Source organism: Adiantum capillus-veneris, chromosome 6 (genome assembly GCF_014529385.1).
Source record: "Adiantum capillus-veneris isolate H3 chromosome 6, ASM1452938v2, whole genome shotgun sequence".
NCBI classification, from domain to species: Eukaryota; Viridiplantae; Streptophyta; class Polypodiopsida; order Polypodiales; family Pteridaceae; genus Adiantum; species Adiantum capillus-veneris.
The window spans coordinates 22,817,863-22,889,951 of NC_140936.1; the positions used below are offsets into that span (position 1 = coordinate 22,817,863).

A 72,089-nucleotide genomic window follows, 5' to 3' on the forward strand; every position below is an offset into this window, starting at 1 on the left:
CGCATACCTTCCAAATGAGTTGCGCAAAGACAGCCATTGGCAATTTTAGCCACTTTGACTTGTCTGGACCCCTAAAATTCAAAGCCCTTTCTGCTGCCAAACGCGCTCTTTCGGGGAGTTTTTGCAAAAGTGAAGTAGGGTCCGCCAACCCTAGCTTTCTCATCATGAAAATATCATGAGCAGTTGTGTGAGGCATTGAAGCCCTCATGGCCCTGTTTAACACTCGATTGTAATTTACATAGTTAAAAAATAAAATGCATTTACATTCACACAAAAAAAGTTGGGCTTACCTATTGATCATTCCCAAAACCAATAGAAACTGCGCTGTCTCATGGGGTTGAAAATCAACTAGAACACACTCCACCTTTGGTGCCTTCTCAATTGGGATGTCATTCTCGTTCATCCACCGCATCCATGCCTCCAATCTGTGATTACCATCCCAAACCTCAAAGTACCTCTCGACCATGTGACTAAGCTCGGGGATTTGACGAAGCTCCTCATCCAAATCATATGACATTGCAAGATCCCTCGAAGGGTGACCACGACGAGAAAATTGTTTGTGATCCTCCCCAGGAACCCGTTCACTAACAATAAACTTTGCAATGGTTGGTTGGTAGCTTTTGTTTGCAATGGAGAGTTGCAAATCCACCACATGGTCATCATGCGTGCGGATGGCGGGGTTTGAAAGAAGTCGACATAGAGGCAAGCGTGGAAGTTTGCAATCGTATGGAGCTCTATGAGAATCCACCCAGCCCAATGAAATGTGCTTGTCGACCACATTTCCAAAAGCTTCATCTCTTACATCTTCAATTGCAATACCTATTTCCACACGATGACTGGGTCCGCCACTTGATTGTGTTGTTCCATCCACTCTAGTTATGATGGACACAATGCGATCTAAAGAACTCAAGGCTTGAGATTGTTCGGTATCTTGAGTGCATCGCAGAGAGACTTCTTGCGATGTAGTAACATCAACCTCATCCACGGCACCATTATTTCTGGATTGATTTCTTGTTCTCATGCTTGCGCTAAAGAATTAGAGAAGATAGATATAAGTATGATTTATGAGAAATTGTAGGTAAGAGTTTGAGAAAGATAAGTGAGCAAAAGAAGACTTGACATAGAGAGATCTGTGCAATAGAAGAAAATAGAGATGAAGAAAGTGAAAAGAGGAAGTCAATGCTCTTTATAAAGCCTTTCAATTTTATTTATTAATTTTATTTTTTTAATTAATTAATTTGTCCTTGTGTGTGTGAGAGAGAGGAGGGTGAAGGTGTGTTGTGTGTGTGTGCACGCACGCGCGTGTGTGTGTTGGTGTGTGTGTGTGTGTGTGCGCGTACACATGTGTGTGTGTGTACGTATTCGTGGGTGTACACATGTGTATGCACACACATACACACACGCTGGCGTTTTGTGTGTGTGTGCACACACACGTGCGCCTGCATCTGTATGTGTATTTGTGCACACACACGCGCCTGTGTGGGCGCACGTGTGTGTGTTTGTGTGTGTATTCACACACACACACACACACTTTTTTGCAACGTGTGTGTGTGTGGACACACACACACACGTGGCAGTCCACGTGGCCACGCAGGCCGCCGCATGGCCACGTGGACTTGGCACGTGTACCTTCGATGGCCGACGGTACACGTGGCAAGTCTATGTGGACACGCGGCGGCCTGCGTGGCCCTACGTGTCCATGTGGATTGCCATGCGTGCGAGTGTGTGTGTGTAACATGTCGCTCGCTAGCCACACGTTGGCCAGGGACGGACATAGGTCCACGCATGGGGGTGCTTGGCCGCCCATGGCCAACGCCCCGCCCCCTCCGTCGCCTCCGTCGCCTTCGCCCCCATGGCTGGCCCTACCCCTACTGCCCTTGTCCGCCCATGGCCAACACCCCACTCCATCCGCCCCCGCCCCCGCCTCCGCCCCAAGTAGCGGCCCTGCCCGCAAAACCTCCCCCCCCCCATGATATCGACTAAAGAGTAGACATACTTACGACAGCTAAGTCTTTTGAGCACCAAATGGATTAGTCATCCATTCTGGAATGATAAAAGGGATCCTCTAACCTCTAAGAAACATGGACTAGTGACTAGGCTTTATCTTCTCTACCTCATAGTCGAGGACGACTATGATTTCAAGAGAGAGGTAATGTCATAAAATATAATATCTAACTTTACCAAATGATATGGGAAGATAAAAGGGAAACAAGAGTTAGTATATATATATGTGCTTCTAGACCTATCTCAATAGGGGACCGAAAGGTGAAATGGTTGCATCTCAATAGGGGTCCAAAAGGAGATGCTCTACCAAAGAGCAATGCAAAAAGTGCTTCTAAATTTACCTTACCAAGGTCACAAGGAACACAAAGATTGTATTGTAACAAAGTCTTTCTTGATGGGAGAATCTATAATACAAACGCCTTTTGGAGAGGGGACCAGCTGCAATTAAATCTGATCCTCATTTATTGTCATGTTCTCTAGTACTCTCTCTCTCTCTTGCAAAAGTATTATTCATGCCAAGTTAATTAAGTACTATGTTTATGTTGCTACCATCAATTAAGTTCACCCTCCATGTTCTCAAAGTAATCTCAAAAAAATGCTCACTCTAATTCTCTTAATTCTGTTAATCTCAACGTTTATAGGCCATTTTCGTTACAAGCCTCCAAAGGCTAATGTAAACAAAAATGGACTAGCCACAGTCTTAGAAAGGGCTCTTCCGATTCAAGTCTCAGAAACGGCCGAGAAAAACTACCAAAATAACAAAAGATGGCTCCACACGTAGTACTGGGGCGCTGCTCGCAACTCAACGTACATGAGTAAACCGCGCTGAAATAGGCACCAAGAACTACTGCATGCAATAAAAGTGATTCTTGCGGGGATATTTGCTCTCAAAATAGCTTAGTAGCACTAGGTGTGCTCGCACAAAAAATGCATTTGTCAACGCATTTGTCCGCAGAGAATCTACTGTCGAACTGACTGCCAAATCGCATGTGAAAGCGTTGTGTCTGGAAACCAGGAGAATCTGCTCTGTAAACAGGCTGAAAACCCCCCTATAACCTATAACCTGCGTGTCGATGTCACTATGTGCCGATTTTTGCCGTCGGGCAAAAATGCGCTAGTCAAATAGTCGCCAAAGGTGTCATAGCCAAAAACCCATGCCGTATAGTGCAATCGGTGCTCTCGGTGCCAATGTCGGGTGTCACTCCTCTACGGTAGAGGCACCTCATCCATGCGTGTGGCAAGTACAGATGTCGATTGCGGAAAAATGTCGTCCGCATGAAATCGGTGTCGGGTCGGATATCTAGGAATTTGCCGCAATGTGTAAGAATGTTGAGCTTGTGAGCTAGAAATGGTGTCGAAAATCGATGTGCCGATGCGGAGCAGTAAATCGCTGATGTCGGTGTCGTCTCCCACCGCCAGACGGGAGTGGCTAGCCGAATAGCCGCAGATGCCTATGCTCAAAGCCGATGTCAAGGAAATTCGCCGAGGTCGAGGTCGATATCAATGTCGAAAAAGTGTGCACAAAGTGTGTGTGTGTGTGTTTGTGTATGTCAAAATGAGAGAGTCCAGAGTCGATGTCGAAGAAACTGTATAGTTTATGCTTTCCTCTGTGTGTGTGTGTGTGTGTGTGTGTCACTTGCTCGCTCTCAAGCTCTCTTTATAAGATCGATTTGTTTCAAGTTTTAAAAAAATGCTACCGACCCGCTGTCGATCTATGAGAGTCTCGACTGCTGCAGGGAGAGATTGTGTGAGCAGGGGTCAGGAGGTCGGTGTGTCGAGGGTCAAGGCTGTTGGGGGGTGAACCCACCCTTGCACACAAAAGGATGTTTAAAAGTTCACCATATAAAAAAAAAAACGAATTATGAGTGCTGTTGATTTATGTAGTTTTAGGCAAGTGTGTATAGACGCTTTGCTTGGCCTTGCCTCCTTCTTGAATTTATGGCTCACAGCTCCTTCATGGCATCACAGTGTGTTCATTGGTAACCCAATTGAGTGTGTTTGTGTGTGTTTGTGCGTTCAACACGACCACATGCTCAACTCCCAACTGCTCACAACGTTTATCCTCCACTTTGCTGCTCCTCGATTTCCCTAGGAATGGGCTCCTTGCCTGCACAATGCCCGATTTGGTTCAACACACCCAGCCTTTTATTGGCTTGCAACCTTGACTCCCTTGCTTGCTGCAATGTGTGTGTGTGTGTGTGTGTGTGAACTGCTCGGTGCCAATTGTCGACTTTCTTGCTTTGCTGCCTGCTTGCTGTGAAAGCCCGATTTTACCCAAGCTCTACTCGATATTGTAGCCCCAAAGTCTCTCAAGCCCGAGCTTTTGCCCGCTTCACTGCTTTGCTCAATTCCTTGTGATCAGCTTTGGCTCTATCCGCTCCTTGACCTACTCGCTACATTGTGTATTGCGAGTAACTGTTTGCTGCAAGTCGATTTCCCCCACTCGGTTCTTGCTGCAGGCCTCTTTGCTTGCAAATGGCTTCGATCCCCCCCCAATGCTCACACGAGCTTCAATTCCTGCTCAAGCCCGCTACTGCTCGGTGCTTTGAACCTGCTCACCCTTGCTCAAGCCTTGTGCTCCAAGATTTGATTCCCTACATCTTGCTCTTGTGCCGACTCCCTGCAAAGTTTGCAGAGCTCTTCCAAAACCTTCGACAGGGTGGCTGCACACGCGATCGGGACGAGAAGACGCCGAGGTCTGGGAGCCGATGCTCCTGGGCTCTGATACCAATTGATGGGTTCTTCTATGGAGTGTGCAAGAGAGGGAAGGAGTGTGCAAGAGAGGGAAGGAGAAGGGGGGAAGGGGATGAAGCACAACACAGTGGGTTAATGAGAGGAAAGCGAGAGAGTCGTCGACTCTCTCACTTTCTTCCCTATATTGATTAGGGGCCGGAGAGAAGTAAGTAAGGGTGGTTTCCCACGGCCACCTGGCCTACACCCCAACAGTTTTTAGAAAAGAGAGGTCACATTGGCTGGTCCTAACTTGTCTAATGATGAGAATTAAATTAATACCCATATCCTATGGTCTAAAGCATCCATTTAGCCTTTCGGCCCTTAAAATTTCTCGTTCTGACAATTTTATGTGCTCTCGAAAACTGCACAAGACTCTCCTAATACGCGATTGCTAAAAACAGCTTCTTGACTTTGCTTTTTGTCATTTTAGAAAAGAGAGTTCACACTGGCTAGTCCTAACTTGTCCAATGCTGAGAATTAAGTTAATACCTATATCCTATGGTCTAAAGCATTAACTTAGCTTTCCGGCCTTTAAAATTTCTCGTTTTAACATGTCTTTACTTTTCTTGCATTCTATTGTTTTAAAATGCTAAAGTGAAGCTTCACCTTGCATAATTTTAGTAAATTTTACACACACACACATATGTTTTTTTTTTTTTTTGCATTCTATTGTTTTAGAATGCTAAAGTGAAGCTTCACTTTGCATAATTCTAATAAATTCTACACACACACACATATATATTAGTTCTTTTTATTTCACCTTTCATTTCACAACTTCACATTTCTTGCATTTTATAGTTTGAAGCTTGTCTGTGTGCTGGTGTGCCGGCGCGTGTAGAAGCTCTGTGTATGTGAATGCTCTCTCTCTCTCTCTCTCTCTCTCTCTCTCTCTCTCTGCGGGACGCGCGCGCACACACTCCCGCAACCCAGATTTTTCATACAGATTTTCGGCCACAGGATCTAGCGTCATTTGGGTCACCCACCAATACTGCATGCTGCAAGCATTTTACTCAACGTACTTTTTCTCCTGTTTCATTTGACATGGTTTTTGGGCAAGTAGTCATCGGACCACCAGGGTCTGGAAAGACTACATATTGTAATGGAATGTCGGAATTTCTACAGATCATCGGCCGGTAAGTCTGAGAGTTTCTATGCTTCCTTTGTAGGTGATCACATATGGTGTAGCATTTTGATGTTTTTTCTGATTGCAGAAAAGTGGCAGTGGTGAATTTGGACCCCGCAAATGATAGTTTGCCATACAAATGTGCGGTCAACATTGAGGATCTAATCAAACTAGAGGATGTCATGAGTGAGCATGGGCTCGGTCCTAATGGAGGTAATTATCATAACTTCCCGGGTGCATTTCTGCTGTCTTTCAAAGATATTCTGTGCATTATTGCATTTTCTATGCTAGCTATGGCATCAAGTTGCCTGTGTTAAGACTTAAATTTCAGGTTGCCATAGAAGACCAAGTTTCCCCAGTATTATTGCTTGAAGACTCACGTACCTTCACAAATGTACATCTTTAGTGACCAGAAAGATGAACAGGGAAAAGAGCCTAGATAATGTGAAATAGTATTTGTGTTACGTGCTAAACGAGTCGTAAGTGTAAGTTGTAGACATGCTTTTCAAGTTAGATTTGCCGTAATGCTGTACAATCCTACAAAACTTTGTCAAGTTTCTCCCCGCCTCCCCGTCTATATGTGACACGGGGTCATAGTGAAGGGATCAAGGGTGGGAGTGAAAAGTTGGATCAAGATTTAATGAGGACCGCGGATTTTTTTGGCGCTGTGGAATTGTAATCTCGGCACACAAAGTAGCCTTTACACAGTCATAACTTTCGGCGGCGCAGCACCACGCCTTTTATTTGTACATTAAAGTCAAGCTAAAAGTAGATTCCTTCATTTATGTTCGCTTAAGTATGCACAACATTCACTCTTCCTACTTTAAAGAGACTTAACTCTCGGTCTACATCAAATTAATGTGGAGACTCACACTGTATGTGTAATCTCGACACACGCAAGAGAAAACTCTCTACCTCTCTCTCTCTCTCTCGTATGCGCGCGCGTACACACAAACACATTTACACTCACGCACACAACGAAGTGTGCTTTCTCATCCAATCACCCTCAATCACAACAAAGTGATGGATTGGGATTAAGGAAACGTGGAAAGTGATCATATGATTGAAGAGTTCTTTGATGAGGATTCAAGCAATGCGAGTAGTGAAAGTATTGATGACGACTTTGAGGTACTCCATGAAGAAGGTGATAATCTTGGAGAAAACGGGCCTCTTGATGATCAGATGATTAAGGTATTTCTGGATCCAAATCTTTATATGTTCACAACATATTTTTCCTTTGATAGAGAGGCATATAATTACATGATAAGAGTGTTTCAAAGTGGTCTCTCCACAACATTGGAGACTCTTAAAACCTATGACTCTAGAAACATGTTGGATTTGAAGAAGTTGCGCAAGATGAAGGATGAGCTTCATGTTGGACTTGACGTGATGAGGATGAAAGGCTTTGTTTATATTTGAGAGATTCGCAGACAGTGAGAGTTTCATGTGTTGAAGATTTGGAGGATATTGTAAAAGTTGCCCACATTGTTGAAGGATCAAAACACCAAGGGTTTAATAAAACCCCGAATTTCATCAAGTCCAAACGGTGCATTGATGTTAGGAAGCATAGTATATCTACCATATACATCAAAGAGTACATAAATGCTCGTGGGTGTAGCAATACAACTAATGCTTCTCATTCAATATCATGGCGTCAAAGAATGGACCTGAATAAAGAGCCTCCAAATGTGATTACTATAAACATGTTTGATGTAGAGAGGCACCTAAAGACCATCATGATCGAGCACAAGATAAAGCTAGTGATGGTCCGCTCTTCCAAAAATTCTGGAGAATCAAAAACTTTGATTGATTATATATGTCATCGAGGTGGTGCGCCTCGATGAAGGGGAGATAAAAAGAGAACAAGGACATCAAAGAAATGTGGTTGTCCATTTAAAATACAAGTGATAACTACCCATGGGAGTAATGATGTTCATATTTATCTAAACACTAGTGACTAGTCATAGTGGTCATGTCCCAAGTTCAAGAAGTGATATATATCGCTTGCCCGTCCATCCATCCGTAATTGAGTGTTACATAGAAGATCTCTTTGATGTCGGAAATGCTCAATATGTTGCTTTCATGTCATTGTCAAAAGAAAGATTTTACATGGAGTGAGTCTTTCTCTTGACTGTACTATCTACAGATTCTTTTTGATACTGCATGAAATCAATATCTTGTCTTATCAAATGGATTATCGAGGTAGTGCTTTGACTTGCTTCTTTCATAAATTGCTTTATACAAAGGATACTCTCCACGTGATCAAGTTGATATAGGTCGCGTATCAGATGATGACTAGGTTTTTATGTATATGGAGGCTATGAAATTGTACAAAACCAACAAGGTAATAGCTTTATCGTAAGTCACAGAGAGTAATTTAAATTTCTTTTCTTCTTACATTCAAATTTTTATGCAGGTAGTATATTGCAAATCGTACAATCCAAAAGCAGTTAATGACAAAGTTAAGCCTTTAATCTTGATCATTCAAGACGACTGGATGCCGCAAATGGCCAAGCAATTCTCTTCAAATAACTCATGGGCTATTGATAACACATTTAAAACAAACATACATGGTTTACCATTGTATGCTGCAGTGTTGTCAAACCAACAAGGTGTTGCCTACCAATTTGGTTCATGTTGTGTACGACAGATCCTGGCTGTCATCATGACGTCATTGCTTTAAAGTTGACAGTTACTGTAGTCTTTGAGAGAATGGGCCACATTCGTCCGTCAGTAATTGATAAGAGCTAGAGGCTATATCGAAGGTCGTGAATGAAGACCCGCATAGTTGGAGTATTGATGTCAATGGAACAAAGTGTCAAGTTGCATGCCGTGTTCTACTTTGTTGGTTTCATACCAAAAGAGATGAGTGGAGAATCTCCTACCTCAGGTATTATATTGTTAAGTTACTTAATTGTAACTATTTGATCTAATAAAAAAAGTGACATGAACATATGTATGTTTATTTTGAAATGTACGTTCTAAAGGAGTTAAGGGACGACAATGTTTATACTGATTTGTCAAACTTAATGCATTGTGCGACAAAATCGAATTTTGAAAGCAGTATTTAAGAGCTTTTGGTGAAGTATTCACTATATCCAAATATAGTTCGTTATATCACTAATGGATGGTGTGGAGGAGATTGCATGTGGAGAACCCAATGGCAAAGGTTTGGATGAATGTTTAAACATGGCAATGTTGACACCACAAACTTGGTGGAGCGCTTATGGCAATATATTAATTATACTTTTTTGGATGCTCGAATTAATCGATCTATCTTGGAGCTCTTGCATGTGCTTGTGGGTGATTCGAAGTATAGAAGTCGCATCGGTGGTACCTTTTTGAGGTTCTTTTAACAAAAGCAAGAAATATGTATTTTTTCTCTTTCTTAATTGCCGTAAATTATACGTTGAAGGTTTGGTTTCATGTCTAATTCATGGTTTGTATGGTAGTTGACTTTGGGCGATATGGCGTTTGGGGGGCGACAAAGATACAGACATAAAAAATGCTTGAAGGAGAGAGAATCTTGCAAAGGTTTCAAATCACACCATCTACCTCAGATTATAAACGAAGGGTCACTTCTCTTCAAGATTCAAAGTACCACAAATGAGAGTACAATGTAAGCATCTTAATGGTGTTCGAATGATAGTGCTGACTCACTTTCCTCGTTTGAAAGAATTTCTACATGGTACACATGAAGACGCATCCAATATCTACAAAGATGCCATATATCGTGATTTCGAAGCGCACGATGGTGACAATGATATACAAGAGAGAGAAGATGATGTGGTGGATCTCATCAACCATCTCTGTTGCTAAATTAGCTTTATCTGACATAAAAATAATTCTAAATGAATTATTGGATTTATAAGTGAGAGGGTTTTCTCGCTTGGAACACCAAGAAAAATAATTCTCAATGAATTATTGGAATTTTAAGTGAGAGGGTTTTTCTCATTGGAGACATCCGAGTACAGAGTATTCCTAGTGCGTCATTCAAAGTAGTGACGGGAGCACTGAGAACGGGAATATCTGTAAGGCCACCAGGAACGGGTACTTCTGATGCGTCACATCGGATGGGTGACAGGGAGCATCGGAAAGAAGTATTCGACCATCCGGGAACGAACATCTCTGATGTGTCATAGGATGGGTGACATAGAGCATCGTGAAGGAGACTGTACTGTAAGTTCGGTAGGAAAGGACTAGGTGATGGGTATTCCTGATGCGTCACAAGGTGGGTGACGGATGCATCGAAAAGGGGATATTCATAGTCAAGAGGAAATTCCGAACTGTGTTGGAATTGTGCACAAGGAAAAGCAAGCACTTGAATGAAGATGGGTTCAGAGGAAACTTTGAGGAAAAACAGATGCTTTCTGAGAAAGTGGGATTGCTTTTCGGGAAAGCAGATGCTTTCTTGCGAGGAAGTCTATGTCTGCATTGCAAGTGTGCGTGTGATTGCATCCAGGGACGCGTGTGAAGTGCTGTGAAAGCATTGTTTTTAACTTATAAGGTTTTATTGAGTTTTTAGGCAGATTCAGACTATTTTTAAAATACGCCGGCCGCCCACTTAATAAGTGGGCAGCCATCTGATAAATAAGGCAACAGATCAGCCAGCGTTTTCTCTCTCTTTTTCTGGCAAAACAGCATACAAAAAAAAAAGTTGGAAAAAAAAGGTCACGATCTCTGCGCGAGCAGCTATTAGTGTCCGTGGCCAAGAGCTATAAAAGCATCACATGCCCTCACGCAAAGAGAGGGGATCAGTTTTTGCAAGAAGGAGATGTTGCTGTAGAGTTCACCCGCAAAGAAGACGTTTGCCGATGATGCCCATGACTGTTTCAAGTGTACCCGATGTCGCCAAGACCCAGTGCGCGAGTTCCCTCGCGAAGAAGTGCCTACGGAGCGTGTTTCCCTCGCGACAAGCTGCTGGTTTTCTCTATTTTCAGCCCATAAACGTCGTAGATGGGGCTGATTTATGAGAAGGAACCCGAGAACACACCTCTTTTGTGTGTAGGATTGGAAGAGAGGATTTTCTATGTAGAGATCTCTTCCTGGAAATTGCTTTTCGAGAACCGAGTTGCGTTTCGAGCGTCGAGACTTTGAAGGTAACGATTTTCATGTTATGATCTCAGAGTATTTGATTGCAGGTGTACTTCCTCTTCGTGAGGGAGTAGGAGCAGAGAAAGGCATGAGCCTGTGCAGGAGAAAAGCGCTCTGAGGAACTAGAGCCAGATCAGCCCAAGGGTTTTGTACCCGAGTTTGGGAAGTAGATCCACGGATCGGAGAGAGGTAGTCTCTCAAGTTGTGATCCAGAAGTTTGAGATTCCCAAGTAAGGACTTCGCGTCCGGGAAAGCAGAGTTGTTTTGCGGGAAGAGGACTCTGGAAACAGAGTTGGAAAAGAGAGTTGCAGGGATGTCATGCCCTGAGTTTGGAAGGTGAGATCCAGAGGCGAGAACCTTGGTTCTCAAGGATTTGGTATAAGGAACGGAAGTTCCTTGGAATAGGGTTTTGCCCCAGGAATCGGAAGCTGAGGCTTTCGGGAACCATCGAGTCTTATTCTAGAACGAACGTGGTAATACGTTCAGTAATAAAGATACTATTACGGGGGGGGACCATCCCATCGTCTGGTCCCCAGTACTGTGTTGATCTTCTCACTCTCTCTCTCTATTTATTTCTCTCTATATCCTTTGGCTTCAGTATTAAGTGATAAATTCTATTTATCCGAGTATATTTTATATTGTCATGCGCTCCTGTTTGTGACAGTGATATCAGAGCATGGTCTCCTCTTTTTCACTGTAAAGGAGGACGACTCTGGGAAGATACGGGAAGAAGCCATGACAAGCCAAGAGAGAAGCAAGTAGGCGGAACCCTAAGCCCTGCAGGAAAAAGCTCGCAGAGTTGGGAAAATTTTTCTCTCTGCAAAAAGTCGACACAAGACTTGGGATTCTCTGAGAAGGCGACAAGAGCATGATGCTCAAGAACCTAGAGAATCCAAGGAGCGGAATGCTCAAGATCCTTCAGAACCCAAAAGATATCCATGAACATTGATCTAGAACCATAGCCAAGAAATCTCGTCATTTCGGGAAGGATATGAAGGTCTCTAGACCTAGGAACACTCCAGTCAAGTTTGATACTTTTGACGGAAGGCAAGATGTCCTGAAAGCTAGTGCTTTCTGTAACAGACTTGGACACTCCAAGTCAAGAATGAACCGCGACAGCACCAAATAACCACTTCAAAACAATTCACAGATCACAATAGATTTGCACTGGCTCGGCGGAGTTCCGTGCCTAGAGATATTGGCCCCAAAGACTGGCGCCCCTTTCGGTATTTCTTTTATATTAATCAGTTCAAAGTACAAGAGAGTGGGTCGGGATTCACTCTCAGACTCTGCGTCCAGATGCTCTGAGAAGTGAGGCCCTCACCACTAATTTAAAGGTTACAAGGGATGCTCAAAAGCAGAGCTTCAAAAGCTTCAAATCAAAAGCAACTGCTCTCTCTCTCTCTCACAGAGAGTCAAAACTTGAAAGAAAAAGCATTCTCTCTCTCTCTCTCTCTCTCTCTCTCTCTCTCTCTCTCTCTCTCTCTCTCTTTCTCATTGCGTAGAGAAAAAGCAAGATTCGCGTCGCTCATCATTATTGTTATTATTATTATTTAAAAAAAAAAAAAAAAGCCTCCGCGATTTCCGGAAATTAGGGTTTCTGGCAGAAATTAGGGTTTCTGTTGTCCGCCACGTCATCACTTTGTGATATACCCCCCTCTTGACAGCATTGTAATCGACCGCGATTACGTCTGCAAAACCGACAAAAGCCATAAACCGTCTTAGCAGACACTGACTGTTAGTACCTACGTACTGGGAACACACATCTAGCACATGTACAAAATCGACAGTCACATCACACGACATCACAGGACATCACCAGACATCAGAGGACATCACATGACATTCAACATTCATTCGGATCTTAGACCATGATTTATCGGCAATGTAGCTAGCAATCACATCTAGGTCCAATCGGGACCTCATCGATGTCCGATTGACTAACCCCTATTGCAACCATGTCTATTCGAGATCAAGTAGACCAAAATGCTGCAGTCATTTCGTCTATCAGTTCCTGCACTCACAAGAAGTCAATAACAAATCAGTATCATAATCAGGAATTCCATTTCATAAACTAATCCAACAGAATACTGTCAGCTCTCAGTATCCCTGAAGCTCAAAGAGACATCAGTGACTTTAGTATTAAAATCAAGGCATCTGTTGACAAAGGAGCGGAGTGAATCGGAAGCTGACGCTTCCGGGAACCATCAAGTCTTATTCTATAACGAACGTGGTAATACGTTCGGTTCAAGTGCTTGTATAGACTTCTCCTCAGTAATAAAGATACTATTGGGGGGGGGGGGGGGGGGGGGGGGGGGGGGGGGGGGATCTTTTCATCTCTATATCTTTGGCTTCAGTGTTAAGTGATAAATTCTATTTATCGGAGTATATTTTATATTGTTATGCGCTCCTGCTTGTGACAGTGATCCCTATGAAGATTGATCTCCCTGCTAGAGGAAGTATGAGACAAATCCAGGCCCACGTTACAGCAACTCGGCTTGGTCACGGTGTACCACTATTTCGCACAAATGAAGAACAACAAAGCATACATCTTGATGGAACTAGCCAACCTTCCAAACCATTGTGCCAAACGGGCCAACTCAGACGCAAGCACCGAAGGGGTAGATCTCGTGTCCGTTTTGATGAACGGCTCCGTCTGTGGTGTCCACATTGTTGCACCAAAACCTTGTTAGTGGTTTCCCAAATACACCCACGTGTCACACGTGCCATGCTCTCCTCCAGTAAAGCCTATGCACATCAAAGAAAATGTCATACAAACTCTAGTGGGTCAAGTGATTCGCGTTTGTAATGAGGCTGAGAGTTTTGGGGGATGATCTCTGCTTGTCAATCTGGTGGTTCAGAGGATGTTGAGTATTCTTTTACACTTACCCGTGAAATGGGAAACAACTGCTAGACATCAAAGCTTCCATCATCAGAATGCTACTTTTGTATTCCTCTAGTCGAAGCTATGTAATGAAGTATTTATGACAAATCTATTTCAAGTATCTTTTTTAATACAAGCGGTAAATTTTGAGGAGTTTTATTCTATTTTGATTTAATAAAAGCATTATTCGTGTGCCATTAAGAAATCCTCACCGAATAGCTCAAAAGTAATCGCAATAGCTCGTGCCTTGCAAGGTAGGATTAAAAGGTACGTACGGATCCGTACCGTATCGTATGGATATACAGATCGGTCCGTACAAGGCACTTTTTAAAATTTTTCTTTTTGGAAGATGAGCGTGGCTGAGGGTTTTTGATGCATTTTTGTTGACTTCTGGGTGATCAAACCAGTTCTCACTTGAGCTTTGATATGCCTGTTCAATCATCAATGTCGTTTAAACTTTGAAGTCTCTTGCAGTAGTTACACAGTATGTGGTTGTCTTGTAAAACATGTCTTTAAAAGTTGTCGCCCTCTCTTGTATTTTATCAGAAATGTCCTAGAAAGTTTGGTAAATTGAGTTTTTTCTTACAAGAGTATGTATTTTTACGTACATAAATTTTTTTCCTGTACAGAACAACGTACAGTAGTACATATACGCCACGTATAGTATGTTGGTACCACCTTGGTGCCTTGTAAATTTTGACCTTTTTGCCAACAATTATGAACTATCGAAAAAAAGTAATCTCTGTACGACGTGCTGAGATTACTTTTTTCCCGGACAGTTCCAAATTAGCAATTCTCTGGAAAAAAGTAATCTTTGCACATTGCATGATCATAAGCATTCCCATCAGAATCCATCAGGGAAATTTTCCAGTGCATTTAGCCTATTTTACCTATTTTTGACATTTTTCACTTATTATTTTTAAGTGACTTTTGTTGGAAAGTAGGTAGGGCAAATTGAGTAAGTTTGTATATAAGCAAACTAGAGCTAGCACTATTTGCCAGAAGAGGCAACAGGAGCCAAGCTCAACAGGCAACTTCTCAACAAGACCTTGGCGGTTTCCCCCCCACCAAGCAAGAAGAATCAGCCCTAGCGTTTTCTCATCAGCAGATCACCGCGACGGAGGACCCCAGCACTAGGCGTTTTGCATCATCACACCATCGCCAGCAAGTCCTATTGTATAGCGTTTTTGCGTCAGCATCATCTCCAACAAACCAACCAGCTAGCATTTTTGAGGAACCTTCCCTAGCGTTTTTCAAAAACACATCAGCCTAGCGTTTTTGAAGATCCCATCGGTTCCAGACATCGCCAATTTCAAGCAATGAAGACTAGCAGATTTAGCCCTAAGACGGTAGCAGATTCAGCCCGGTAAGAACCTCAGTTTTCAACCTTAAAGAACCTCAGTTTTCAGCCCTAGACCTGCAGATTTTCAGCGACAAAGACCCACAGAAAACAGTCCCCAAATCAGCGTTTTTGGATTAGTCGCAGATTTCAGCCCATAGCGTTTTTGGACAGCAGTAGAAAGATTGCAGATTTCAGCCCTTAGGTCGACTTCGTCATCACCGTTGTCATCGTCGACATAGCCTAGACTTGCATCAGTCTCATGCATTCGTCTGCACCAGATTGTGCAATCATAAGTACACCACTCGCCGACTAGAGTGGGGCCTTCGGAGGAAGGTTTTACAACGTCTCTGGTGTCGTATCTCTCTTCTCTCTCTATCTCTCAATCTCATACACTTGCACGCACAGTGTCCATTCACTTTGTTTGTGATCATAGCATTCTCTCATTAAGAACGGAAGGCTCTCCCTTCCATAAGAACAAAAGGAACCTTGAGCACAGTTCGGAGCACTCATCTTTAGCAAAGCGCAAACATTCATTCCGTTGCACCTAACATTGGTATCAGAGCTTTGGCAGTGTTCTGTATTACTCAAGGAAAGAACCACAAGAATCACAAGAATTTTTTTTGCTTGTTGCGGTCGCACAAACCCAAGTTCGCTTGGGCGTGTCGATTCCTAATCGTGTTTTTGAAGAGTGACAAGAATCCCAGGAAAGAAGGGCTTGTCCAGCCTCCCCTTGTGCCTCTTTTCACTCATTGAACCCTTTCAAATGCCAATTTTGGGTTAAGCATGGAGTCATTCTAGGGCATATAGTGTCCAAGAACGGGATATAGAGCGGACCGTGCACTTAGCGGCCGGCCAATCGACGTGAGGTGGGAAAAAGCAACCTTGGTGTGAGCGCAAGGCCGCCAAGGGGTGCACCTGCAGAAAGGAGTAGAAGTCGGGTGAAGAGAAGATCCTTCTCAAACGCGGTTTGCAAGCGAAAGAAAACCTCAAGAACCTCAAGCACCCAAGAACCCAAGACCCTTAAGAACCAAAGTTCCTCGTGAACTTAAGAACCAAAGATTATAGTGCACGGTCGTCACCCGAAGCGGAATGGATACTTCGCATACAAGTGATGAGCATGAGAGAGGCGATGAAGAATTTTCCCCACCAAGAGATTTTTCCGACCCTTCCCCTTCGCCATCTATGCCACAAAGTGTACCAAACCCTATGGAGGTAATGGTCAAGCAGATGATGGACATGATGGCCAAACAAGAAGAGACTTGCATGAACATGATGGCCAAACGACAAGAAGCGAATCGAATTGCGTTGGCACAACAACAAGCAAATCGCATTGCTTTAGAATGCGAGCGCGATGAATGAAACGAAAGAAAAGCAGAAAGAAAGGCAGAGCGTGAAGCTCAAAGAGTGGCCTTGGAGATCGAGCGTGAGGCTCAAAGAGAACTACGCACTTAAGAATTGGTTCGACAAGTGCTTGCCTCGAAGTCCGAACGAGCCAAAGATCGTGGGAGTTCCTCAAGTGGCGCAAGCCACGATGCGGATTCCAACCATTTAGTCACAAAGAAGTTGACTTTTAGTAAGTATGATGGTAAGATGGAAGCTACGGTTATAATTTCTTGGTTGCATCAATTTAATGCTTATTTTGCGACAACTAAGAAGACAGGAAATAGCAAAGTTTTGACGGCAGCAATGTACCTTGCCGGTGATGCCATTAATTGGTACTACGCATGGCAAGAGGCACAGTTAGCTGCGCACCTAGAGGAAGCCGACGAACTCACGCCCCTTTCCTTCAATTGGGTTGATTTCCAAGACAAGCTCAAGGCGCGGAGCTCAAGACGCGGTTTATGCCACCTCAATACCTCGCACGATTGAAGGACGATTGGCGCGCTCTCAAACAAAATGGTATGCCGGTTATGTCTTTTTCTAATCGTGTTTTGCAGCTAGGTACCCAATTACGCAAGTCGGATGATGAACGCAAAGAGGCATTTCTTTATGGATTGGACGAGTATATCAAGTACGATGTGGAGGTGCTCGATCCAATCGATCTCAACAAGGCGGTAGCGATTGCTCTCACGCAGGAGATGAAGCACAACAAGGGAAAGCCTAAGGAGAACAAGACTTCCACAAGTACCTCGCAGACTTCTCAGAACCCTCAGAACGGTAAGAACGGTAAGAATGGTAACTCTTCTAACCAATCTTCCAACAGTCTCTCAGATCATAGGAGCTTTGAGGATATGGTCGACCAATATGCCACAGATACAGATTTTGCTGACGTTTTCACACGGATACGGGATGGGGAGACAGTAGCGGGATATTCCATTTGGGATGGCTACTTGATGAGAGAAACCATGTTGTGCGTTACACAGCCGTTGAGAGAAAAGGTTATGACTGAATGCCACTGTCCACCTATTACGGGCCACCGCGGCATTGCTACCACCATGAAAGGGGTAGAGAGAGACTTCTTTTGGCCGAGACTCAAGAAGGATGTGGAAGAGTTTGTGCGCAGTTGCTTGGTATGCCAGAAGGTCAAGTTTGACAGGCATAAACACAGGGATTGTTACAGCCTTTGCCCATACCCACCCGCCCCCGGAAAAGTATTGCAATGCATTTCATTTTTGATCTCCCGAGAACTCAGAGTGGTCACGATGGTATCTGGACTGTCATTGACAGATTTAGCAAACATGCTCATTTCATTCCAGTGAAGAAAACAGTCAAGCCGGATCACTTAGCGAGACTGTTTGTGGCCCAGATCTTCAGCTTACATGGCATGCCTGAGAGGATCGTCTTCGAAAGGAACCCCAGATTTACGAGTTTGTTTTGGAAGGCAATTTGGGAGAACATTGGCACGCGGTTGCAGTTCTCGTCATCTTTCCACCCATAGACTGACGGGCAATTTGAGATTGCCAATTCAGTGGTTTTAGATTTATTGAAGTCTTATATCTCGGATCAGAAGACTCAATGGGATAAATACTTACCTTTGGTGGAATTTGCCTACAATAACACGATACACTCTTCGACGGGGAAGGCGCCATTTGAGATTGTTAAGGGTGTTGCGAAGGTTCCACCCTTCCTAAGCACGAAAGATAAGATTTTTGAAGCGGATGAGTATATGTGCGACTTAGACACAGCTTTTGCCAAGGTCCGCGAGGCCTTGCAAAAATCTCAAGAACGACAGAAGAAGGCAGCGGATGGCCATCGTCGCGATTTGAAATTGAAGGAGGATGATTGGGTGCTCTTACGTTTCGAGAAGCACGCCTGGGAAAGAAAAAGGGAAAAGAGAGGCTTTTTCCAAAGCTTAGTATGCGATACTACGGGCCTTTCCAGATCTTTGAAAAGATAAATGATGTCTCCTTCCGATTGAAACTACCTGATACTTGGAGGATTCACAATGCATTCAATGTGAGTCTCTTGAAACGTTTTAAAGGAGATGTGCCTGATGATGGGGAGCTTGATGAGCAACACGAAGTGGAAGAAAACAAGGAGATCCTTGTTCCTGAACAGATTTTGGCACATAAGGATACGAAGAATAAATGTAAAGTACGAAGGCTTAAGTTCAAGAACTATCCTGCATTGGATGGGAAGTGGACGGAGGAGGAGGACCTAGCAGATACTCCTCAGATTGTGAAACTTTACCTCGAGGCTTTTGGTTTAGCATAGTCTACTCCAAATGGAACCCAGAATTCAGCTTGGCCGGAGATTTGGTGCAGTGGGATGCACAAGAGAGGAGTTACTCCGCTCCTTTGTCAACAGATGCCTTGATTTTGAAAGTGAAGTATTTTGTTGTATGACTTTATGAAATGGAATTCCTGAATATGATACTGATTTGTTTTTGACTTCTTTTTTAAGTATAGGAACTGATAGACGAAATGACTGTAGCATTTTGGTCGAATTGATCTCGAATAGACATGGTTGCAATAGGGGTTAGTCGATCGGACATCTATGAGGTCCTGACTGGATCTAGATGCGATTGCTAGCTACATTGCCGATAAATCATGGTCTAAGATCCGAATGAATGTTGAATGTCTTGTGATGTGATTGTCGATTGATACATGTGATAGATCTGTGTTCCTAGTGCGTAGGTACTAACAGTCAGTGTCTGCTAAGACGGTTTATGGCCTCTGTCTGTTTTGCAGGCGTAGTCGAGGGCGATTACAATGCTTTCAAGAGGGGGGTATGTCACAAAGTGATGACGTGGTTGCCTGCTCTGCTGAAACTTTAACCCTAATTCTGTTGAAACCCTAACCCTAAAATAAAAAACCTTAATTCTGTCCTAACCCTAACCCTAACCCTAGCCTTGCTGATTGCTGACGTGGTAGATTTCCGTACGCTTGTTGACATGGCAGCCCGCAAAATGCGACAGAAATTGCGGAGGCTGACCAGCGGTAGTTTTTGCTTTTCTACGCAATTGCAAGAAAGAGAGAGAGAGCCAGCTTTTTGTTTTATTGAAGGGCTCAAGAGAGCTTGAAAGAGAAGATGGAATTGCTTTATTTCTAGGCTTTTGATTTTAAGCTTTTGGGGCTCTGCTTTTGCCATAAGTGGTTTGGGCTCCCACTCTGCAGAGCATCTGGACACAGAGTCTGAGAGTGAGACCCAACCACTCTTGTTCTTTGAACTCAGATTAATACAAAAAGAAATACTGAAAGGGGCGCTAGTCCTTGGGGCCAATATCTCTAGGCACGGAACTCCGCCGGGCCAGTGTAAATCTATTGTGAACTGTGAACTGTTTTGAAGTGGTTATTTGGTGCTGTCGCGGTCGATTCTTGACTGGGAGTGTCCAAGTTTGTTACAACAAGCGAGTGGGAGGCTCTCACTCTCAAACTCTGCGTCGAGATGCTCTGCAGAGTGGGAGGCTTGCCCACTTATTTAAAGAGTTTACAAGGGATGCCAAAAGCAGAGCCCCAAAAGCTGAAAATCAAAAGCCTTGCCAAATAAAGAAAAAGCTCTCTGTCTCTCACAAGCTCTCTCTTTTTTTGTAAAAATCTCTCTTTTGCGTAGCCAAAATAAAGCAAAGCCACTGAAAAGTTGTCAGTTTTTTTCTGTACGCAAAATCTGCCATGTCAGCAATACGGAATCTTGTGATATACGCCGCAATTTCTGGGACTGTCCGTACGGGCCTGCCACGTCAACAAAACAGCGCAATTTTCGATGCTGCATTTTTTTCAGCCAGGCTGCATTCCATGCCAAAAGAGGATGTGTGTGTGTATTGGGCAGCCACGTCACGAGTTTGTGACAATTATTAAGTGACTTTTGTTGGGAAACTGGGTAGGGCAATTTGACTCAGTCAGTTTATAAGAAACCCTAGCGCTAGCACTTTCTGGCAGAAGAGGGAGCAGGAACCAAGTGTTCAACAGGCACCTTCTCAGCAAGACCTCCCCGGCAGTCAACCTAGCGTTTTTAGCCAACAACCAAAGACCAACCTAGCGTTTTTCACCAAGACAGCCAACGTTTTCTCAGCATTGCAGATCAGCCTAGCGTTCTGCATTTGCAGATCCACCTGGCGACAGCAGGACACAACAGATCCACTAGTGTTTTTCCCATCAGAACCTCAGCACAGCCTAGCGTTTTTGCATTTGCTGACTAACTCCAGCGTTTGCAGATTCTCGGTGACAGAACCTTCAGTTGCACCAACGTTTTGCATTTTTAGCGTATAGACACTGTAGAATAAGTCCTAAACCTTGCAGATCTCACCTTCCCGCACCAGATCTTCGCCGCACGGTCAAACCAGCAAGCGTTTGCAGTTCCGGCCCGCTATTCGCAGATTTCAGCATCTGTGTTTTCAGCTCGTTGTAGTCGCATCATCGTCGTCACCGACATAGAGTCAGAATTCAGCAGATACAAGATTTGCAGATTTCAGTCCTTAGCGTTTTTCAGATTTCAGCCCGTCTCGTCGTTGTCCTCATTGTCGTCAACATCGTCGGCAAGTCCACTGCATTGTAGAGATTTGGGCAATCAAGAGTAGACCGCTCTCGCCATAGAGAGTGGGGCCTTCGGAGGAGGGTTTGACAACATTCTGGTGTCTTATTCTTCTCTCTCTATCTCTCAGTCTCAGCACCTTCATTCACAGTGTTTATCCACTTTGTTTGTGATCACTTGCACTCTCTCACTAAAGGAATGGAAGGCGCTCCCTTTCGTAAGTAAAAGGAACCTCGAGCACAGTTCGGAGCACTTATCTTGAGCAAAGTTCATCATTCACATCCGCTGCACCTGACATTGGTATCAGAGCTTTGTGTGTGCTTCGGCTTCGCGAACTCAAGGGAAGAAACATCAGGAGCCAAGAACCTCAAGAACTCAAGAACCCAAGCAAGATCAAGAACTCAAGGAACCTCTCCCAATTTTTTTTTCCTGAAGAATCTTTGAGTCGCGACCATGGACATACTAGATCCCATCTTCATTACCATGTCTTTGAAGGAAGATCGACATCGGATACACGAGAACCCATATCTTGAGTACCAAGATCTCCTAGCCTTGTATGCGGATATGGAAGGAGTGGGAGACAGGATCTCTAACCTCTTTTGCATTTGCATTCGCATGTAGTGTGCATCCATTTCCCTCGTCATTGAACCTTTGGAAAGGACTCTGGAACCAAACCTCAGTCCATCAACACCAGTAATGTTTTCACCACAGTCATTGTTCGGGGAACAGCTCTTGCTACAACAGGTAGAGTCAGCACTATTTGGTATAGAGCCCAGGCTGATATTCGGCAATTGTAGTAAGGCTGGACAATGCCCCTTACACGGTGTTTGCATCGCCAACACTACCCACAACACCCGCATTACCATCAGTCCCTGGTTTCGAAGGAATTTTGATTGGTGATGCATTCACAACATCAAAAGCATTCATCAGTCAGCATCAGAAGTATAGATAGAAGTTCGGCAGCTGTGTCTCACTTTGAACCGGGAGATGTCAGGTGCACATTTCTCTTGCGCCAAGTGGACAAGCTTCTGCCATAGTCTAGCGTCAGTCTTAGCGTAGGATTGAGCCTGGCACTTTGTGAGCCTCTAGCAGGACGTGAATGCCCATGCCGGTCACACTTGCATACCCTCTCTTACACAAGAACATTCATTTCATCATGCAGACATTTTATCGTGTGAACCACCTCTTATAAGTCATTTTATTAAAAGCGACTTTTGAAATTCTTTTTGTAAGTTTGTTGGAAAAGTAGGTAGGCAAATTGCTAAAGATCTATAAAAGAAACCCATTGGGCACTTAGTAGAAGCAGAAGAAGTAGGGACATAAGGAGGCAGACACCCAGTAGACAGGCAACACCTCAACAGGAGCCCTAACGTTTTCTCAAGAAGAAGGCCCAGATCAGCCTTGCGTTTTCAGTTTTCAGTAGACAGCCTAGTGTTTTCAGTTTTCAGCCTTGACACCGTCGTCGTCGACACCATCGTCGTCATCGACATCGTCATCATCATCGTAGTCCCTATCTTGACGACAACACCATCGCCATTGTCATCGCAGATCCATATCTTGGCGACAACACCTTCGTCGCCATCGTCGCAGTCCCGGACTTGACAACAACATCATCGTCGTCATCGTCACAGTCACCATCGTCGTTGTCGTCGACATCATCGTCGTCAACATAGACCAGCAGAACCGTCGTCGACTTCACCGTCTTCGACACAGAACCATTGTGGACTTCACCGTCTTCGACACAGTACCGTCGTCGACTTCATTGTCATTGACAAAGACCCTTAGTACCTCGTCGTTGACTTCATCGTCTTCGACATAGACCTCGTCGTCGACCTCCCCGTCTTCGACATAGATACTGCAGTATCCGTCGTCGACATCATCGTCTTCAACATAGTCCCCTTGAGTATGTCAATACCAGTATCCAACATTAGTAGCAACAATCCCCATTAGCATCAACATCTCAACATCAGCATCATTGTAGTAGCATTGTGCAAGAATAAAGAAAGTACTTACTCTGGTAACAGAGCAAGAGGGTCCTTGAGGGTTGGGATCCAACATCCTTGTGTCGTCTCTTTTCTCTCTCTCTCTCTCTCTCTCGTCTCTCTTTCTTTCAGTTCAGTTCAGTTCAGTTCTTTCAAGTGAAGTAAAGTGTCCCTTGTGTTTGTGTGCGGAGTACTAGATCCGAGCAAATCCTTATTCTCTTCCGTTGCACCTGACAAAAAAGGTGATTAGAAAAAAGACGACAATCGTGGCTTATCCAAGTGTGACCTCACCCAAAGGCTTGTTCAACCAGTCCTTGAGCTTCTTTCTCGTGAAGTCGACCTCTTCATGCGCAAACCAATTTTTTTTAAACTGAGAAAAACACAATGCATTAGAAAGCAAAAAAGTTTTGAAGTTTACACAATAAAGAGTGCTTCAATTAAAACAAACAATTATCAGATTTTCTTGAGGCTTTTTGATCTTTGATTGTGGTCTTAATCAATAACCTCATTGCCGTCATCATATAATAACCACAACAGGTTGAATTCGGTTGTTCAAGACACTATAAGCCAACAAACATGTGTATGAGTCACCAACTAGAAAATTCAATACAGAATGTAATAGCACACAATACTAAATTGCGCCCTAAACGTATGTAGTGATGAGTTTGCAAGCTTCCCGAGGATCTTCTAGTTCTTCTTTGACTTGAAGGTTTGAATAATGCGTATTAAAATACTTTAGTACTCTTCAAGCACAAGAAATCGTTTAATTGAAAGTATGCAAACAACTTGATCATTATGTTTGGAGCAAAAACAATGTATACCTAAATACGTGTAGTAAGAGCCTTTCATGTTGACAATCGAAAGTGAGTCAAAGAGAAGTAATGCTGAACGTTGTCGAGAAAGAGCAGGCATGCGTATGACATGGACATTGTAAAATGCCACAAGAACCCAATAAAATCTATATAAAGGATACGCATTTAGATTTGAAACTTTGGAAGTTTTGATACGATAATATATAAAGTAAAATATCCATACCCATCCAAAATGGGGAAGAAAGGAAAAGTGTGAGATCCTAAATGAGGCATCTCAAAGAAATTGCCAAAGCCATCGTCTCCTATAGTATGCTCAAAGGCAAATGGGAACCATAAGCTGTCTACTCACCACACAACTGAGAGAACATCGGGCGGCAATATGCTTTCCATCCACCTATGAAGTAGTAGTTTAACAAGTGAACAGAGCAAAAAAATAAAATGTTACTTAAGTATAAAGTTTTTTTCTTTACAATGCAAAAGGTTGATCGTTTTTGTTGAAGCTTCAAGATCTAAAACATCGTTAATGACATGGACATCTAATCCCGACTCAAGCCCATCTCGAGAAGACCGCAAGACAAAAGTAACTCCCTTATGGCACCTATGAAAAAATCGACATACTTACACTGTATACTATGCTAATTATACTTGAAAGATTTACAGGCGAAAGAGTTAATCTATATTAGTAACAAATCTATCCAAGAATTGATCTATATTGCATTCGTGGCTCTTACATACAAGACGATCATGACTCACCAAGAAAGTAATGGTATCAACATGCGTAAAGTTAGAGGTGGATGATAAAATAAGCTACAATAACAATCAAATTATAATTTGGAATAAATATAAAAATTGTCACTATAAAGAGAACGGGAGTGTGTAGTTAAGGAAAGTAAAGCTACGATGGAAGACTCATCGTCTGAATCTTTAATGTCCTCTTGGTCGGTCCTCTCATTTTCCTCTCAAGGGATGTCAGCATTACGTGGAACTCCATAAGCGCGAGGTTCGTACCCGCGCTTAATTTTTTCCTTTAAATTTTCTACCCTACTTGGCATGTCTGCTTCCCATGCAGATTTTTGTGCTTCAATCCATGCCTCTTTCCACTCTCTTTGCGGTTTTTCTTTTGCGTCAAAGACTCTTTCACACTCTTTGGTTGCCCGCGCTTGCAAGTCTTTGTGAAACTTTCTTCGTGTCGCTCTAACTTTATATGCAACATCCCCAAACCTTGTTATGTATCGGCGTTTAGATCTAGGAGACACTGGTCGTGGTGGTCGTTCACTAGTTTTAAGTTGCCCTGTTTGGTACTCTGGAACGTGAACATTTGTAATTTTGTGCACATTCTTTAGATGTTTAATAGAAGACATCACCTTTCGTATGATACCTGTTGGTCAATACATACTTGTGATGCATGACACTCATGAACAACTTTTCAATTTTCCTCCACAATTTCAATAAATGGAGACATTTCCTAGCAATTCAATCGGAAAAGAAAAATATTGAATTCTACACCATACTTATAAAGTGCGGACGATACATAAAAAATCCACATTTCCATTGCAAATCACAATGACGATGAGCTTCAATTTATGAGCATAATTGCTTGTGTACATATCTCATGTCTCGCCATAATCTTGGTGAATAACTTCACTCTACTGACCGGCGACTAAGGTGGTCGAGTAGAGTAGTTCACAAAACCGGCAATGTATCTTCTGCATAAGCCACATCAAAGTGTTGAACGAAAAACCCATCACATTCACAAGTGGTGCAATGTGATTCTGCTCCCGAAAAGCACTTTCTACTCACCGGTATCACAATCACAAGGGTCGTAGTGTAATTTTTCCGCTTGTAGGGGCGTAACTCTCCACCCTCTACTGAGCTGAGTGCCTTAAACTCGATGAAGAAACCTGTACTCGGGGGTGAAATCTCTGCACTTGCGCATATCCTAAACCGGCCATGTGTGCAAACTCGGACCTCTGCGCAGTAATCTCAGCACACGTGCAGGCAAACATGTTTTTCTGTGTAAAGTTTCGGGACCACTGCTTGCTGCAATGGCCTTGTGTGTGAAGAGCCTCCGTGCGGCGGAAATGACACAGGGCTTTAACGCGTTTGCCGATTTCACTTCCACCCTTATCTCTTCGCTATGAGCCCGGGTCACATATAGACCAGAGAAGGGACGAGCTCAAGAATCTGCAGACGCGTCGAAGCCCTGTGTCATTTCCGCCGTGCCGAGGCTCTTCACATAGGGCCATTGCAGCGAGCAGGGTCCCGGAACTTTACACAGAAAAAACCTATTTGCCTGCACGTGTGCTGAGATTACTGCGCAGGGGTCCGAGTTTGCACATAGGGCCGGTTTATGGTCGGCGTAGGTGCAAAGATTTCACCCCCGAGTACAGGTTTCTTCATCGAGTTTAAGGCACTCAGCTCAGCAGAGAGTGGAGGGTTACGCCCCTGCAAGCGGAAAAATTACACTACCGCTCTTGTGATTGTGATACCGGTGAGTAGAAAGTGCTTTCGGGAGCATAATCACATTGCACCACTTGTGAATGTGATGGGTTTTTCGTTCAACACTTTGATGTGGCTTGTGCAGAAGATACATTGCCGGTTTTGTGAGCTACTCGACCACCTTAGTCGCCGGTCAGTAGAGTGAAGTTATTCACCAAGATTATGGCGAGACATGAGATATGTACACAAGCAATTATGCTCATAAATTGAAGCTCATCGTCATTGTGATTTGCAATGGAAATGTGGATTTTTTATGTATCGTCCGCACTTTATAAGTATGGTGTAGAATTCAATATTTTTCTTTTCCGATTGAATTGCTAGGAAATGTCTCCATTTATTGAAATTGTGGAGGAAAATTGAAAAGTTGTTCATGAGTGTCATGCATCACAAGTGTGTATTGACCAACAGGTATCATACGAAAGGTGATGTCTTCTATTAGACATCTAAAGAATGTGCACAAAATTACAAATGTTCACGTTCCAGAGCACCAAACAGGGCGACTTAAAACTAGTGAACGACCACCACGACCAGTGTCTCCTAGATCTAAACGCCGATACATAACAAGGTTTGGGGATGTTGCATATAAAGTTAGGGCGACACGAAGAAAGTTTCACAAAGACTTGCAAGCGCGGGCAACCAAAGAGTGTGAAAGAGTCTTTGACGCAAAAGAAAAACCGCAAAGAGATCACCACAATCAACGATCAAAAGCTTTAAGAAAATCTGGTAATTGTTTGTTTTAATTGAAGCACTCTTTATTGTGTAAACTTCATAACTTTTTTGCTTTTTAATGCATTGTGTTTTTTTTTTAAGTTAAAAAAGAATTGGTTTACGCATGAAGAGGTCGACTTCACGAGAAGAAGCTCAAGGACTTGCTGAACAAGGCTTTGGGTGAGGTCACTATTGGATAGGCCACGGTTGTTGTCTTTTTTGTGATCACCTTTTTTTGTATCGATGGCAAACTTTGGAGGGGATTGGCCCACTTTGTATCGATGTTTATGTCAACAAAACTTCTCTATCTCTACATTTTGACCCACTTTGTATCGATGTTAATGTCAAAAGAACTTTCTTGTGATATCTCTTATGTACAAAAAGTTGTATCGTTATATAATTGTAAAAAGATCACCTTGAGAGCCCTTGTGCAAATATCTATTAGAATTGGTTTGTTGAAACTATCTTGTTATGGTTGCAAGTGCGAATTGGTTTGTTGAAACACTCTCGTGACCGCTTGATTACTTGCTTGAGTCAAATAGCGATTATTGGTTTGTTGCGACAAAGGTTGCCTTGTGTGGGCATTGAGTCAAATCGTTTTTTATGTGTGGTTGCCTTTTAAATTGATTTGTTGAAACGCTCTCACGACAACTCAATCACTTGCTTGAGTCAAAGAGCTATTAATTGTTTATTGCAACTTAGAGGTTGCCTTGTAGTTTTGGTTTGCTTCTCGATGAACAAGACGGGTCGATCACTTGCAACGATTACTTTGGTCTGGGAACAAAGTAATCGGTATTTAGTATGCAGAGTAATATTACCTTATGGTATAGAGTCCAAAATTGCAACGCTCTGAAAAATAAGAAACCTCTGCACACAGTGCGCAGAGTTCACCTTCTGATAGAGACACAGTGCGCAGAGTTCACCTTCTGATAGAGTCCAAAATTGCAACTCTAAGAAAAATAACAAATCTTTGCACACAGTGTGCAGAGATTACCTTATGTTCTTCTTAGTTTTTATTGGTCTTCTTTTAACATATAAATCAATTAAGTTTTGAAGTTTTTATAACCACTGCAGATTAGGAGCTTATGGCTTCTATTGGTGTAGGTAATTGTGTGTTTCTTGCAAGGGTTTAGGGTTTCTTCCGGCCTCTTTTATAGTTTCTAAGCTTTGGACTGGACAAGGTTATATAGGATGGGTAAGAGGCAATGACTTTGTCCGTCTGTTTGCCGATGGCTCTGCCAAGCACACTCATGCCTTAGGCTTGGAGCTTGATCTTTCAGAGAAAGGGGTAGGAATCGCGATCAAGGCTAACATGTGTTGGTTAAAAAAACTACCATACACTACGAGTTTTGCTCGCTCTTTGTAAAAAAAGTAATCTCGGGCCATGCTTTAAGTTGCAAAACCATTGATTTGAATAAGCATTCAATGCCTCCTACCCATTCTATATAACCTTGTACATGCATGGGAGATGACATATGACGGCTATGACTCTGTCCGTTTGTTAGTCGATGGCTCTGCCAAGCACCGCTGGTTCAGCTTGCTCTCTGTAAAAAACAAGTAGTCTCTGCACATCCCGAGGTAGATTAATTTTTTGGTTTGTGTTCGGGCAAAAACGTAATCTCTGTAGGACGTGCTGAGATCACTTTTTTTCCAGATAGCTCTAAATTTCCAGCTCTCTGGAAAAAAAGTAATATCAACACATCGTGCAGAGATTTCTTTTTTAACAGTTCAGAATTTTTCACTCCCCGAAAATAAAGTAATCTTTGTACGACGTACCAAGATTACTTTTTTTCCAAAGAGTTGCTAATTTGGAACTGTCTGGAAAAAAGTAATTTCAGCACGTCATGCAAAGATTACTTTTTTTGCAGAGTTCAGAATTGTTGGCAGAAAGGTCAAAACTTAAAGGATACGAACTATTGCGATTACCTTAAAGCTATTCGGTGAGGGTTTTTTATAATGACACATGAATAATGCTTGTATTAAATCAAAATAGAATAAAACTCCTCAAAATTTACCGCTTGTATTAAAAAAGTTACTTGAAATAGATTTGTCATAAATACTTCATTACATGGCTTCGAGTAGAGGAATACAAAAGTAGCATTCTATTGATAGAAGCTTTGATGCCTAGCAGTTGTTACCCATTTTCACAGGTAAGTGTAAAGCAATACTCAACATCCTCTGAACCACCAAATTGACAAGCAGAGATCATCCCCCCAAAACTCTCAGCTTCATTACAAACGCGAAGCACTTGAGCTACTAGAGTTTATATAACATTTTCTCTGATGTGCATAGGCTTTACTGGGAGGAGAGCATGGCATATGTGACACGTTGGTATGCTTTGGAAATCCACTACTAAGGTTTTGGTGCAACTGTCACAAACTGCTGACGTGTCAAAGCCTAAAGAATGGAACCAACTTACAGATGCCGGCCGAGGGGCTTAAACCCTAAGAAGAACAAGTAACAAAAGAAGAAGTCCTACCAACTAATAGGGACCCCGTCTGATGGGGCCCAAGTGACATAAAGGGATTAAAATAAAGCAGGATTCACACACACCCACGCAAAGCTGATGACGTGATAGCTGTACGGCAGATTTCTGGAAATTGCGCTGACATGATGACATGGCAGGTTGTACAGATTTCCGTTGGCTAATGATGGGCAGATTTCCGAAAATCATGCTGGTTGATGATGTGGCATGTTGTACGGATTTTCGCGTTTTGCACTAACTGTTGACGTGGCAGGCTGTACGGATTTTCGTGATTTACGTTGGTAGCTTTTTGGCTTTACTTTTGGACCAGATGGTTTTAAGTTTGAAGGCTTTTTACTGTAAACTGCTTTTGGGGCCTAGGGTCTTTAAATATGAGGTTAAGACTCATTCTCTGGCATGCTTCCTGGAGAAGGTGCAGAGTCTAGTGTACAGGTTAAAACTGTGTTGATGCAATATAAAGAAATACCGAAAGGGGCGCCAAGGTTTGGGGCTAATACTCTCTGGGGTGGAATTCCGCCACTCCGTGTCGCCTGTCGTCTCTCTCTCTCTCAGTTCAGTTGTTATTGAAGTGCTAAAAGTCTGTTTAGTCTGTTCTTTTCTATTGGTACGTGGTGCCCGTCTTGTGACAGTGATATCAGAGCATCAAGCGTGTGCTTTTCTGAAAGCATACCGGTCCTACAAAAGAGCAGATAGAGCTATTGGAATTTGATTTGAGGTATCTTCGTCCTCCAACCCGGACTTACCGGTCCTACAAAAGAGCAGACAGAGCTATTGGAATTTGATTTGAGGTATCTTCGTCCTCCAACCTGGACTTACTGGTCCTACAAAAGAGCAGACAGAGCTATTGGAACTTGATTTGAGGCATCTTCGCCCTCCAATCCGGACTTATTACAGAAAAGCATACCGGTCCTACAAAAGAGTAGACAAAGCTATTGGAATTTGATTTGAGGTATCTTCGCCCTCCAACAACCCGGACTTACCGGTCCTATAAAAGAGCAGACAGAGCTATTGGAATTTGATTTGAGGCATCTTCGGCCTCCAATCCGGACTTATTAGCCACTCCCACCCTTACTTCATCGCGCATCGGGCGCGCTCCCGTCTTCACCGCTCATGTCTTACAGGGCATAAACCATAAAGATCACTTACAAGAGAAGGATCAAAGATTTGTTTCGAGCTGTTGTTTTTCTTAGAGGCAGTGCCATGCAGATGTTGATAGCTACCAAGCAACATACTCAAGTACTTGGCAAGCTTTCAAGAAAAAATTTGCCCGAAGTTATATGGTTTCTGACATCTTCCTTCGGAGTGCAACTTCTGACAGAGTGGTGTATCCTGAAATGCTTGCCATGGAAACCCTAGCAGATTATAACTTAAAACTTCTTTACATCTCTTAGCAGGTGCCTCTTGTTGATAACCTCGGAGGTCCAGTGTGACTGCTATGACTTGGGATCACTACCACAAGAATACTGTCTGTCTAAGAGCTGATGGACCATACTGTGGTCGACTACGACCTTATGAAAGGAATCTAACCCTAATTTTTGGTGCAGATTTCAAGATGGAAAGTCAGCCAACTTTTCGAGCTCGGCTGATGTCGAGATTGCATTTTAAGTTGGAAATCTGTTTGAGAACTTCTTTGGTGATCCTGTTTGGAATTTGTTTGAAATAAATGGTATCTGTTTGAGCCTGTCTTGGTGCCGATTTGAATTGTTTGACTCTGGTTTTAATACTACTTTCAATGATTGGTGATTTTTCTCCCGGATGGAGTAGTGAGAAATGATGTTTGAGAATGCTTGTTCATACTCATGGCCCGGACCCTTGTGGTTATTTGCGTGGGGAGTATTGAATGATTGAAAAGTGTTGTTTTTTTACTCATGGCCCGGACCCTTGTGGTTATATACGAGGGGAGTATTGTTGTTATTACTCATGGCCCGGACCTGGATGGTTATGCGGAAGGAGTATTAAGAAGTCTGAGCAGTGGTTACTCTCGGCACCTCCAAACGACGTAGGCTGCGGTCTGGGGGGCATTTGGTTGTAAAAGGCCTCTATATCTCATGGCCCGGACCTTTTTAGGTTATTTGCGGGAGGAGTGATGAGGGAGTCGTTGAACATCTCATGGCCCGGACCTGGATGGTTATTTGCGGGGGGAGTGTTTATCGGCGGCTTTATGTTTCTATGTCTTGTAACATGCATATGTGAGCATTTGTGTTGCATTGTGATGTACCAACAACCACTGAATATCCCTAATTGGATAAGATTGCCTGGGTATGTAATATTCCCGTGGAAGATTAGTACGGTCTTGGTATGATGGCTAATTTTACTACGCCGGAATATCAAGAGTTTTGATCTGGACGAAAGGAGAAGCTAACTCCTTGATCAAAAGAGCCGAAAGGAGAAGCTAACTCCTTAACAAAAAGAGTAAACTGATTGTTCTTCGGAATGACTCTCGGAAATTTTTGAGCTAACTTCAGTTGTTTTGCAGATATGTTGTAATCGCGGACGATTACTCTCTTTCAAGAAGGGGAGATGTCACAAACTGCTGACATGTCAGTCTAAAGAATGGAGCCAACTTACAGATGTCAGCCGAGGGGCCTAAACGCTAAGAAGAACAAGTAACAGAAGAAGAAGTCCTACCAACTTATGGGGACCCCGTCCGATGGGGCCCAATTGACATAAAGGGATTAAAATAAAGAGGACTCACACACACCCACACAAAGCTGATGACGTGGCAGCTGTACGACAGAATTTTGAAAATTGCGTTGGCATGATGACGTGGCAGGCTATACGGATTTTCGCGTTTTGCGTTGGTTGATGATGTGGCAGATTTCCGAAAATCACGTTGGCTGATGATGTGGCATGCTGTATGGATTTCCGCGTTTTGCGTTGATTGCTAATGTAGCAGGCTGTACGGATTTCCGTGATTTATGCTGGTAGCTTTTGGCTTTGCTTTTGGACCAGATGGTTTTGAGTTTGAAGGCTTTTTACTGTAAACTGCTTTTGGGACCTAGGGCCTTTAAATATGAGGTTAGGGCTCATTCTCTAACATGCTTCCTGGAGAAGGTGCAGAGTCTAGAGTACCAGCTTGTACTGTGTTGATGCAATATAAAGAAATACCGAAAGGGGCGCCAAGGTTTGGGGCCAATACTCTCTAGGGTGGAATTCCGCCACTCCATGTCGCGTGTCGTCGCTCTCTCTCTCTCTCTCTCTCTCTCTCTCTCTCTCTCTCTCTCTCAATTTAGTTGTTATTGAAGTGCTAAAAGTCTGTTCAGTCTGTTCTTTTCTATTGGCACATGGTGCCCGTCTGTCACTGGGGCCCAAGTGACATAAAGGGATTAAAATAAAGCAGGACTTATACACACCCATGTAAAGCTGATGATGTGGCAGCTGTACGGCAGATTTCCGAAAATTATGCTGGCATGATGACGTGGCAGGCTGTACAGATTTTCGCATTTTGCGCTAGCTATTGATGAGGCAGATTTTCAAAAATCACGTTGGTTGATGATGTGGCATGATGTACGGATTTCCACGTTTTGCGCTGACTGCTGACGTAGCAGGGTGTACGGATTTCCGTGATTTACGTTGATAGCTTTTTGGCTTTGCTTTTGGACCAGATGCTTTTGAGTTTGAAGGCTTTTTAGTGTAAACTGCTTTTGGGGCCTAAGGCCTTTAAATATGAGGTTAGGACTCATTCTCTGGCATGCTTCTTGGAGAAGGTGCAGAGTCTGGAGTACCGGCTTGTCTTGTGCTCGATCATGATGGTCTTTAGGTGCCTCTCTACATCGGACATGTTTGTAGTAATCACATTTGGAGGCTCTTTATTCAAGTCCATTCTTTGACGCCATGACCTTGAATGAGAAGCGTTAGTTGCATTGCTACACCCACAAGCATTTATGTACTCTTTGATGTATATGGTAGATATACTATGTTTCCTAAAATCAATGCACCATTTGGACTTGATGGAATTTAGGGTTGTATTAAACCCTTGGTGTTTTGATCCTTCAACAATGTGAGCAACTTTTACAATATCCTCCCAATCTTTCAATACATGAAACTCTCACCGTTTGCGAATCTCTCAAATATAAACAAAGCCTTCCATCCTCATCACGTCCAGTTCATGATACTGTTAAGCATCTGAAGTTCATGTGTTAAGAAATTTCTGAACTGCTCACTGTGCACCGTGCAATGTACTTTTGCATCATTCATATGTAGTATGTACCTACAGTTCTGCCACTTGACCGACCAAAGTAAATTCTATTGGGCAAATTCTATGGATGTTTCGCCTCCTGTTATAACACCCTCATGAAGTGAGTGCTTCTTTGTGATGTAACAATATGTTAGGGTGGATTTGTAATGTGTTCAAGGGCTGGGCAATTCTATGGATGTTTTGCGTTCTATTATAACACCCCCATGAAGTATGTGCTTCTATCGATGAATGAGATTTTAGTTCAAGGCCTGCAGACCTCTCTTTGTCCATAATATCCCATTTGTTGAAGAGTGGAAGCCTCATTTCAAAGGAAACCAGGTAAAGCTAATCAGCAGTGAATGTGGAACACATCTTGCCCGTTGTATTTTCAAGTCTGTTCCTTTCCTTGCTGGTTGGGAACAGTACTATAAATCAATCGCATGATACATGTACTTGTGAGGAGCTGTACTTGGAGGCATGGAAGTGGACACTACAATGTATGTAGTGTGGTGTGCTTGTTGGCGGTTGCAATGGTGATACATACTTTAGTAGAGAGTTGTAATGGGTTTTAGGGTTTTGGTTTGCGGAAACCCTAGAAAGGAAGTGGCTCATGTCAAACCCTAGACAGAGTAAGACATTTTGTGAGAAGCATTGTGTTTTTCTCTCTCTAGATCCAGTTGTTACACGCTAGTGCTTTAAAAACTGCCCAATGGGCTACAATACCCCTGCGTGGGGGGATACATCTAGTGGGTGGGAAATTCCCATGCCAACCAAGTGTGGTGCACAAAATGCAAAAGCTATCTCATACAATAAGAGGGGGAAAATGAAACGGGCCTGTTGACTTCAAAGGGTGGTAAATCTAAACTTCAAATATGCTTTCACCCAAAATATGTTGCCCACTTTACCTGCACTTTATGACGCTCCTTTCCAGTATTTCTTTTCAATTAAAAAGAAAGATTACAAAATATCAGAGGAATACAAACTGTCCTGGCTCAATTACGCTAACAAATTATTGTTCTGGCTCAATTCCGACAGCTTTTCTGCAATATTTTGTTCTCTGGTCAGTTTCCTTTCGCATAAAGTGTCTCAACACACCTAATCGCACGCAAATCCAAACCTGTTTTGAAAATTCAGCACGCTGAATTTTCTGGTTTTTGCCCTAAAACTGCTTCAAAACACTTGGACAGTGTCCCCCTAGCTCCCACGGAGCTTCTGGAGCATAAAGGTGTTGAAAACTGGCATAACCCTAAACCTGCGTAAAAACACAGCACGCTGTAATTGTTAGAAGTGGCAGCGGAATGTGTGGTGATGATGATAAAACACAGGCTAAACAGAGCATACAAGAGGAAACCCTTGAAGTAGAGCGATGAGATGAGCAGGAGAGAGATCACACCAGCCACTTGGGCATGCAAGAGAGAGGGAAGGCCGGGAGCGCACACACCAAGAGAGAGGAGAGAAACGATTGGGCTCGAAGAGCTCTTCCAGGGAAAACGCTAACAGATGGGGGGGGGGGGGAGCGATGAGAGAAATGAAATGATATATTAACGTCTTCAAAAGGCCAAAATGACCTATGAGACCATGAGATACAAAGTGGTGAAATCAATACAATGTCTGAAGTACAAGTACAAAAAGTACTGAATGTAAAAAATGAAAACTGAAAATGAAGTGTGAAATGTGAAATGTGAAACGTGAAAATGTAGAATAGGCCCTCAATGACACTCTGGGTGTCGTGCTAGAATGTCTCTGATCCTCTGTTGGAATCTCCGTCGATGGAGTGTGCACCTGTGTCTCGGTCGTGGTCGTCTTGATCTCCCGAGCTTAGTCGCCTTGTCAATGAGGGTGCCTCTGGTATGAATGTGGGTACAACCCTGTGCTGGTGGTTGGTCTCCTGGCTCCCTCGATCCAAAGAAGTCTGTGATCTGTCTCTGTGACTGTCGTACTCCATCTCTCCTTAGCAGACTATCTCTATGTCGGTGTAGCTCAAGTAGATATAAGCCAAGGCATCTCTGATCCTGATACCTCATGACTCTATCTAGGGGTCCAAAACCCTCCCTGAATAAGCAATGGAAGCGCCCTCGTATCTCATAATACACAATGCAGTGGCATATGTACTGTAGCTCTGTCTTTGGCTCTCTATCGCATAGTTGGCATATCCTAGACTCCGGTGGTATCCCTCTGAATCTACCCGTCTCAATCTCCAGCTGGTGTGAGGATGTGCGAATCTGACCAATAGTACATCGCAGACCATGAGACAAATGAGTGTCCATGTAGCTCGGACGAATCACAAACCCATCTCCTGAAAGTTGGAGAAGATGCTCTTTGTAGAAAGCCATCTTCGTGCCCAACTCCTGCATCGGCTCTACCCATGTCCTCCTGGTGTCCGAGTGTATAAGATCTTGACGAATGAGTCTAGTGATCTCCCTCCGTGTGACTGGCAGGGAGGGTGCATCCAGGGAATACTGAAAAGGAGGCAATCTATCCATGCTGAAACCATGCCTCTGAAACCATGAGGTCATCTGCGCATTCCAACATGATGCATCTCCCTGCATCGCTAATTGTCTAGAGGACTCAAGAGCCAATCTAGTATATCTGCCTCTATGTGTATCCCATAGACTGTGCATAAAGGACACTGATCTGGTAAGAGCCTCAATCTCTATAGGAGGGGCGGCTACCTCCGCTCGAATAATCGCATGTGGTACGGAGGCCTTGGCTCTAATCATCCGGGATATCATAAATACCAAGGGTCTCTCCATGCTCCTCCAAGTGTCATGATTCACAGATGGTCCCCAAACCTGGACCCCATAAAGCATAGCTGAAGCAACCAAAGTATCAAAGAGCCATAGCTTTGTTCGTGGTTCTTGAAACTGAACCTGCGAACACATCCTCTCTAGCCCTCCCAATGCCGCATAGGCTCTGGACAGTCTAGTCTCTGTTGCTCTCCTCAAAGAGAGAGAACGCTGGCGTTGGGAGAATAGGCCTGTTGGGGCCTCAACTTGCATAAAACTGTGGTTTGTGTGTATGTACAAGTGAGAGGAGGCCTCTCCTTATAAATGAATAAGAGAGGTCTCCATGGACCCTACAAACGAGCCTTGACAAGGTAAGTGAATGGGCAAAGACCTGGGGCATGACCTTTGGAATTGACAAATGCATGGTCACGGTGTTCCACGGAGACCTGCAAGATCTCTCTATGAGGATCTTTATTTTGGGTGGTGAGATGGTTGCAGTGGGTGAAATGTAGAAGTACCTTTGCATCGACGTAGACTCGACCTTTTCCATTGAACGTATCGTCAAAGAGCAAGCGGACAAGGGGAGGAAAAGTCTATTCGCATGTCAGCACCTACTAGCGAACCGAGCCATCCCTATATGGTCTCGACTGACTGTTTTTAAGGCGTGCGTGTATCCAGTGATTTGTTATGGTGCGGAAATTATGGGGGCCCACGACCAGCGTGTCCTTCACTCTCTACAACGCCTCGTCGCCATCGGGATGCGAATGTTACTCGGAAAGGGAGCAAGGTCAACCTCTGTAGGGACGACAACTCTCAATCACGAGTTTAACATACCACCTGTACCTACCTTTTGTGGGGGACAACGAGTATGGGCTTTTGACAAGTACTGCTCGGTTTCATCTACCTGGATAGGCTCCTCGGTAAACAAGAAGACTAAGAACCAACCATTCAAGAAGTGGACTTGGACGACAAGAACCGAGAATTGGATGAATAAGTATATCCCAGCGGCTGACTTTAGCTCAGTTCACTACCACGCATGGGACAAGTGGGATGAGAGGCATTCGTGCCTGGCGTTGGAGCCCTATAAGGAGGCGGGCTTTGAACAAACACGTGGATACCTGCTGCAGCTCAATAGGAGCACTATAGTGAATAGGAAGGAGGAGAGAATGCTGGCTCTCACGAGAGTAGGTGGATTCAAACTGGCTGATAGTTACATGCGCGGACACAACATTTGTATGCTGTGCTCCCAGTTAGAGGGTCGTTCGCTTTCGCATTTGCTGATGAACTGTTCGACGGTAGATGAAGCAAGGGGGCGTGTCACAAAGTGATGATATGGCTGCCCGAAACCCTAATTTTGTCCGAAACCCTAATTCTGCCAAAAACCCTAACCCTAAAAAGACCGCAGAAAATGCTGACGTGGCAGCAGCAGCGGCAACTTGCTTTTGGGCGATGCTTTTTATGCTACGCAATCGAAGAAAGAGAGGGAGAGCTTTTGTTTGCTTTATTCCCTCTCAAGCGAGAAAGAGAGAGAGATGGTGAAAAGCAGAAGGCTTTTGTTTTATTTTAAAAGCTTTTGATTTTCAGCTTTTGAAGCTTTTTGGGGCTCTGCTTTTGGCATCCTTTGTACTCTTTAAATAAGTGGGTAGGCCACTCACAACTTAGAGCATCTGGACGCAGAGTCTGAGTGTGAGCGCTTGTCCGCACTCTTGTACTTTGAACTCAAATTAATACAAAAACAAATACCGAAAGGGACGCCAGTCTTTGGGGCCAATATCTCTACGCACGGAACTCCGCCGCGCCAGTGTAAAACCATTGTGAACTGTGAACTGTTTTGAAGTGATTAGTTGGTGCTGTCGCGGTTGATTCTTGACTTGGAGTGTCCAAGTCTGTTACAGGGTGCTGGCTAAACCGATTCAACTCCACCTTCAACGCAATCGACCCTTCGTTGGACCCTGAAGAAAGGACCGTTATCCTCCTTGGTGGGGAGGCTCGCGGGAAGCGGATGCCCTTCTGGGTACGCCGTGATCCGCACTCGAGGGACGGAACCGCAGGGCACGTGCCTGTGGCGAAGTTCCTCGGTGAAGTTGTACCCCGGTATATGGTTGCTCTGCATAGGCGGATGGGGAGATAATGCTCCCCTTCCTATGCTGTTATTTTGAATCCGATCCCTTCCGGGGGAAATGACGTAATTCTCCCCAAGCGAAGCCAGATGAGCTACAAGAGCGTCCAAGCGCCATTCCCCCCCTGCGGGGACTTCACCTAAAAGGGGTTGGGAGGTGCAAACGGGAGACACCACCAACCTCAGCGGACGCCACATGTAAGCTGACGCCCTTCCAAGCGGGTATGGCATTTCCTAGGGGAAAACTGTCGGGTTTCAAAGGCAGTTTAGTGAGGTGAGCGATAAGTTACGTGGAGGAGGCAACTCCAAAGGGAAGACCGAAGCTGGTGAGTAAGTTCAGCATCTGGTCCCATGCCCACTTTTCCTGCTAGTAGTATCACCTAAGGGTGGGAGGTGAGTCCAGTTTGGAGAGGCCAAGTGAGAGATATGATGCCAGATTATGATGTCACTGACAGCAGTCAAGTTGCAGCTGTAAGATCGGATAGTATATAGCTTGGGACTCTGGAGTTGTGACGTTTTAGTTTGATTCGGTTTAGGATGTTGCAGATGGTAGGATGGGAAACTTCTTTGCAGGATCTAGCTTTCTAAACTTGATGGGGTCCCTGTCAGTTCTGAGGTTGAGAATATGCAATAACAGCAGTATTGTTTGCTCTTGGTTTTCTAACAGCAGTCATTTCTCATGATTTTGACAGGCTCTACAGTCTTAATTATTCCCCTTTTGATATATGTTCATCTCCACCAGGACTGGTATATTGCATGGATTACATTGAAAAAAATCTTGACTGGTTGAAGTCCAAACTGGAACCCTTGGAAAAAGGTGAGGTCCTGCTGGTAAACTTCTTGTTATTCTTGTGTAATCAATCAAGTTAACCTTTTTTCTACAGTATTGTTCCTTTCCCTCTTCATGGGATCTATTTAATTTGTGATTTATGTTTGATGTGCCATTGTAACTTGCATTGAGTTGTGGCCGCCATTAATCACTCTTATCTCCGGATGGCATAAGGCATCATCTTGAACCTTTGAAAAACGGTGGAAAGGTATTACAGTGTATTGCATTTTACACATTCTGGCTAGAGTTGACTGCGAAACATGGGAACATGTTTAATCTAGAATCACACTAGTGCATAAAATTATCAGCTCCTCGATGATGGTTCTCACAAATTGCAAAGCAGAAGAGAATGGATGATTCTATTTCTTGCTTGTAATAATGGTTTCTGCCATGCTGTAAATGCACTCTAAGGCCAAGCTTGAGACTCGTTTTCATCTGTTTTAATGGCTGAAAACCATGCTGATAGCAATTCTGCTGAAACATCCACACTATTGGGAATAGCAGTGCCGTAAGCAATCCCTTGGCAGCAAATAACCAGAGGCCTGCATAAAAAGAGACTATCCCCACAGAGGAGGAAAATCAGAAACATAAAATTAGTTCGAGAGGCAGGTAAAGGGGCAGTATACTGTGATAGGAGGGTCATTAGCTTATTAAAGCGAAACTCCTGAATCCATCATCACCCTTAACGCTATTAGGTTGCTCATGTTTAGCATGATTCCCTTCTATATTGGATACTGGATGGAGCTTAAGAACCGGTTTCTTTACATGTAAAGGAGGCCTCTAAACGTAAGTTTTCTGTTTCCATATTCACCACTGAAAACTGATTTTTGGATGTTGGATCTCTTTATGATCAAAGGCTCAAAAAATCTATGGCATAGAGAGACACATCTGTAAATGACATGTGGTGCTTTGTGTTGTCGCAGATCACTACATATTATTTGATTTTCCAGGGCAGGTTGAGCTCTTTACTTTACATTCCAATGCCAAAAATATCATTACAGAGATGACGACCAAATGGGATTACAGGGTAATCGTAATTTGGTGTTTGTTTTATACATCTTATTCATCCATAACAGACTTACTGTGGTTTGGTGCAGCTAGCTGCAGTGCATTTAGTGGATGCTCACCTTTGTTGTGACCCGGGAAAGTACCTGAGTGCTCTTCTGCTGTCTCTCTCAACGATGCTACATTTGGAGCTTCCTCATATCAATGTCTTATCAAAGATTGATGTCCTGGCGAGTTACGGCAAGTTAGGTAGGCTGCCTGAACGCATCATTTTTGTGGAGAATCCTAATTGGCCGGCTTTCAGTACGGCATTGTTTGAGAATTGTTCTATTTAGATTCAGAACCTCCCCAAAGGGAGTTCTTGACAAGTGGTTGCTACTGCACCAAGACACTAATGTCCAGCATTTAGCATGATGCAATGTACCAAAACTATGAACTCTTAGACAAACTCCAATTAGCAGATATATAAGATATAGGCCTAAATAGGTTGGTTATAACTTATAATACCAAGACCTTGTCATGTCCTTTTTTAGAGAGCACTTGCCAAAGAAAGTTTCATGCAGCTTCTCTCAACCTCCAATATAAAATTTTATGTTCCCTTTTCATTCCTCATTGCTCATCAAAGCTAGGTCCTAAGTTCGTGGTGCTAGTTACCTTCATTGCTGTGTCTGGTCTCCATGCAAATAACGTAAAAAGAATACACATGAAAGCCTTATTTAAGAGTGATCTAAAGTATGGACTTTTAAGTTTTTCCTCTTTTACTCAACATACGTTGCAGTCACCTCGAACAACCAATTTCAAGAGTCATGGAGCTCTAATAGAAGTTTTCTAGGCTGGTCTTTATTGACTTGTTATTGTGTGGACTTATTTTTTGGGCAAACTTTGGCCAACTCAACACTGATTTAAATATATGATTTGTTATGATTTTGCTAATTGCAGTTCGATTTTCTGAACCCTCAGTTTTGATTGCCTAAAGACTTGTGCCATTGAGTGTACAAAAGATTCTCTTTTTTCCAGCTTTTAATCTGGACTTTTACACCGATGTTCAAGACTTGACGTATCTACAATTTGACCTCAACAAAGATCCTTTCTCTGCCAAGTACAGGTTGGTGGGTTTGATGGCAGGTAGGTGTGGGTTGGAAGTCTATACGTGGTGCATGTGCTTGAAGTATGGCCATCTGCTTGAAACTTCCCAAAACTAGAACATTTTGCTGTCAAAGTTCCTTGTTTTCATTCCATTTCACCCTTCTCAATGTAGTTTTTGGAAAATCAGAAACTCCAGATTTTCACCTATCTGGTATCCATTTCCCCGTCATAACCATATCTTCAATGTGACCAGGAAGCTGACAAAGGACCTTTGTGAGCTAGTGGAGGATTTTGCACTGGTCAGTTTTACGACACTCAATATCCAGGTAAAACGTTAGCCCTTGTGAGCTACTAGTCAATCAAGTCATCCATTTCAACCTTTTTATTGCTAGCCAATTCCGAGCTTAAAAGAATCCACATTAAAGTAGTGTCAACCCCTTGAATCTTAGGACAAGGAAAGCGTGGCGAACATTGTGAAGCTGGTTGATAAATGTAATGGGTACGTCTTCTCGGGTATAGAAGGTGACATTAATGAGTTTATGAAGCTTGCTGCGAGGGATTTGGATTGGGATTACTACAGATATCCTCACTTGAAAGCATTAGCCTTTTGTATTTAAAGTAAGTGCATGTGCATTCCTTTGGGTGTATGTCTCGTAAAGATATACGCATGGCCACACATGTATGCTTGCAAGCATGCCTATGGCATGCAGTACGCACAGTATTGTGTATGTACGTACACACCCACATCATACATGCCGTACCTACTCATATGGATGCATGCATACATCACATGTACACCATTACCTAGGCACACGTTCATACACATATATCTACCTGCATATATACATGCATGCATGAATGCCATAGATCCACACATCACATCATTGCCTTGACAAGATATTCACGACTCTAGCAGTGCAAGAAGAATATATTGATGATAATGATAGCAATGAGGATGACAAGGGTAGTTATTTAGGCCCTTCTTTCAATGGTGAGAAAGGGTGAGGTGTGAGATGTCAGCTCCACGTTTTCTGGGTCACGAGAGAACCCCCTTTTTCGGAGGCATCACAAGTGCAGCATTCGAAGAGAAGCATATGAGCATGTGGGATGCCAGTGATGGTGGTTTCCCAGAGAGGAATGAGGTGGCATTTCTGTGGTCGACTCTTTGGGTTTGTCATGCTTATGCAAAGCTTCTTGTTGAAAATTGGTACACGGTGGAATCGTTGATGGTAGGTTAGATTTGGTTTTGACAGTGCTATATATTGCAAGGGAAATGGGCTATTGTAACTAAGGAGAGGATATTAATGGTCTGAGAGTTCAGAAAAACGAAATTGACTGCAATGATAATCTCAGTCCTTTTGTAAATGGCATTTCTTCTAGTGAACAGCATTCTGTCCATCTTAAATGTAAATGCCCTTTTACTGTCACAGAAATCTAAAGAATTTAAGGTTAATTGTATTCTTCGGTGCATTTTTTATCAGTTACCCAAATCTCCCTGCTTTCATGTAGCTTTACACATGGCACAATCATGGTACCTGTAATAGATACCAGTTGAGCCACCTTTACCACATTCACCAGAGCTATGCCCATCTCACTCCACCACTTTCCTTGCCCGATGTATGGTGGAAAGAGCCATCCAACGGGGCAGGAGCAGTGGACGGCAATGGTTTGTGAGAGGAGCACTTAGCTCATCAGTTGATTACATGATTTGGCTGATTGTGACATCCTATGAACATGTGATTACTTTAATCAGCATGGAGGCGCCCTCTTAGAGGAGCTTGCTAAGGTGGCTTTCTGCTCTCGTTTTGCGATTTGGGATATAAGCCGGTGAGATTGAGGGTTATATCAATGGGGTTTGAGGAGGAGCTTTATCCATTGCAAGAGTAGCATTTTTATTACATTATGACCTAGAACAGCTATGCTAAAGAGGATGTGGATTCAACTTTTGCATTCTTTTCCCAAGAATACACATAACTAACAGGATCAGTTCATATGTCTTACGAAGTATGGACTAGTGGAGAGACCACATTATATGGACTCCCACATTACAATAGTGTTAATACTTGAGTTAAAATAAATTAGTGGACAACTGGCCATTTTCCTTTTTCCTTCTCACTTACTATGCAAGTTCCCCTTGAAGTGATGGGCTAGCTATATGAAACTAGAACCTATGTAGCAATGCGCAAGCCTCCCACTCGGTGTATGAGATGTATGGCTTATTTTCAAGCATGTCACCCCACAACCTAGTCAACTGCTACGGTAGACCAAAATGTACAATTTAGCAATCGAGATCCCTATGAAAGTGCCCTTCTAGCAAATGTAAATATGTATCACCAGTGTCTAATACTAGAGCCCGTGCAACAATGCCCAAGTGCTTGGCATTTGACATAGTTGGTAGTAATACTTTGTCCTAATTGCCAGTCCTTTTGAGCAAGGAAAAGTATGCATTTGTTTGTATGACAAGAGGAGAACACTGTGATCTAACCTTGGAGGATAGGAGACTACACTTAGAGATTGGAAGATAATGCAAGGTTTTGAAAAAGGTCCAGTCATGCCTAGGGGCATCTGCAGGGATTGATGTAGTAAAATCATCACTGTTATTTTTCACAAAAAAACTACAAGTTGTCTAAATACTTTGTGTGTACAACCTATTCTTCTTTTTCACTTTGGTAAGATGCGACGATGGCTTTATAGTTTGCAACACCTTAGTTATGAATTGAGAGTCTGGTGAGGACTTTGAAACTTTGAGTAGATCTTGGTCAACCCATTATCTAGGTTGAAATTCTACCTTATCTAGTTAGAAAGGCTATTTGTTAAAGTAAAAAATATTGTGGAAGTGAGGTCACTAGATAGCCAATTCTAGCTTGGGTGTCTTTGAATCCAAGGTACTATAATGTTTGAAGAATCCTAACTTGACCCTTGTGGATGGTTGTCAAAGTGAAAGATCCTTGGCGGCAAAAAAATTTGTACTTCAGAAATTTTCTTGAATAAACCTTCATTTGTTGTAAATCTTTAGTTATTTTGTAGATTATGGAGCTTGAGGCTTCCAAGTTGTACTATTAAATAAGACGTTAGCAACATTGAGCAGTAGATTTGGAGATTTGAATCATTAACCCCTTTGTACATAGGACCTTGGCCGGGTGTAAATCTCAATTTTGTAAAGTAGATGGGAGATGCACTGAGGGTGAATTAGAAACCTTATCTTTGTGAGTCAAGTGCTACATCTTCTTCTTCTTTGTTATCTTGTTAGCTACACATGTAGATGTTAAAAACCTTGAAATAGATAACGTGCATCAGACTGTGACGATAATTGTGATTCTGCAAGGAGGTCAGAATTGGGATTAAAGTTGATAGGAGTGGCTTAGAGTTTGCAATGATCTAGGAAACACGAGAAGTGAAAAAGCAAGAATAAAGTAGACTTACAAAACCCCCTTGAATGATTTTTATTTTCATTTAGGAGTTAGATAAGTAGAAACATCTCTGATGGAAATTCTTATCACATTGGAGTTGACTTTGGGGTTAAAGTTAGTTGTCGCATGTTTTTGAGAGTCTGAAAGAGGAGAAAAATTCCCAAAAGGGAAGTGTAGAAATTATTTTTGAGCATTGATTGGATGTCTTGCTTTCTTGAAAAGATGTATGCATGCAGTATATTCAAAGAAGTTGAAAGTTGCCAAAATCTTCAAAGTCTGATAGTAATCACCATTATTGTTGAGTTGGGCGGCTTTTGGCCACAAGGAAATTTTTTGACCAAGTGACCATGTTTGTCCATGTTTACGTGTATGTCTCGCAAAATGTTTTTGTGAAAATATCATTCTTGATGTGTTTGAGAGCTTGTGAAGCAGAGCCAAAAGGGTGAAGTCTATTTGTTTACAAAGTAAAAATTTAAGGTAAAGGTCTCTATTGTCATATACAAGGAAAGATATAGTCATTTGACTAAGTCAGATTTGAAATTAGGACTAAAATCAACTATAATTATGTTATTGCATCAACATGAATAATCATGAATGTTGTCCAAAACATTAGAGAGACTCAATTTTTTGCATTCCTTGATTTCCTGTGTCTTTAAGGTTTGTCATAGAGCACAATCATTTAAAGAAAGTCACCCATTGAATCTCCTAGAGTTGAACAGATAGACAACTGAGGTGAGAAACCATGGAAATACAGTAGAAGGGTCACCAAACACGCTTAGAACATTCAAATTGAGCCAAAGTTACTGAGTGGGCTCTAGTCATAGGGGTGAATCCACAAGAAGTGGAAGAACTTTGATCAGAGACCAGAATCAGGTAGTATCTACAATAATCACGATTTCAGTCGTGTTGCAAAAGTAGGATTATGTTGAAAAATCGATAATTTGGAGAAAGCTTTGTAAACTTTACATGGTATACCTTATACATGTTTAATTTGGTAAATAACAATCAGAATAGCAACTTCACATAGAAAAGAGTGCTTTCAGAGCATTGTAGTGGCTTTTGTTGGACAAGTTGTTGTTTTAAGTAAAACTTGATCAAACACGACAACATTTGTGCTGTAAATTTTGTACAGAAGCAACCATTGATAATAGGAGTTGGTGAAGAGCCAGATTTGGAGCAAAATAAGAGCAGCGACCAAGAAAATCAGGGAACATGTCAGGTTTTGCATCCTGAAGCTGCTGTGAAAATTCATGTTTCTTAGGTCAGGGATATACTATAGATTGGGTGTTACACTAGCTAAAGACCAAGTTAGCAAGTTGTCTACCGGAGAGAGTGTCAACCAGCTAGACTTCAATACTTTTCCTCCTATCTAGGAAGAGATTGTGTTTGATACCTCGTCAAAAAGGTCTATTGGTATCATCATGGTTGAGAGAGTGCAAACTTTGAGTTTTAAGAACGAGATCAATGTAGTTGGACCATCCTTAAGAGGACTTAGTGTACCCGCCATCTATTCTTCAATACTAGTACGATAATGATCAAGGAGCTTGTATTTATTTATGTAGATACCATGGGTCGTTATAGTGTATAGGTAGAGGACAAACCAATAGAATTTCACAAAAGAGGGTGGGCCACTTATGATGGAGAGTGGTATTTGGACGGGGTTGCTTACCTTCTGGTTATTGAACCTACCATAGTCCATAGAATGGCAATAGTTGAAACATAAGCTTAAAGAGACACTGATGTAGAGATAACTCCATTGGCTGAGGATCCAAGGGCTAGAATCTTGATAGTTAACCAAACCGTGGTTAACACAAACAACAAGAATGTGGCCTTTATAACTTCATTAAATGGATAAATAGAAACATTTTACTTGTGCAAGAGCCCATATCCAACTGAATCAACAGTAGTGAATCATTTTTATGTATACTTGTATCAAGAAGAGTTTGATTGGAAACTGTTGATTGTTGACAAGTATGGATGCTCGTATAGTCAACAAACTAGGAGTAAATAGGTACACTTATGTGGGTGTGCCGATATCAAATAGTTTTAGTTGAGACCAGCTACAAATGCACCACCTAATGGATCAGGTGATGAGAATTTAAGATCCTCCTAGACGTATACATATGACATGTTTATTGGGATTGTGAGTATCAAAACCTATAGCGAGAAGAAACAGTCCGCTAGAAGCAATGCCTATGAGAGGTGGCTACCCGTACTAAGTCATCAATGCCACACTTTACAGAAAAAATCCCCAAGAGAATTCATGACAGGGTTCCAAAAATATTGCCAGAGGGGGTTCTTGCAAGGGTTCCACCATGAGCACATGCACCAGGAATGTATGATGATGATTTCTTGGGAGCTCTTGGAATGATAAGATATTTTCCGAACCGTGACCTATGAAACCATCACACGTAACAAAGTGTGTGGGTACTAAGTACAATGGATCTGGGGATCCCATGCACATGCTTCTTTGTTTTTAAAAGTATTGAAAGCTAAACAAGTGTTTAATTACTATATGCAATTTGAAAGTTTTGGATGAACCTTGGAAAACACAACCCTTACTTGATTCCAACTATTGCAAAAAGAAAATTAAAACATTGAAGATATTTTGATTGAATTTATTCAAGAAATTACTAAGTGTGATATTAAACATTACATTGTTGCCCCAGATATACGCCTGCAAGCAGAGAAAGAATGAGAAAGTGAAGGAGGCCGCTTTGAGGCTTAAGCACTATGCGGATAGGAGTGGTACTCTTCAAGGAAGGGTAAAGAAATGATCATCTCAAGAAAGACCTTCACTTGAAAAGTTGTGTAACCTTATACAAAGTTACAAAGGAGGCCATGTACCTCGTTGACAATTGCAAAATTTATGGAGGTGTCAAAAGCGATGGATACAACTTCAAATGATTCAAGATCAATTACAAGTGAAGCAAACATAGCAAGAAAAACGCCAGCACAACCCCGTCAGTGAACATAAAAAAATCAGATTATGGGTAATGAAGAGGTTAAACAAAGCTATGAGAGTGCCAAATGTGAGACTGCCTCAATTATGGAGATGTGTGACCCGTGGAGGAGATCACCTGACGTAGCAGTGTCCAATGCTTTCGCAACAACCATTAGCGCAACAAATGCCTAGACAACCAAAGTGGTGTGCTATATAGTAAAAATGGACAAATCACATGATAGAGAAATGTTATTATAATAGGGGGTATGCTAGGGAGAAATAGTACTAACCAAATCCAAGATATTCCACAAGGCACTTAGAGACTCAACCTGGAGCTAAAAGACACAGACCAGTGCTAGGACAACAATCACCACTGCTAGGTGACAACCAAGCAGCTGTGAGGTATGTTTATTCAAAGAAAAACATAGATGAAAGAACCTTAATTCCAATATCACAGTATTACAAAGAGAATAATTATGATATTTAGTCAAGCCTATGACCATAATCTAGTCAAGCCTATGACCATAATCTAGCTCAAAATGATACTTATGATCCTAGAACACAACTTCTACCATGAGTAAGCAAAATTCAAGAGTTAGTATGCTAACTCATTAATGAAGGGTTAATGGTAGATAAGGGAACACTGATGTTCATAGCCAACCAAGGAGAAGCAAAACCAAGGATGTAATCGCAAAGACTACATAGCCGCAACAACAACAACAACAACATATGTTAGGGCCATGCTAGAAATGTGGTGGAAGACCACCTAATTAAAGATTGTCATGTGAATACTGCAAGTAATCTATGCTTTCATTGCAATGATTGTGGTATTACACATATGATTGTCCATTTCCCAAAACATCCAGATGAAGGAGACAAGCCTATAGTAAAGTTTGTGGAGGTTTTACCCTCCTCACATGGTTTTGAAACAAAAGAAAAGGTTCCATTAAAAGTGGGTGCTAGAGCTGAAGCAAAAGAGAAGGTGATAGATAAGAACAATGACAAGGATGCCAATCAAACTATGGCCATGAAAACAGAGTATAGAAGAGTTTTGATCTTAAAAATAGAGCTTGTTTACATCAAGAGCTTGCAAGGACTCAAGAGAAATTACAACAACAAAGATATTTCTCCTCTAGTAGATCGTCTAGTGAAGAACAACTGAGCTTGCAAGGGCTCAAGAGCAATTACAATAGCAAAGAAATTCCTCCTCTAGTAGATCGTCTAGTGAAGAACTAGAGCTTGGAAATATTATAGGAAAAGGACACTAATTCTAGAGGTTCAATCTTAGTTGAAAAGACATTTGAGCTTTTAGAAGCAATTTTGAATAGTACAGACTACTTTCTCTACCAGATACTTCCACTTGTACCTGAAGTTGAAGGAAATTGGCATAATGAGTTATGGGATATAATACAAGCGGCTAAAGATGGAAGTACAACATTACAATTTGCACTTATCAAAGAATGTGCAAACACTTTAATAGAAACCCTAGAGATTTGGAAATGAGTGTGCAATGTTTAAGAGTTCAAGTGGAAGTGTCAATTAGAGACCTTAGTGTTAGTTTGGAAAGTGATGAAACATCCAAAGAGGAGGTAAAAAAGAAAGCAATTTTTTTTTTTCAAGCATTGAGCCAAAAAACAAAGAGGATATCTTTTATATTCAAATGAAAAAATTGGCCCTGAAATAGAGGTGGATGATGATGGGATGGATGGATCCACAAGTGAGCCTAAGAACTGTTAGGATTGATAAGTTCTAGGTGGATTAAGGTGGATGTGTAAGTGTGGAATTCATGGCATGATTAACTTGATGATTAAGGCAATAGAGATTAAGAAGAGCTTAGGATTAATACATTAGAGTGTAGGCCAAATGAAGTAGCATAACTTTGCATTGAAAATATCATGAAATGAGTACATGATAGGGCCAATATATAGGCCAATGATTAGGGTTTCATTGGGGATCCATTTGGTGACATCATGGATGAATTTAGGTGACTTTTGGAGGCTCATAAAGTGGGTGGAAGACTGAAATTCGAGTTTTACAAGTGGATGGCTAATTCATGAATTTCCCCTTTTGGTAGGAAGGCATCTTGACTCATTAATCATGGTCATGGTGGTTATAGTTCATGTGTCATGATCATAGGATGTCATGTGTCATACCTGGTAGGAATAGAGAGTGTGCCCATGGCTAGGGTTACCCTAACTCCCCCCCTTAAACCTAGTCATGGTAGTGTCTCTAAGCTATGTGATTCATCTAGGGTTGTGTGATTCATTGATACATATAGGAGGTTCAACATGATTCATCCCACTAGGTTCACAAGGTGGCCACTTATCATACCTAGGTTCAAATATAGAGTACATCTACACATTCAACAAAATGACACGATCTTGATAATGTAAAAGCTTCATGGTGATCTTCTTCCTATTCTTCTTGAGTAGTGGTCATGTGAACTTGTCCTTTAGCCTTGGCTTTGTAATAGGTTCTTTCCCTTAGTCTTGAATATTTTGCTTGATCCTTCTTGAAGCACCTAAACGATGGATGTCCTAGCTTGTGACATATGCTACAAGGATTGTTCATGTAGCAATCTTTGGTAGCATGGTTGGTCCTTCCACACTTCTTGCATTTTTTTCTGGTTCATGAAGCTATGAAGGATCCTCTTGATGTCTTTGGATACTTAAACTTCTTCTCATGCTCTTGGAGTGAGTTGATGATGTCTTCAATCTTTGGTACAGGCTCCTTCTCCTTCAGCACTGTGACAATTTGAGTGTACTCTTCATCAGACATTGCCTTAAGTAACACAACAACTTGATCTTAATTATCTAAAGGAGATTGGATGTATGGTAATTGGGTGCAAATGTTCTTTTAGTGGTTGACAAGAGACACTATGTCTTCATTAGATTCCATGGTTAGCCCATAGAGTTGCATCTTTAGAGATATGTTGGAGTGTCTGGCAACATCTTCTAAATGTCTCTCTAGATTGGTCCATGCATCATATGAAGAATCACAATTTTCCAAATAATGGACGTAATTATCCCCCACAGAGGTAAGGAGGATTCGTAGTACTTGTTCATCTTTGGTTTCAAAATGTGCCATGCTTTGCCTAGTTTTCACTCTCTCTCCTTGACCTAATGGTTTTACAACCGTCCAGAGTTGTTTCTTCATAAGGTAGCCTTTCATCTTGGTCCCAGGTATGAAAACCTTGTTTGTCAAACACAATGAGGGTATCCTTGCCCATGATGAGTTTTTGAGAGGTCTTACCAAGAGAGACTCTCTCTGTGGCAGTTTCTAGCCCAATACAAGGTTTAATGCTTACAAATTAACCTAACTTATTGAGACAATACAATATTTTTTTCCATGTGATGAATGAATGGTAGCACACAAAAATTTAGGCAGTTTAAGGATTATTTAAGACTCCCCCTTGAAAGTGTAATGGGTTCAAGTTTTAGTGTGAACAAAGGTTTTAGTGTGAACAAAGGTCAAGCTAGAGGTCCAACCCTTTTTCCAAAATTTTTTGAAGAAAAACGTAATTGAAATAAAAGCCTTCTATTTGGCCGAATCCTCCAAGGAATGTTGAACTTTGAAAAATGCTTGGATTGGAGTGAGATCTTGCAGGTTACCTTGGCTTGCTTCAGAGTTGTGAGAACAAATACACGCGCCAAAAACTAACCACGTAAGCAATTTGATATTAATTAAGAGCTTTGAAAATCATTTTTTGTTTGATTATTGCACAAAATACCCAGCTCCGTATGATGCTCCAATTGCTATCGGAATTTGGGGAGATGCTTCTCAGATGTAGGTGAGCCCCTCCACCCAATATGGCTTGCCAATTTTGAGCATGCAGATCGATTTGGGGAATTTTTTCAAATTTGGGATACAACAATAATTCGATGAATTTGGGTCCTTGGAGCTAGGCTCAAGAAACCTCTATGGCAAGCGTACTAGTCCAAGAAAAATGGGTTGTGGATTCAACACATTAAATCAATTTAGGGTGCTTGAGCAAGAGAAAAAGATGGGAAAGACTTTGTGGGTTCCTTCAATAGGCTAGGGTGACTCTTGCTCGATCCTTACACATTGATTTGGAGCAAAACAACCGATTGCAGTAGATGGGTCAATCTTGGGTCTCATTAATGGCAGCCCATTCGACTCTCCACCAAAACTCCAAAAATGGCTTATTCTAGAAGTGACTACAGCAATGCTAGTGGAAACTTCAAGGATTTTTCAATATCTCAAGAGTCAATCTGCACCTGTGTATTTCCAAGATAACACTGATCAAGAGAGATAAGCTAGTGAAAAAAAAAACTAGATGCAAATGCAAGGGGAAATTTTAATTCAATCAAGCATGGTCATAAGATGAGGGACCATGATGATCTAGCATAGAGTGATGATGCTATAATTACTAGACCTATCAAATTGCTTCAATATCACTTGATAGGTTCTATGTGGATTAAGGTGGATATGTAAGGGTGTCATTCGTAGCATGACTAACTTGATGATTAAGAAAATAGAGATTAAGGAGAGGTTAGGCTTAATGTACTAGAGTGTAGGCAAGATGAAGACATTGCATTGAAAGTCTCATGCAATGAGTACATGATGGGGCAAATATATAGGCCGATGATTAGGGTTTCATTGGGGGTCCATTTGGTGACATCATGGATGATTTTAGGTGACTTTTGGAGGCTAATTAAGTGGGTAGAAGGCTGAGATTCTAGTTCTACAAGTGGATGGATAATTCATGCATTTCCCCTTTTGGTAGGAAGGCATCTTGACTCATTTATCATGGTCATGGTGGTCATAGTTCATGTGTCATGATCATAGGATGTCGTGTTATACATGGTAGGAATTGAGGTTATGCCCATGGCTAGGGTTACCTTAACAAGGATAAGTTCTATGACTTTCCAAACCAGAGGTCATGCAAACAGTGCACTATAAAGTGAAATGAGTGAAAAGAGCTATTAAAGAGGACCTCATGCCAAAGATAAAGGGCAAAACACATTTTTTGACGTTGGTAAGTGCTTATGATTTCATTGAAGACAAGGTCATCAGGCAACTTTTGAGAGTTCCTTGTAAATCAACAAAGAGCAAAAAGAAAAAAGTTGCTAAGAAATCAAAAGAAGAAATTGACAAGGTGGATATTTTTTATGATCCATTTATGACCAAATTGAGCGCAATAAAAGTACAAGGAGTTGAAACAAACCTTGAAAGAAGTTTGGACAATAGAGATCAAAAGCAACTCAACCACGGATTTGAAAAAGGATGGCATTAGTGTACCCTCTCATTACAAGAAGTACAATGTTCAAGATAGAAGAATCATAGTGGAGCAACCTATGAGTGAGAGGAGAGAGCCAATAACATCTTATAATGGGTCTGAGGATGCAAAGAAGATTGATTTGATAAAACCAAGAGAGGGACCAACAGAGCTAACTCTCAAAGAGGAAGAGATTCTAATTGAAATGCTCAAAGAGTACAGAGATGGTTTTGCATGGTCTTATAAACATCTTAAGGGTTTAGATTTAGAGATATATCAGCACACAATATCCCTTAAGCCGAAAGCTAAGCCAAGTTGTTAGTGTCCCTATACTTAAAATGAAACTTTTGCCAAAAAGATTAAGTAGGAGATTGAAAAGCTTAAGGAAGCAAAGTTTATTTATGAGATAGATCACACTTATTGGGTTTCACCTACTGTGGTCTTGCCTAAGAAGAATGAAAAATTGAGATTGTGTATGAATCTCAAGAAAGTAAATGCAGCAATTATAAGAGATAATTATTCCCTCCTTATCATAGAACATGTGCTTGAACGTGTAGTGGTCAATAAAACATACAATTTTCTAGGTGGATTTTTGGGCTATAATCAACTGACTATTCAACTTGAAGACCAACATAAGACAACCTTTGCCACAAAATGGGGTATTTTGCCGGTGCCTTTTGGACTATCAAATGCTCCAACAACCTTTCAAAGTTTAATGAGTCATGCTTTTACAAAATACCTAAGAATAATTCTGAAATATTCATGGATGATGTGTGTGTACATTCTCTATTGTGGGATGATCACATAGAGCATCTCAAAAAAGTGTTTCAAATGTGCCAAACTTATAGGATTTTCTTAAATCTAGAGAAATGTATTTTTATGGTTAGACAAGGCAACATCCTAGGTCATATAGTGTCAAAGAATGGTCGATCCATGGATAAGGACAAGATCAAAGTGATAGCGGAATTACCAAGACAAGAAATTGTTAAAGAAGTTCAATCCTTCACGGTGCATTGTGGATACCATCGTAGATTTATCTACAATATGTATTATGGAATTTCACCGCCTCTCTACAATTTGATCACTTTATTCATATGAAGAAACAAATGTGAAGAGTATTTTTCAAAAATTTGAAGAAGCATTAATTTTAGCACCTATTATGGAAACAACAGATTGGATGAAGATCTCCCATGTGCATATAAATGCATTGGCTTTTGTAGAAAGTTGCATTTTAGCTTCGCTTGGTGAGAGCAACATGGATTTCCTCTGTGCTATGCTAGCAGAAAACTGAATAGTTCCTAAAGAGATTATAAAACCATAGAAAGAAGGGTTAGGAATGGTGTATGTTGTTAAGAATCTTAGCATTACCTCCTAGCAAACCGGTTTACTTTCTTTGTAGATCACTAGGCATTGTTGTAACTAGTGAACAAACCATATAATATTGGATGGATTGGAAGACGGTTTATCATCTTATTAGAGTTTGATTTCACAGTTGTTGTTAAGAAGGATACTACCCACCTTTTTGGCATAACAAATGGTGAATTGCCAAAGGGAGTAGATGATGATTTGCCAGATGCCTATCTCTTTAATATAGAAATGGTGCCTCAATAGATGTGCAAGACCTTAGAGCAAGACATGTAAGTTACACAGCCATGGATTTGAAGAGTAAAATCACAAAATTTTCTCCATCATGCATGGAAAAAGAGCGCAAGAAGAAGTACAGTGAAGGCATCTAGATGTTGATCAAGTGCAACAAGCTTAGAATGCCACTCAACTGGAGCAATGACTTTTAGCCATACCGGCAATGACATGCACTAGGAAGGGGGGAATGTTGATGGATGTCAAAGTGAAAGATCCTTGGCAGGGCAAAACACTTTTGTACTTTGCAAAGTTTCTCAAAAGAAACTTCAATTGCTCTAAATATATGGTTGGTTTTGTAGATTATGGGGCTTCAGGCCTCCAAGTTGTACTATTAGTTTAGATGCTAGCAACACCGAGTAGTAGATTTGGAGACTTGAATCATTAACCCCTTTTTACATTGAGACCTTGTATATATATAAAAGTCAATACTGTAAAGTTATGAAGGGGGAGAAGAATTGAGGGTGAATTAGAAACCTTATCACTGTGTGTCAAGCACTACATCTTCTCCTTCTTCTTTTTCTTCTTCTTCTTCTTCTTCTTTTTTCTTCTTATATGTACGCACCTCACTATGTAGAACACGTTAGATGAAATGAACAACACCATCATGATAGATTCAAGGAGATCTATGCATTGATGTCAATGTTGCATGCAAAATGCCATTGCCATGCAAGTTAGACCACAAAATTTTGAGTGAGTTTCCGTGAGTTTTACTTACTCTTTTGAGAAACCAAGCATAGATATGGATAGCTCTCACTTAGATGCACATGTAGATGCTCATAAACAATATACTGTCCGCTTGCATCAGGCTATTTGACAATAGTCATGATGCTGCAAAGAAGGTCAGAGTTGAGATTAAAGTTGATAGGAATGTTGCTTATATATTGGATAATGTTTTGATTGAGTTTGATAGAATTTGGTATTTATTTGATTGTGGTTTGAGGGGTTTAATTGTCATAGAAAGTGTAGGATAGATAGTTGGTTTTTGCAAATAGAAGTTGACGGTAGTGTGCTCATAGGAGTGATATGTGTGGTAAGGGTTTGAAAATCCCTTAGCATGCCTGCATGTCCTAGGTGGGTCAACTACGTACATGTAGACACGTTTTTATGTTTACTGCGATTCTCGCTATGCTATAGTCATCACGGGTCCGTAAAAACAACCCTTTAAAATTTGAAATGTGGGAAGTTACTTAGAGAAGAAATTCGTCATTTGAAAAGGTGTTGCACTGATGTCATGATAACCCCAAATGTCAGTTCATTGCCTAAAGATATCTAAGTTGAAGATAACTAAGATTTATGAAACATTGTTAAAAATCTAATGGTTTCATGCGGACTTGGTAATTTGATAGAATAGGATAGTTCTTTTGTGCTAGGAAAACCATTATGTTAATTTTTGTAGAAAGATTCTCTTCTTTAGTGCCAATTTCTACAATCTCTTAGAGTTGCTTGTGTGCGGTTCTTTCACTTCACTACATATGTCCAAATTAAGCATGTCATGCACTTCATTGCCATGCTAGATTCATTGAGTGGAAATTTGAGACCTACCACTTGTCCATTTTAGATAACTTGGAGACTTAGATGCACAACTTGGTCATTATGAGAATATTGCTCTACAACTTTGGTGACTCGATGCAACAAAGTTTTAAATCCCCAACTTCAATGAGATAACCAACTTCAAAATAATCAGTCCAATTTACAAATGTAGCTAATAAAGAAGTTCTTATTGTTTATTTGTGTTCAAAAACATAATGCACTCCAATAACCATTGATTCTTCCTTCTAGACCATTCTAGACCTCGTTGAAGTTAGGTAATACTTAATGTCATAGATTTGAATATCAACATCTAGTTACACCTCAAAATAATAAGTCTAGTTTATAATTGCAGCTAATAAAGAGGCGCTTATTATATATTTATGTTAAAAAACACAATGTACCTTTCAATATCTATGGATTTTTCATTGTAGACCATTTAGCACCCATCTAAAGTTGCATCATACTTAATGTCATGAATCTAAATACAAGGAACACACTTTGAATATTATGGAATTTATTTTTTCTTGAGGTATTGTGCATAAGTAAAAACACGAATAATGGGCAGATCTAGCACACATACACATATGCAATGATAAAAAAAGAGAGACATATGACACCAACTAAGGGCCGAATTCTATAGATAACACTTTATTGAAGAGTTTGGGAATTTCCTAATTCCCACTTTTGAATTGGGGTGTGTAGTGGACCTACCCAACAAGAAGGAAATGCAATAATATAAACTGAACAAATCAAAAATCCTAAATTCTCACACATATCATGGTCGTGGAATCATACTAAATCCTCGTGGAATAAACATTGTATGTTTTAGAGTTCATATATGCAAATCAAACATTCTCCTTGGTTAGCTCCCATGCTATAGCACACCGATAAATTTACATAAAAAATTTGAAGCCTTTGCGAGAAAATTGTACCGTCGACCATTTACTTGGAATATCACATGCTATATAATGCATACTAGGCCTTGAAGATGTGAAAATACCACTACGTACAAATTTGGGTGACAACTTCCTTTGTACTAGGTCTCGATTCTAGAAGGTAGACTTTGATAGCCACAAGAGCAACTTATCATAGTAGTTGGTGTTCAACAACCAAATATAAAAAGGGTACTTAACCAATCAAGTTGATAAATGTTTAGTTTATACAATTTCTATATGACCTTACTTCAGTATATATGTGATGACTAAAGTTGTATGGTATTACATAATAAAGAGTTTCAAAGAAAAACTTGAACACAAAGTATCCAGATGCTTTTTTATACTTATATTATGAGATGCCAGGGTGCCACTCATAATGATAGTCTCCGGGGGTTCACCGTTTAGTACCCCTTATATAACGTGTGTTCGTGAGCTATTTAAAAAACCCCTCTTTTAACATGTCTGAATGAATAAAATGACCCCTTATTTTCGGATTTTTTTTCCAAAATTTAATATAAAAATCACTTATTTGAATGTATCTCTGTTAAATTGCGTATTTTTTTTGCATTTTAAAACCTCTCCTTTCGAACTCACGTTATACATTAACATGATTACTTAGTGCACCCCGCGAGATGGTAGTGATCCGTGTTAAATCAAAATCTATGTGCACTCATGTTGCTTCAATTTTTCATATGAGTTTTCATTTCAATAAACACTTACATAAAGCTACAATCTTTAGGTGCATGGAGATAATGTCCAGATAGAACACTATTTTAAGATTTTTCCAAGCTCGCGTGAAGCTTTTTCAGATTAAAGAAGCATAAGGCATGTTAGAATTGAAGTTAAATGTGATCTTACATTGTTTTAGTAGATTGAGTCTTATCACAATGAAGAATGTGACCAGCATCAAACCAATGTTGTTTTACACATAGGGCATACCTTGACATATACCACTGCTATAAAACTTGAATTTCGAACAGTTTATTGTCTGCTTGATGACTAAGAGATGTTAAACATGCCATATTTTTAAACTTTTTGTTACTTTCCCTTTAAAAGGACCCCTTGTCTTCTCCACAAATATATGGTCGCCAAAAAAGACTTAATACATAATAGTGCTTGTTTGAGGTCAAACTTTGAGTTGAAGCATATGCAAATCCGCGACGGACGTCAGCACAGCGAGAATTCACCTAACAAGATTCGTCAGCTAAGGACGAAGCTCGACCCACAAGCGCGTGGAAGCAAGCATAGGGTGTCAACCTAAGCTTGACCGACTATTGACTACTTCCTACAGAGGTCTCTACCCAATGTCTAAGCTACAGCTTTCAAGAGTACACAAGAGGAGATTTCCTACAACGCTTTCAAGAGCCAAACACCCATCAAACGTTCTCGAAACGCTACGAAACTTGAGGGAAATCCTATTAACACCAATAGGTCGCTCTCCCTAAGGTCCAAGAACCAAAACTCCAACCCTAATTACCTGGTGCAAAATCATGTAGGATGTCTGGTCAAAATTTACAGGTCGACGTTTTTGAAAACTGAAGTGTCTAATGTGTAGCTCTACTCATTGCAAACGTGTGGATATGCTAAAATACAAAAACAGACAACGTATGCTCACCGAATCACCAGATATAGCTTGTGGGTCGATCTCGTGAAGCCGGGCTGTACACCTGCAATGTAGGTGTTGGCGCATAGCTCTCTTCGGGGGCAACACGCTGCACTTCTCCGCACTCAATTCCGACCACCTGTGCATGTGTAGTGTCAAGATAAAACTCTCACTCTCTCTCGTACACAGAGTACGCTCAACTCACACAGACAAAAACTTATAAAAATGACAAAAGGTCTTTGCATTAAGGTCAAAAGTGGTATAAATACCTTACAATCTCGAACCCTAATTCCAATTTGACCATTTACTAAGTCTAAATGTCAAAAATGGGATACAATTTGGAAGCTTCTGCAAGCCCCACTATTTACAAAGGTAAAATGACGGTTTCTTCTCAATTAAGGAATAATTACAAAGGAAATTAATATCCCACCAAGCAATCATCCTCCTTTGAGTGTGTCCAGCCACTAACAGAGTCCAAGTTTGTAAATTTGTCGGAACAGTGGGTTGAGTCACTGGCAAGAGGGGAAGCTGCACCCGATTTCCTAAAAAAGAACCGGTTCACACATGGCTTGTGGCCGCTGCTCAAAGAGAACGTGAAGGGTATATTCTCGGGTACGTACGAGTTGGCCGTGGAGATTGCTCACCTTAAAGACAAGAAGCTGTGGATGAAGGCCAAAGAAACCGAGTCAACTGAAGCAGGAACATCGCATCGACCAACAACCATGACAACCACCATTCCTCACCACCACCGGCTCCTGGGGTAAGAAATGACCAACAAGATATGTTGGCCCACATTATTAATCAACTGTAGAATTTGTTTGTCCACTTGATACAACAAGGAAGGAATCACGAGAGAGATCAAGACCCGGGGAGAGCACAACGACAAAACAAGGAGTATCACTGCTACAACTACGGAGAAGATGGTCATGGTATGTACTACTGTCCCAAACCACGACAAAACTATAATAGAGGAGTAGGAGAAACCAACTATCACCCACTAGAGAGAGAACACCTCCACCACCAGCCCCACCAACACAAATTCTACACCCACTACCGGAACCACCACAAGCACCCATTCCACCTCTTCCACCGGCACCACCACCTGATCGCTGTGTAAACATCATAAGGTTAGAGGAGAAAGGAAAGGTTGTAGTAGTGGATCCACCCAGAGTAAAGGGAGAGAATAAGGGTAGTGGATCCACCCAGAGTAAAGGGAGAGAATAAGGGTAAGGAGAAGGTAACCTTTATAGAACCATTTGAAGCCATGACTGTAAAGAGAGCTAGGAGGGAGAAAACTACACAATTTGATGATGAGAGAAGCATGAAAGGAGAGACTAGCAAGAGGCCGTCAAGGCCACGGTGGAAGATAGGCATCACTGACTTTTAGTCTACGAGCACATACGTTGCAGGTTTTTCACACCATTAGAAATCATCACAGATAGAGGGCCAGGTTTTAGAGCAGACTTGGTAGGAGAGTTAATGCAAAAACTAGGCATTACAAGGAGGCATTCCTCACCATATTACCCTCAATGTAATGGCCTAGTTGAAAAAGTGAATGGAATGGTTTGTAAAATTATCACCAAGCAGGTTAACAATCATCCTGAGGATTGGGATAAGTATCTACTCCCGGCTTTGTGGGCCCATCGAACCTCATTCCGCACATCTTTGGGGTTCACCCCATATCATTTGGTATTTGGCAAGGAGGCAATCTTACCTATTGAGGTGCAGCTAGAAAGTCTCAGAGTGATGGCAAGATAGTTTCAACGACCCAGCATGCATTTGAGAGCTCACATCCTTGACTTGGAACGACTACAACTGGACAGGGAAGAAGCAATCAATTATTATGCGGCACAGGCAGAACACAGACGGCTTAGTTTCAATCAACATCTTCGGCGCAAAGATTTAAAGAAGGGCATGCTGGTGCTCCGCTATGACAATTGCTTCGACACACACAAAGATAAGAAGCTCCTACTCCGATGGGAAGGCCCTTTTATCATCAGAAAGAAGTATGCCAATGGGAGTTACCAGCTTATGGAAGCTGATGGTAAGCTTCATAAGACCAGAGTCAATGGCTGGTGGCTTAAACCTTATTTTTTACAATTTGATCACACTCCACCTAATCGACATTCTTGATGAGGATACACCATCAATGTCCACCTCTGATGACGATGACCAAACAAATGAGTTAGAGGCATAAATGTCCCTAACCTTAGGGGGAGGGCTAATGATACTGGGTTAGCCGCACCTCTCTCTAGCCCGGCGGAGAAATTAAAGCTTGCTCGGATTTCGGAGTCGAGGCCGCAGGAATCAACCCCATTCAGGGAGCCACCAACCCTCTCTACCTTGCTCATGCATGTGAAATAGGCCACCGTGCCTACTTTTGGCACCATACACTCCCTCTCATCTATTATTTTCCTCTCGTTCTCTGTGTAGGCAAGCCATTATGACACATTAAAATATCTCTCTCTCTTCCGCTGGTTTGTCAACCCAAGGCAGGCTGCTCAGCTTGGGACAAGAGTCTCCCTCTCTCTCTTTCATTATTCACACTCTCTCACACTCTCACTCACTCATATCTACCCTCTTGTCCATACCCCCTCATCCTCAGCAGAAAGAAACTCTCTCTCTCTCTCATCTATTATAGGCGCCTTCTCTCTCTCTCTCTCTCTCTCTCTCTCTCTCTCTCTCTCTCTCTCTCTCTCTCTCTCTCTCTTAAAAACTCCCTCTCTATCTCTCACACACTCTCTCTATCTCTCTCGGCTCAGATGGCACATAAAAATAAGCACACTCTCTCTTGTTCCCCACCACTATGCCCATTGACCATCCTCTCTTCCCCCTCGTTCAAGCCCATGTGGGTGCAGTGGAGTAATTCCTCTCTCTCTCTCTCTCTCTCTCTCTCTCTCTCTCTCTCTCTCTCTCTCTCTCTCTCTCTCTCTCTCTCTCACGCACCACATTTGCCCACTGCAGCTCACACCCCCTCTCCAGTAGCTCTCACTCTCGCCCCCTCTCTCTCTCTCCCCCTCGTTCGGCCTGAAGGCACAACAGGACAAACAAGTCCTCCTCCTCTCTCTCTCTCTCTCTCTCTCTCTCTCTCTCTCTCTCTCTCTCTCTCTCTCTCTCTCTCTCTCACTCTCACGCACCACATTTTCCCACTGCAGCTCACACCCCCTCTCCAGTAGCTCTCACTCTCGCCCCCTCTCTGTCTCTCCCCCTCGTTCGGCCCGAAGGCACAACAGGACAAACAAGTCCTCCTCTCTCCCATACAAACACACACACACCCACTCAATCTGGGCCTTGACCCCCCCCTCACCCCTTCCTTCCTCGCTCGGTCTCTGTGTGTGTGTGTGTGTGTGTGTAGCAGTCCAACCAGCACAGTGGAGTAATCACTCTCTCTCTCTCTCATCGATACACACACACACACACACACACACACACACACACACACACACACACACACACACACACACACACACACACACACACTCCCCATCCTCTCACCCCCTCAACCCTCACGCGCTCCTTCTACCATATCCCCACCCCGCTCTCTGTGTAACCTGCATGTAAGCAGTAAAAAAAATATATAAATATGTATATATAATAAAACACTCTCTCTCCCTTGTTCCCACACCCACACACCCTCGATACTTACACACACACACACACACACACACACACACACACACACACACACACACACACACACACACAACCCCATATGGATATGCACACACATTCACAAGCACCTACACCCTCACACAATTACACACATTCACTCACACACGCATACGCACTTATGAGTGCAAACAAACACATGCACATGCATACACAAGCACGCACATGTGCACGCATACAATCAAACACACAGTACACGCACGCCATACACACTCACAAAAAAGTAACAAGCAAAGGAATTCGCCAATTGACACCATCGACAAAAGAAGAAGGACGACCAAAGCACAAGAAGGCGACACCAAATTAAGAAGTCACGCCGAAGTCATGCCCCGGCCGGCCCCGAAATGAACAACCGCGTAGGATCTTGGCATCACGCAACAAAACACCAATTCTGGCAGCATAAACCTTGCACCGGCCACCCAAACCATCAACAAAACCCCTTTAAATTCCCCGACCCCCCCACTCTTCTCTAATAACCTAGCCAATGGCTAGTGGATTGTTAAAACTCCCCACCCCACTCTTACTTCCACCCCACTCTTACTTCCCTTCTCTCCATCTCTACCTTCTCTCCCTTTCTATACCTCTCACTAGAGAGGCATCTAGACTCACTACAGTGACCAGTGGATATCTGCAAGAACCATTAGGTAAAGACCACGTCTCAAACCTATATAAAGAGGCCTCCACTAAGCACAAAGGTGAACACAAGTGAAGGAAGAACACACTAGCTCCATGCACTCTACATTCCATGCACCACTAAGCACATAATGCACCTCCCAAGCTAGGGAGCTCATGCCATCATGTTTTGTTGCAAGCATGGGCATTTTAGCATTGGAAACATCACCATCATCACCAATCTCCACCACCCAGGGTTGATTTACTAGTCATGACCACCCCATGCACATAAGGCACTCACTATCCCCCCCTGCAAGAGAAACATGAGCACGCTAGGATTGAATGCACCGACACCATGCTACCCGGGCCACTCTCAATGCTGGTGATTGATGTCGTCGGTGGCTACATTGTCTTGATGTTTTTCCCAACTAACCTCTCGCTAATGTGCTAACCCCGCTAACTCCAAAGTTCGCCATGCCCCATATGGCACTCACATTCCATCATGTATCCACGGTGCCAAGAGCAAGGTTGGTAACATCCAAGACCACCGTTTGTAAGTATCATCATCATCAATAAAAGTGTGCAATGCAGTCATGATATTTAAGTCCATTCTCTCTTCTCCTTAGCTTTGTTTTCCCATATCCATGGGGGGGGATGATTCATCTCTTGTATATCACTCTGCTTGTGCTTCATCATGTGCACCATCACCAGTCAGTCATGCCTCATTGTGACCTTATCACATAACTCTCTCATACACACACTCCTAACTGTTGACTAGGCATTTTCTATACTCGGATGTTTGCTACATCATCATTTCATGTTGGTTACCTAGATGGCATCTCACTTTTGCTACCCTAGGTCATCTATAACTGCGTCCTAGCCGCACTTATGCTACGTGGTGCCCCTTCTATAGTGATAGGATGACTCCTATCTTGAGATGATGCTTGGGGATGTTCAGGCTATGTGTGGTGTAGAGGCCACCCCATATGGTATGTCATTTCCGACCAACACTACACCTGACACCACTTTAAACACCCCTCTCGAGGTCTTCTTCAATCATCAACCACAAGAAACTACCAAAGATTGTGACATTAGATTGAAGCAACGAATGAGCCCACCAGATTTGAGCTACAGAAGCTTCAACGATCACTTATGATCCTTGAGCACGACCACAACTGCATGAATCCACAATCTCAGGGGGAGACACACTCAACCCCTCATCAAAAGCCCGTCGCTCCGCCTCTCTCTTCCATCTCCACCCGCCATGTACGGGGAGGCACTCAGAGGGGAAACGCTGGCTCCCTTCTCTCTCTCAATTTCTTGAAGCTTTGAAGTTGGACACTCCCTGCTTCCGCTTCCACACAATCCACACAATCGGCGATTTCACAAAGGATCATGCTTGGCTTCATCGGGGCCACTATTTCAAATGGCTGCTCTCAGCAAGACCCCCTTTCCAACCCCTTTCATGGAGTTCTCATGGCCCTTTTTTCTTTTTGTGCTCCCATTCAGAGAACGCTAGCCCCTCCCCTGCTTCACGAGGCTTCTCTTGCTAAAAAACACCTGCCACAACACCCATTGCTGCCCCCTTTTCTTTTTTGTCCAAAACGTTTTTGTAATTTACCGTTTAACCTTGGCTCATACACCTCAGCCCACACTCGATCCCTTGCACAACTAATAAAGGGAACTGGAGCATACAATAGCCACTCCCTTGCAGAATCTCCATAGGCTCAAGCTTGTGGGTCTTCTTGCTCTTGGCCTCGGCAATTTCCACAGCTCCTTCAAATGTAGCAAGCTTCTCTTGATCAACCTTCTCCCTTACACTTGGATGGAGACAATCCGTAAACCGACGCACTTTAAAGAAATTTTCTGGAGGTACTTGGGATGCCACCTCGCATTGCACCCAAAGTCCTTGAAAGTGTTGCAAAAACTCTTTAAAGTTAGCATGAATATCTTGTTGCAAACCTCTCAATTTTGCCGTCACTTCTGCTGCAGTTAGTTTCTTTCCAAACCTATCAAAAATTGTCTGCTTCACCTACTCCCATGTTTGCTTTTTGTCTTCCTCTAGACCTTCAAACCACTTGCGAGCTTCTCCTTTGAGTCCAAGAGGAAATACATTCATCATTAACAATATGCATACCAAGCGTATGCCACTCGAAGTTCGCAATCCAATCCTTGACATCCTCCATCCTTGTGGACACTGGCCGACTGTACGCCATCCCTTTGAAGTTGCTTCTCCCTTGCGTGAGTAAATCCACAAAAGTTGAAGTCTTGCACCTCAACCAAACCACTACTTTTCTTCAATGATGTTCAAACTTCACAGCAAAACTGCTTGATATGGGTGCACAACCGGCAAATTTCCGCTCCCTATCATAATTGCCCAAGAATGATGGGGCAAAAGACGTCGTGTGCACACTCATGCACCCAGACAACTCAGCACCACACAGGGAGTTTACTTAAATTCCAACCTACACACACCACCACTCAAAATCTCAATAAAAATACTACCCACAAGCTCAATTCAAACTCCAAACACCTCGACCTACAAGCCGTTGCCTGCCTGCAGACACTACACGGTGAGTCGAGTTGATCAACACTTGAATCACACTTGAAGGTGACCAAAATATACAAGAAAAACCATCAAAAACTGCAGCCACAAAACACCTCTCTCAAACCATTGCAAAGCCTTCACCAAACTCCACTCTGTTGGACTCTTTGGAGTAGCCCCAACCCTAATGGTACCAATATAGGATCACATAGTCTTGCAAAAAGCCGCACCTTCTTCCCTCAATCCTCACATACACACATCCATGGAAACCTCAAAACTTTTATAGACTCTTCCAAGTGCAAAATTGAATAGAGAAAGCTCTCATTCACTCCTCCACACACTCAAAAACAGGACGGGAACGCGATAGGACTGCACTAGACCACCTGTAGGAACCCTGCTTTCTCCCACACATAGAGAGATAAAGAGGTTGATTATTAGCTTCAAAAATTCTCCCTCAGCTTAAACACTCACGGCACTATGAGTGATGTGGCAATTTACCCCCTTTTCAGACCTTTTTTGACCATTTTTGACTTTTTTGGCCCAATTTTGGCTAATTTTGACCCCCGACGGGCATTTTTCGTGGGAAAACCCCCAAACGGACTCCAAAATTCACCAAATTTTATAATCTTGATCCTTGATACCCAAAGTCCTTTCCACAGCCCCACATTCCATATTTTACCACTTCTAGGGCGGTGCACGCTTCACCGCATATCAGGCGCCATAAATAGGCAATTATTGCATGTGTCAAACTTCCCGGGCGGGACGAGGTCACACCTCCCACTTGCATTATTTACATTCTAAAAATCTCAAACACATTCCCTAGAGCCAAAAGAAGCCACCAAGAACCATATCCAAGGCCCCGATACCCTATCCAGGCATGTACTGCTGGCACCACGCGAACCTGACTATTCACAATGTGTACATGTTGCATCATTTTTAAAACTTGAAACCACTTTGCAAAGCCCCAAAATGCATGTATTTACACATTTTTGTACATATGCCCATGCATATACATGTTACTTTGTACACGCCAAAAGCGGTCTATCAACGTGTAAATTTTATCGACTACTAACACTCTCTTATATCTCCTCCCTCTCCCCCTCTTTATTCATCTCGCCCTCCAACCCTCACTTTTGTTCCCTTTGTCAAATTTGTAGTTGGGATGTTTCTCCTCTCTCCCTAAGTGACGGAGTCTAGCTCTCTCTCTCTCTCTCTCTCTCTCTCTCTCTCTCTCTCTCTCTCTCTCTCTCTCTCATGCATGTGTATGATGGACACCCATCGCCAATAACATTAAAACCATTGTAAAATTTCTCCAAGTTGCTCTAAAATAGGCTCACTTTGCCTATGGATTTAGATTTTTTAATTAAATGTATGCTTCTATGGACATACATGTGTGATACATTCATCTCTACTCCCATAAACTTCCAAGAAATTTTGCATTGTTCCATTTAATTCTCTCTCTCTCTCTCTCTCTCTCTCTCTCTCACTCACACACACACACACACACACACACACACACACACACACACACACACACACACACACACACACACACACACACAAACACAGCCGTTTTTTGACCCAACCATTGTGGAAAATTTTCCATTGTGGAGATAGCAACACAATCACACAACCAACGACATCGAAAATCATGATCATGGCATACTTGGTATCGTTGCGAGAGCCAATAAACAAACAAGGCAAACAACTACGAGCACTTGCAATGGAGAGTGGCACACTAAGGGTACTTGTGGTTGAGAATGAGAATCTCAAGAGGACACTTGAGATGCAAACAACACTTTGATGCAAATTGAAGAGGAAGTCAAGGAATGTAAATGCTCTCTTGTGGACTTGAATTCTTTGAAGGAGTGCATGAGCAAAGTAGAGTATGGCCATGTATTGAAAGAGGAGAAATTTGACACCATGAGTTGGGATGTATGAGACATGAAAAATGTATGCACAAACAAGTCTTCAGCTGATGTATGTGGTAACAATGTGGTTCTTAATTCCTCACTCATGCAAGATATGGTTCAAACAAAGAATGTTGAAAAATATGGATATGGAGAAGTTGAAGGAACGGGAGCGACGCTCCAAGAACATTGTTATTCGTGGAATTCCCAAAGAGAAGTTAGAGACACCTCCTTCTCTTGCCATTGTTATCGAAGATTTCTTCAAAACCTACTTTGGCATGTCTAGAGTTATGGTCTATGGAGCACATAGAATGGGGAAGCAAGGAGCTCTTTGCTCGGGAGAACGGCCAATTGTATGCACCATGCTGGATGAGACCAAAAAAAAGATTATCCTTGATAACAATTGGATCTATTTGACATATTCAAAATGTTTTGTATGTGAAGATGTCACTATTAAGCAACAAAATATGCGTCGCAAGGCATATGAGAAAAGAATAAGAAAAACAAGGAGATTTCTCACGAGGAAAATGTGCCCAAGGAGGAGGCGAGTCTCTCGGGCAAATAGGGATGCGTGACCTATGAGACCGAGTTACAATTAAAAATATGCTTTTGAAATTGTAATGGATACCCATAATATGTGGGGTTGGCATTGATGAACTAACAAGCAAAGCCGTTGTACTTCTTGTTGAAACTTGGGAGTATGATACACAAAGGATTAATGGCTTGGAGGATTACAATGTACATTCATTGATGTGGTCAAAGAATCTCAAGCAACAAAGAGGGCAAGGAGGGGTAGCATGTATGGTTAAGAAAGGATTGGAAGATTTTGTATCAATTGTGAAAGATGACAAGTACAAACGTTATGTATGGCTGCAAATTATGACACCAAAAAGAGCACCCATTTTTGTAACCGGTTGCTACATTGCTCATCTTGATTCCCCCTTTAATGCTTGCGTGGATAGAGATCATCCATTTTTTTTATTTAGAAGAGAACATTTCTTATTTCAAAGGCGAAGGTGATGTTATTGTATTTGAGGATATGAATGCTCGCACAAAAACATTGCAACTTGACACTTAACAATTTGATATGCCATACATTTCAAGAGAGTTGGAGGAAGTTCACTTGTATGATCGTACTTCAATGGATGAGAAAGATCCGGATCACTATGGAAAGTTACTTCTACACATGTGTAATAGCACGGGTATGTTCATTGCCAATGGTGTATCTTTGTGGATTGGAACAAATGGATTTACATGTAGGAAACATAATGGGGACAGTGTGATTGACTATATGCTACTCTCTGAAGTCATCATGTATCACATAAAGAGTTTTATGTTTGGCCAATGGACCCCGTAATCTGACCATCGGACCTTATGTATTGACCTTTCATGTGGAGAAGAAATTAGGCATGATAATTGTAGCCAAAGAAAAGATAAATTATCACTATATATGAATTTCAAACGGGTGGCACCAATGTACATTGAAATGGTTGCGCAAAAGTTATGGATGACAAAGCTTCAATATGACCCACCATTGGAAACTAAATGGGAAGCTTTCAAGAAAGCTATTTGTTCTTGTGCCTAAGAATTCTTTGCCATAAAGCATCTCCATGGTATCAACAAAGATAGATCACGCAAAAGGTGGTTTGATAAAGAATGTCAAAATGCTCAAAAGCCCTTGATAAAGCTTGATGCAACTATGGACAACGACAACTATCAAAGTCATTTGCATACATAAAAGGCATTGATTCAAAAGAAGAGAATAAGATGGGAAGTAAAAGCAACAACTTTTTCAAGTCCAAGAAAAGGCACATGCATGTGGTAGATTTTGGAGAAACTTGAGGGGCAAGCGGGTTGAGAATTTTGGTAACTTGAGTCTTGCGGATATGTACACAAATAGTAGGCAATTATATGAACAAGAAAATGCTGAAAAAATGTCATTTTATTGTTCAATCCCATGTATGCCTTGTTTTTTTACTATTGAAGATGTATGCAGTGGACTTGAAAACTTGGCCACTCGCAAAGGCGGGAAATCTTCAAGATATCAAGCTGGAGATGATCAAATGGACTGGAGATTTTACCCATGAGTGGATGTGTGATATGTTCAACCTTGCACTTCAATATGGTATGCCTTATGATTGGAGTACTAATTGGGTTAAGCCTTTGCATAAAGGAGGGGATGTAAAAAATGTAAACAACTACCGGATTATAATGATTGGGTCTCTTATGGAAATTTTTTTTGGGTGCATAATGGAGATGAAATTGAGTGATTGGGTTGAAAAGAATGACAAGCATGCAAAAGGACAAATGGGTTTTTGTTGACGTCATAGCACCATCGATCATCTTGTCACTCTTCGTGTTCTCATGGAGGAAAGTCGGTTGAAAGGCAAGTGATTGTATTGTTGTCTTGTGGACTTTAAGAAATCCTTTGATATGATTCCACGTAACAATTTGTGGAGAAGGATGGAAGAACTACAAGTGCCAAGTGAATCTATGAGAAGGTGATTTGTCAATTGCACATGGGAAGAGAAATTTCAAAAATTTTTGTAAGCACAATTGGGGTTAAACAAGGATGTCCGTTGTCACCAATTCTCTTTGGTCTATGCATCGATCAATTGGAACAAATGGTACTTGACTTTATGCAAGAATAAGGCATTGAAGAGGTCACTATTTTGCAATGCGGTAATCATGCTTTTGTTGTATGCGGATGATGTAGTGCTTCTAGCACACACTTTAGAAGATGTACAAAAGCTTATGGTTGTCCTTGAGAACTTTTGCTTCAATAGTAAGATGATTGTGAATGAATCCAAAACAAAGGTTATGCTTGTGAAAACTAATCATAAGGAGAAGCCATGCATTGTGTAAAACAACGAGACTTGAAGTTGTTGAGAGCTTTAAGTACCTTGGCCTTGAGGTTCCTTCCAATCACAAGTGGCATGAATGTGCTATGGGTCGTTTGAAAGCGGGAAAGAGAGAATATTAACATCAAGTGTTGGGTTCTCAAGAAGCATCTTCTTGATGCATTGGTGACACCGGTTCTTCTTTATGGAGTTGAAGTGTGGGGCGGAATCATCTCAAAGTCTACTTGGAAAGAGTTTGAGAATGTCCAAAAGCGTTTTCTTACAAACTTTCTCCAAGTTAAGACAAAAACACCATATATGCTCATACTTCTTGAGTCGGGATCTCTTTCAATTGAGGTTATGGCCATGGAAAGGGTTGTGGAGTACATGATAAAGATGCATCAAAACCCCTCAGATCAACTTCCTACAATTGCATGGGAAGCAAGCAAAAAAGTTCAAAAGATGCATAAAAGCAATATCTTGAGCATAGGATGGATGCAAGACATAAAGAAGTGGTTTGGGAGATGGGATGCATTACACTTGCTACATGATGCTTCAATTGACTCCCAAGTGAATGAAGCTTTTCTACAACGCCAATGTATTACGGCTTGGGAGAAATCTGGTGGGTCATGCTTCATACATTACACCACCCATATTACCCCCAACGATAAAACCATGTCCTTTGCTGAAAGAGGAAATCGTACTCACACTTCCATGCTTGAGCCTAGCCCCTTGTTGGCGATACGCACTATCATAGCCATTTGGCTTAGCTCCCATTTCCTTCGATGCGAGACAGGGCATTGGGACAATGGAGAAGATTCAAATTGACTGTGCACATTATGCTCACTACAATTTTGAGAGTCTGAGTACCACACACTACTAGAGTGCTTAGCTTTTGGTCACATCCGACTTTCTTCTCTCACAGTTTCAGCCATGACTTAGATCTACACACTTTCCTCTCCCAGCCACAGTGTGGGCTCTTCATTACGACTCTCATTACCACAATTTGGAGCATTGAGAGTCACTCACATCAGCCATACATATACTACATCACATGTAACGTTGGTCCCATAGGTCATATTTGACCTTCAAGGACGATAATAAAATATCTCTCTCTCTCTCTCTCTCTCTCTTTGTGTTTTTGTCTCCACCTCACCCTCTAGCTCTTTGTGGGATTTGAAGTTCACTCATTGTTAAGAAAAGCATGATTTTCATTTCAAATATATACATATGCTATGTTGTCAACTGTAGAGATGTTGAAATCAAGTATTAGCTTCAAATAGTTCATGTACATTTTCAATGCAAAAAAGAGGATGAACAAAAAGCTAAAGTTCTATCCACATGGACAAATGCCAAAGGCTATACATGCTAAGAGAATCCTCTCTCTCTCTCTCTCTCTCTCTCTCTCTCTCTCTCTCTTCCGTCCGCCACCCTCCCCTCCCCACTGGGAGAGTGGCATGTTGGCCATGTGGTTCAATTTCTAGGCTTCCTAGGACCAACACTTAATCAATATGACATGTTCACTTTGCATTGTACAATGCTAGGATGCTTAGCAATTTAGAAAATTTAAGTTTATACTCTCAAGTTTTGTCCTTGTGATCAAAAGATAAAGTCTTCTTACACCCCATGAGATATAAAGATGCCCATCAATGGGACCCTTTTCAAGTTACCCCCAAGAGAAAACTAGGTTTGA

At 42.0% G+C, this 72,089-nt stretch overlaps 1 protein-coding gene and 1 pseudogene across 1 annotated transcript; one reads left to right on the forward strand and one right to left on the reverse strand.

Moving 5' to 3' along the window:
- The first annotated feature begins 5,507 nt into the window (after positions 1-5,507).
- LOC147455254 (GPN-loop GTPase QQT1-like) lies at positions 5,508-42,971 on the forward strand. Its single transcript, XM_086514073.1, has 9 exons — positions 5,508-5,870; positions 5,949-6,073; positions 39,341-39,415; positions 40,351-40,454; positions 40,525-40,681; positions 41,450-41,537; positions 41,772-41,844; positions 41,968-42,098; positions 42,424-42,971. Exons 1-9 carry the CDS (start codon positions 5,593-5,595, stop codon positions 42,521-42,523), a joined length of 1,131 nt encoding a protein of 376 aa, XP_086370199.1. The 5' UTR covers positions 5,508-5,592; the 3' UTR covers positions 42,524-42,971.
- LOC147455255 (uncharacterized) lies at positions 23,344-25,245 on the reverse strand (annotated as a pseudogene).
- Positions 42,972-72,089: the final 29,118 nt, after the last annotated feature.

Excerpts from the sequence above, each read along its gene's own strand:
- LOC147455254 (XM_086514073.1), top strand. The coding sequence starts at position 5,593 with ATGCTCTCTCTCTCTCTCTCTCTCTCTCTCTCTCTCTCTCTGCGGGAC. Across the intron at positions 41,538-41,771 it reads CCTTTCTCTGCCAAGTACAG|GAAGCTGACAAAGGACCTTT; the intron begins GTTGGTGGGTTT and ends CAATGTGACCAG. Across the intron at positions 41,845-41,967 it reads TTACGACACTCAATATCCAG|GACAAGGAAAGCGTGGCGAA; the intron begins GTAAAACGTTAG and ends CTTGAATCTTAG.